Source organism: Leuciscus leuciscus (assembly GCF_965113295.1).
Source record: "Leuciscus leuciscus genome assembly, chromosome: 6".
NCBI lineage: Eukaryota > Metazoa > Chordata > Actinopteri > Cypriniformes > Leuciscidae > Leuciscus > Leuciscus leuciscus.
Window position 1 is genome coordinate 16486248 of NC_138730.1, and position 70246 is coordinate 16556493.

At 37.7% G+C, this 70246-nt stretch overlaps 6 protein-coding genes and 1 long non-coding RNA gene across 7 annotated transcripts in view; 5 read left to right on the top strand and 2 right to left on the bottom strand.

Moving 5' to 3' along the window:
• Positions 1–1104: 1104 nt before the first annotated feature.
• Positions 1105–11158, top strand: LOC309501821 (schwannomin-interacting protein 1). Its single transcript, XM_082174105.1, has 7 exons — positions 1105–1251; positions 2418–2536; positions 6292–6409; positions 6520–6720; positions 6888–7011; positions 7274–7367; positions 9627–11158. The coding sequence occupies exons 1-7, from the start codon at positions 1222–1224 to the stop codon at positions 9715–9717; spliced, it is 777 nt and encodes a 258-aa protein (XP_082030231.1). The 5' UTR covers positions 1105–1221; the 3' UTR covers positions 9718–11158.
• Positions 11159–14555: 3397 nt separating this feature from the next.
• Positions 14556–16977, top strand: LOC309500272 (interleukin-12 subunit alpha). Its single transcript, XM_082171828.1, has 7 exons — positions 14556–14583; positions 14692–14843; positions 15180–15266; positions 16231–16272; positions 16355–16471; positions 16578–16619; positions 16712–16977. Exons 1-7 carry the CDS (start codon positions 14562–14564, stop codon positions 16829–16831), a joined length of 582 nt encoding a protein of 193 aa, XP_082027954.1. The 5' UTR covers positions 14556–14561; the 3' UTR covers positions 16832–16977.
• A 9896-nt stretch (positions 16978–26873) lies between these two features.
• txndc12 (thioredoxin domain containing 12 (endoplasmic reticulum)) lies at positions 26874–32973 on the top strand. The gene is made up of 7 exons (XM_082172459.1): positions 26874–27031; positions 27515–27575; positions 28159–28211; positions 28847–28920; positions 29051–29120; positions 31740–31823; positions 32122–32973. The coding sequence occupies exons 1-7, from the start codon at positions 26929–26931 to the stop codon at positions 32202–32204; spliced, it is 528 nt and encodes a 175-aa protein (XP_082028585.1). The 5' UTR covers positions 26874–26928; the 3' UTR covers positions 32205–32973.
• Positions 32974–33967: 994 nt separating this feature from the next.
• gipc2 (GIPC PDZ domain containing family, member 2) lies at positions 33968–49109 on the bottom strand. The gene is made up of 6 exons (XM_082172458.1): positions 48570–49109; positions 39956–40141; positions 39270–39450; positions 38694–38812; positions 38496–38577; positions 33968–34921 (listed from the first exon to the last, which is right to left on the bottom strand). Exons 1-6 carry the CDS (start codon positions 48843–48845, stop codon positions 34770–34772), a joined length of 996 nt encoding a protein of 331 aa, XP_082028584.1. The 5' UTR covers positions 48846–49109; the 3' UTR covers positions 33968–34769.
• Positions 40148–44355, top strand: LOC309500754. The gene is made up of 2 exons (XR_014206688.1): positions 40148–40773; positions 41117–44355. It is a non-coding gene; the product is annotated as an uncharacterized lncRNA (long non-coding RNA).
• Positions 49110–49677: 568 nt separating the features above from the next.
• dnajb4 (DnaJ heat shock protein family (Hsp40) member B4) lies at positions 49678–55044 on the bottom strand. The gene is made up of 3 exons (XM_082172457.1): positions 54590–55044; positions 52601–53175; positions 49678–50754 (listed from the first exon to the last, which is right to left on the bottom strand). Exons 1-3 carry the CDS (start codon positions 54798–54800, stop codon positions 50521–50523), a joined length of 1020 nt encoding a protein of 339 aa, XP_082028583.1. The 5' UTR covers positions 54801–55044; the 3' UTR covers positions 49678–50520.
• Positions 55045–58375: 3331 nt separating this feature from the next.
• Positions 58376–70246, top strand: part of slc25a24l (solute carrier family 25 member 24, like) — a 15239-nt gene continuing 3368 nt past the window's right edge. The window contains exons 1-9 of the mRNA XM_082174043.1: positions 58376–58654; positions 58776–58902; positions 60161–60248; positions 60520–60631; positions 61134–61292; positions 63674–63811; positions 63889–63996; positions 65424–65591; positions 65758–65896. Of these exons, the coding sequence (XP_082030169.1) occupies positions 58532–58654; positions 58776–58902; positions 60161–60248; positions 60520–60631; positions 61134–61292; positions 63674–63811; positions 63889–63996; positions 65424–65591; positions 65758–65896 (1162 nt within the window). The 5' untranslated portion in view covers positions 58376–58531. The remainder of the gene's footprint in view (positions 58655–58775; positions 58903–60160; positions 60249–60519; positions 60632–61133; positions 61293–63673; positions 63812–63888; positions 63997–65423; positions 65592–65757; positions 65897–70246) is intronic.

Below are 70246 nucleotides of genomic sequence, written 5' to 3' on the forward strand. Positions count from 1 at the left end.
GGCTTAAATCACGCTGCCCTACCGATAGAGCGTTCCAAATCCTTGTGTAGTGGCCGGTAGGGTCCACCTGTCCGACACTGTGAGCTGCTCCCGTCGGAGGCAGCGCGGGCCCTCCTGGTCAGGTGGCTTAAATCACGCTGCTCCTCATTCTTCGGCCGGTAGGGCTCACCCGTCCGACGCTGCGAGCTGCTCCCGTCAAGAATCGGTGTGAGCCCTTCCGATTGGACGTTCCAAATCCTTGTGTAGTGGCCAGTAGGGTCCACCTGCCCGACGGTGTGAGCTGTTCCCGTCAGAGTTTGCATGGGTCCTCCCTTTCAAATGACTAGACTTCTTCCAAAACACCAACCCGCCAACTTCGGGGCTCACTTTTAGTCTGTTGGCTGTCCTTTGCTAAATTTGCTTTTTGGGGGAGTTCTCTGGGTTCGGGCCAAATTCCAAGCTTGGAGCCCCTCCCCTTGGACAGCACACCAAATATGCATTACCTTTACTCTATTTAATCATATGTAACTGTGAACTTGTGAAATTATGTTTTATTAACAAAGTTCTGAAGGAGCACGTTCAGATAATTATCCTAATCGACACCGGAGAAGCACATTCATTTAATCAACTCAATTAACGAGACAAGAGCAGACTTGCCTCTGTTTATTGACAGTTTTCTAGCATCCTTCCACACCACCCTGTCTCCTCACTTCTAACTATTCCTATCCCAACCTGGGATGGGGGAGTTCTCTGGGTTTGGGCCAAATTCCGAGCTCGGAGCCCTCCTCCGGGACAGTATGGCAAATACGCATTACCTTTACTCTACTTAATTATATGTAAGTGTGAACTTGTGAAACCTGATTTGCAATGAGGGTTGAATAATTTTTATTAAAACAGTACCACCCAATTTTGTGTATTATATAAATTTATGGATAGATTAAATAGATTAATCTAGTGTGAAATTGATGCCAAAATATGGATCTAGTTCACTTTTTTTTTAAATTGATTTAAAAAATCTAGTGTGAAATTGATCCCAAATTACGGATCTAGTTCACTGCTTTTTTTTATTTTTTATAAGTGGCTACGTTCCATTGTGAGACGCTTGCGCTCTCCTTGCATGCTCGCTTGCACTCTCCCTCCTCCCCCTCTTTCATGTGTGTGTGATGCTGGTCTCAAGGGTGTAGCTCAGACACTGCAGTAGAAGGTAGGGCTAGGCTGCTGCACTATACGATGCGCTGAAAGATGGTGCACCAAGAGAAATGTGTTTACCAGGTAAGACAAGTCTATATATTTTATTTTAATTTTTTTATATATAGTGTAAGCGTGGCATCAGTGTGCTTTATATTGTGTGTGTACACACAGAAGTGTACATTTGCAAAATCATGTTGTATGAGGTGGCTTCAAGATTAAACGAATATTTCTGATAATAAGAAAGGAACTGCATTCTGAGTGATGGATGTTAAATTTCTTGTAGATTTAGTTCATCAATATATGATCAAAACTGAAAAAGACAAAAATAAATAAATAAATAAATAAATGCACTGCTTGATTTGGGACCAATTCAACCCATCCCACACAAGGTCGTATTTTTTGTGTATATGGATGGCTGTTTTTGCTTGGCATTATCTGCTAGTTTAATGACAACATCTCACTCTATAATAAAAGCAATCAAATTTAGCTGTTCCCATTCCTCAGAATGCACAGGAAACCTGCTTTACAGATTGCTAATATTACATCACAAGCTGAGCTATGGATGTTTCAGTTACGTGCATCATGAATCGGCCTCTCTTCTGCCCCATATATTTCTCCATCCAAATGTTAATCTCAGTGGAACTGCTCTGTAATCAAAATGAAAGTGAGCTAAAATAAGCATGTCCGTGGATATAGGAAGGGAAAGTTATTGCATTTTACAATAGTAGGCCTTACGATTATTGCAGAGATGAGTGCAAGGCATTTTTAAATATTAGTCATTCTGAGCACCATCAGAAGGCAACCGTGTTGCCATGGCAATGAACTGAGTGTAGTATGCACATCTGAGAGAACATTATTCTTACCAATATAACGTCATCAGGAATAGTCAGGCGATTATGTATTTATGATGTTCATGTGGGTATGTTTGTCGAGGGCTTCATGCGTACTGCCTCATGTCTCTCTCCATTTTTTCTCTTCGTCTTTGTAATTTGTTGTTTGTTGATTTATATTGTACCTTCCTATTCACACTCCCACACCGATACCTTCTTGTCCTTGAAATCTAGCGAGTTGTTTACCCTTTAACACAAGCATTCAATAGACGTTGAATTAAAGCGGATGACATCTACTTTAAAATGCCTCATCAAATATTCCTGGTCGCGAGGTCTTCTGTGGCCTAGGCTACATGTTGTGTTGACTGTCTATGAGCGTTCTCTTCATTTATTGAAGTCCACTGTGTTTGCACTCAGGCCCAGAGGAACGAGAGGGAGTCCATTAGGCAGAAGCTGGCCCTTGGCAGTTTCTATGACGACGGACCAGTTACCTTTACTGGCTGCAGCAAGAGCAGCAAAAACTGCCCGTCCTCCCGGTCAGTGTGCGCCTGTGATCAGTGGCTTGATGCTGTGTGTCTTATGTAATGTTGATTGTTTTTAGTGTATAACTGTATTGACTGGGATGATATAGCAACTGGTAAAATAATAATAATGAAAACATTTGCAAGTATTTTAAAAGGTTCTGCTGAGTTTTGTTACTAGATGACGAAGCATTATTTTCTTTTAACCATGAGAACTGTCAAGTCACATTTATTTATATAGCACGTAATACAATACTGATCGTTTCAAAGCAGCTTCACATAATAAACATAAAAATAACAGTGTTAGTGGTTTAAAATGTGTAAAGTTCCAACGCTATCTCATAACCAATTCGTACGAATGATAAAAAGTTGGCTAATTCGTACGACCTCACTCGTACGAATTTGTACGATTTGTCTAAACCCACGTGATGGGTAGGTTTAGGGGCGGGGTCAGGGGTAGGTCATTCGTATGAATTCATACGAATTGGCAAATTCGTAAAATATGTACGATTTTGCAAAAATCGTACTAATTCGTACGAGTCAGGTCGTATGAATTCGTACGAATAAGCCACCTCGTAGAATTAGTACGTTTTCCCGTGAGATCCCGTGCAAGTTCAGTGTTTCAACTCAGTTCAATAACTAAAAGTTCATCAATAATAAAACAAGTTCAATTCCGCTATAAGCAGCTCTTCAGTATAGACAGGGGCTTTCTTCTTCTTCTTCTGTTTATTTTTCTTCTGTTTCTTCTTCTTCTTCTTCTTCTACTTCTTCTGCTTTTGCTTCTTCTTCTTCTTCTTCCGCCACCAACTGAACTAGAGTGTGAAGCATCGATGGAAAATGAGAAGGAAAAACAAAACTATATTCTTAAATCAATTCCTGTTTCAAAAACCTCAAAATTGCGTATTGCATACAAATTCTTTCACATTTCACATCAGCCGGAAGATTTTCTAATGAGAGTGTATTATGTTCCTACACTTATCCTTGAATACATGTCTTTTATTTGTTTATGTTATGCAGTGTATGAGAACATATTCACCTGTTTCTGGTTCATTACAGTTATTGCTCTTCCCTGTAGGATGTTTATTGATTTGATGTAAATTGGCAATTGCCATGATCCAGTGAACGTGATTTCCCCAAGTACTACATGTTCCTGGATCAACATTTGAGTCAACCAATCAGATTTAGGGACAAGTTTACAGTTTATGTCAAGTTTAGGCTTACAACCAGGGTTAGGTGCTTCTACATCAGTGTTATTCACCTATCATTTCTCTCTGATTTTAGGGAAAACTTATGGTAGGGCTTATGGGTAAGGATATGGTTATGACTGGAATGTTGTTCCTGGATCAACAAAATATGTTGTCTTGGCAAAATCACGGTGACCGCCATTATCCAGCTCAATTCTGATCAAATATGGTTCTAATCCGATAGTGTCAGTGCAGTTAAATGATCAGATGTCTAGTTTTTACCAGGACAGTCCTGAATTTAAGCTCTATTTTTAGTGTCCCAACTTACTATGAAAAACTAAATCATGTTGTCCCATATTTCACCTTTCCTAAAAAATTGTTTATAACTAAGCAATAGAGAGAGTCTCCTGTCTAATCTAAGGTAGTCAATCACTTCATTGTATATTTTGGAGAACAAAATTACCATCCAATCACAATTCCCTACTGATAGTGATGGTGGGATCTGGTGTCAGTGAGAACACGTAGGAGATTAAAGGGATAGTTCACCCAAAAATGAAAATTATGTCATCATTTTCTCACCCTCAAGTTGTTTCGAAACCTGTATGAATTTCTTTCTTCCAATTAACATAAAATGATATATTTTGAAGAATATGGGTAACCAAACACCCCGTTGACTTCCATAGTCAAAAAATCCCTTTAAGTCGGACGTTAAGATGTCAAAAAGAAGCATTTGTGTACATTTAAAGAGACTCTTTAAAAAAAAGAGTTATTAATTATTATATTTATCACACATATTATATCAATTATTAAAAAGGGAGTCTTGAATTCCACTCTGAGGATTGAGAAATCTGGTCCACCAATCTGGATATTATTACTGAATATTAAGTGTATTTTAAACCACAACTAAGCAAGACAAAGCTGGCAGTGGCAAGGAAGGAACCCAAACAGGAAGTGCAGGGCTCATTGCAGCTTACCAAACCTAGAATTCAATTTCAGTGTATAATTTATGTTATCTTGGGTATAGTCAACCCAATTTCTCGCTTGACACCAGTCTCTACTTTTTTTTCACTGATTGCTCAAACAAATATTTGACAGAAAAAAGGAACAATTTTCACTTTGTTTCTATTTTAGTCTGGTGTGTTGTGCTTACCATTTCATGTTTAGAGCACTTTGGGATGGTAGAAAGAGAGTCTGTTGACTTTTCACATTTTCTCAAGAATGAAATGGGAAAGGAATTCAGACATTGCTGATGTGGAGATGAAAAGATGTTGCTGAGAGTGAAAATACCAGCAATTCATCTGCAATATAATCTTTCTGCAAAAATGTGCTCCTAAAGAGATCAGTGATCACTTTTAATTGTTATATAATTGTCTGCTGGTGCTAATTTGGTGTCTTTATATTTTTTTTGAACGCTTTCTCTTAATAAAGTCAGAAACCTCATAATTTATCACTTACCATCTTATTTAAGACTTTTATTTTTTGCACCAGTCATAATTTTACCACAAATCCATGGTTTGGCCATGTTTGATGGTGTGGGAGTTGCTGTTTTTCTGTGCTTTTCTCAATTTGCAACTATGTTAAAGAAGGTTCCTAGAAATCCAAGCAAAAGAAAGTCCAAAGACGGTTGAAATTAAACAGAATGAGCATGTTTCCCCACAAAACTCTTTATCTTTGTTTAGTTAATTACTTTACAAGAGATACCACAGATTCAGTCTCATACCAGTCTACAGGAGTACGGTAAACTCTGCCAATGAAGCCTTCAACTGTAATTATAGAATTACTTGAATCAGTCAGTGTTTTCTTAGAATGCTATTAACCACAAGATTCTCTTGCATTTGAAGAGGAAAGTATTTCCGTGGGAAATGTGTTTCACTGTGGTTCACAGACACTAAAAATAGAATTTTCACTCTTTCGCGGTTCAGTTTTAAATACAATCTGAAGTTTTTATGTGAAGTTAAAAATGTTCAAACTTTTCTTTGTGTTTTTAAGCCGTTTTTGCTTCAAATTGATGCTATGTGACTAAAATAAATGTTTTTTTTTGTTTGTTTTTTCACATGACGCTGATAGATTGCCAATTGAAATATATTCTAAAGTGCATAAAGTCTTTGGTTGTATTTCACACCACTACAAAATAAAGTATCAAAGTAGCATATTAAAACAATATTACAAAGGACAATGGAATTGAGTAAAATGGCAAAAAGCTGCATTGTTGTAGATGAACAATAACTTTTTTTTAAACAAATTCAAACTTTTTTATAATTATTTTTAAATGCAAAAGTGAAAAAAAAGGTCAAAAGTAAAATAAAATTATTAAAATGGATAGATAGATAGATAGATAGATAGATAGATAGATAGATAGATAGATAGATAGATAGATAGATAGATAGATAGATAGATAGATAGATAGATAGATAGATAGATAGATAGATAGATAGATAGATAGATAGATAGATAGATAGATAGATAGATAGATAGTTTCAACTGGTATCCATTTGTATTATGAGTAGTACACCTGCAGAATATTTATTCTTTCTTCTAAATCAGATTTCATGTCTCACCTTGCTCTTTTCTCGCTGCACTCTATAGGTTTCAGAATGGGGTGAATCTACAGATGTGTTTTGTGAATGACAGCAGCAGTGACAGAGACAGCGATGCAGAGGACAGCAGAACAGAAACCAGCCTGGACACCCCATTGTCACCTATGGTATACGACACATTGTCCTTGAATGCCTATTACACAGAGTTCTGCATTTTGAAACTAAAACGTATGCATCTTAACTGAGCAGTTTTTGTTTTTCCTCTGTCTCCCTATAGAGTAAACAGAGTTCATCTCTGTCTGACCGGGATACAGGAGAGGAAGACCTGGACTCGGAGGATTCTGAATTCTGGCGGCTACAGCGGCGGCTGCAGGAGGAGGCGCGTGTGGCTCTGGCTCTGGCCCGTCCCATGGCCCGCATGCAGGTGGAGGTGGAGAGACAGATTCAGCTACACCGCAGGTCCCCCGTGGCAGACCTGGTCAGTGAGACGCGTGTCCGAGAATAGTGCTGTGTTATATTCCTTTCCCAAAGCTTATTGTGTCCTCAGTTTTCAAAAGGGCTTTCACGTCACCTCAGAGCGCTTGCTTATAAGAAAAGAAACACACAATATAATTAACTTGACTCAGCTTTGTCCTTGTGCTTTAGTTACCACATCTGCCACACATCAGTGAGAGCCTAATGAAGAGGAGTCTGAGGCCTGTGGACCTGAGGGACATGAGTCTTGGTCAGTTACAGGTTATCACCAATGACCTGCACTCTCAGATACAAGGTGAAGACCGCAGATGGAAATATTCAAAATAAGCCATTCTGTTATTATTATTAACATAATGTTTCATTGTTTCAATATATATATATATATATATTAGTTATCTAATTAATAACATTTAATTGACAACACATACAATTGTGAGTTTGAGCCATGCTCTTCTTATTTCTTTTTTATAATATGCAACAACCAGTGTAAGACAAACATATTTGGTTGTGGCAATGGCAATAAAGACTTCTGGATTTGACTTGTAATTGCATTGCAGGTCTGAATGAGGAGCTGGTTCAGCTGCTGCTCATGAGAGATGAACTACACATGGAGCAGGATGCCATGCTGGTAGATGTGGAGGATCTGACCAGGTTAGGCCTGTAACCCAATCAAAACGCAGCTTAAAGTGCCCCTATTATGCTATTGGAAAGGTTCCTTATTTTGTTTCAGAGGTCTCCTACAATAGGGTTACATGCATCCAAGGCAAAAAACCCCACAATTTTCTCTTAATCTACATTGCAGCATCACCTCATTTCTCACAGTGTCTGAAACTGCTCGATAAAGGATTCAGTCTCTCTAAACCTCTTCTTTCTGCGAGGCAACTCTGCTCTGATTGGTCAGATGACCCAGTCTTTTTTTTTTTTTATTGGTTCACTCTGCTCTGATTGGTCAGATGGCCTAGTCTTTTGTTATAGGTCAACTCTGCTCTGATTGGTCGGATGGCCCAGTCTGTTGTGATTGGTCTACTCTGCTCTGATTGGTCAGATGGCCCAGTCTGTTGTTATTCGTCTAGTTCTGCTCTGATTGGTCAGATGGCCCAGTCTGTTGTTATTGGCCTACTCTGCTCTGATTGGTCAGATGGCCCAGTCTGTTGTGATTGGTCTACTCTCCTCTGATTGGTCAGATGGCCCAGTCTGTTGCGATTGGTCTACTCTGCTTTGATTGGTCAGGTGGCCCAGTCTGATGTGATTGGTCTACTCTGTTCTGATTGGTCAGATACCCCAGTGTTTTTTAATTTTTTTATTGGTTCACTCTGCTCTGATTGGTCAGATGGCCTAGTCTTTTGTTATAGGTCAACTCTGCTCTGATTGGTCGGATGGCCCAGTCTGTTGTGATTGGTCTACTCTGCACTGATTAGTCAGATGACCCAGTCTTTTTTTTTTTTTTTTTTTTTTTTTTGGTTCACTCTGCTCTGATTGGTCAGATGGCCCAGTCTATTGTGATTGGTCTACTCTGCTCTGATTGGTCAGATGGCCCAGTCTGTTGTGATTGGTCTACTCTGTTCTGATTGGTCAGATGGCCCAGTCTGTTGTGATTGGTCTACTCTCCTCTGATTGGTCAGATGGCCCAGTCTGTTGTGATTGGTCTACTCTCCTCTGATTGGTCAGATGGCCCAGTCTGTTGCGATTGGTCTACTCTCCTTTGATTGGTCAGGTGGCCCATTCTGATGTGATTGGTCTACTCTGTTCTGATTGGTCAGATACCCCAGTCTTTTTTAATTTTTTTATTGGTTCACTCTGCTCTGATTGGTCAGATGGCCTAGTCTTTTGTTATAGGTCAACTCTGCTCTGATTGGTCAGATGGCCCAGTCTGTTGTGATTGGTCTACTCTGCTCTGATTGGTCAGATGGCCCAGTCTGTTGTTATTGGCCTACTCTGCTCTGATTGGTCAGATGGCCCAGTCTGTTGTGATTGGTCTACTCTCCTCTGATTGGTCAGATGGCCCAGTCTGTTGCGATTGGTCTACTCTGCTTTGATTGGTCAGGTGGCCCAGTCTGATGTGATTGGTCTACTCTGTTCTGATTGGTCAGATACCCCAGTCTTTTTTTATTTTTTTATTGGTTCACTCTGCTCTGATTGGTCAGATGGCCTAGTCTTTTGTTATAGGTCAACTCTGCTCTGATTGGTCAGATGGCCCAGTCTGTTGTGATTGGTCTACTCTGCTCTGATTGGTCAGATGGCCCAGTCTGTTGTTATTGGTCTAGTTCTCCTCTGATTGGTCAGATGGCCCAGTCTGTTGTTATTGGTCTACTCTGCTCTGATTGGTCAGATGGCCCAGTCTGTTGTTATTGGTCTAGTTCTGCTCTGATTGGTCAGATGGCCCAGTCTGTTGTGATTGGTCTACTCTGCTCTGATTGGTCAGATGGCCCAGTCTGTCATCCTTTGGAAGTGCATGCAATGGATTTGCTTTCGTTGCACAGAAAACAGCCTCTTCTTGACATGTCGACAACATGAACCAAACTCTTTCAAGCCTCAGCTACAACTACAGTGTTTGAGGTCGGATCAAAGTAGACATTGTTCACGGGCAACTAATGAAGACCACAGGCTGGCATTATGCAAATTTGTTACAAACATACGTGGGTTTGAATAGGAGGTAATACTAGAATTACTGACAACTCATTTCAGGCAGTTTAGAATCATTTCCTTTTTTTTTTTTACGAGACAGTAATTCCATTTAAAACTTTAATCTTTAAAACTTTGCAGACCTTTTACATTTATAGCTGTACACCACTACATGAATTCATTTCCAAACAAGCATAATAGGGGTGCTTTAAATTAGAGCCTACAATGAGTTTTTGATGAAATGACATGTAAAAAAAATAAGATCTTTTCTTTCTTGTTTTTGAACAGGCATGCACACAGCCAGCAGAGGCACATGATGGAGAAGTCTGTGACCAAAAGCAAAGCAGTTTGCCACGGTCGCTGTGATTCTCCATTTTGAGGCAAACAGCACAGGGTCCAACCACTTGTGTTTCAATATATTATGAAGCAGTGTACTCGCTATAGACCCCTTTTTCAACTAGATGTGTGTGTTTTTGCCTATTTTACAAGCTTTGTGTGGATGTATGTCAATTATACATGCTGTAAGTGTTCATGCATGCCCGCACCTTAGCTGAGGGTTACACACTCACTTTTGAGGAAGTCCTGTTGATCCTTCATAATGTAAAAGAATCATTCAACATGACTCAATCACTGACAGGATGGATCTGTTCCTGTGTAGAATGTCTGCTGGTTTCATGATGTACTGAATAGGTCACTCCATATGGACCTCAATAGGAAACAACAATGAGCTAGTTCACCCAACAATTAAATGATTTTGTCATCATTTATGCGCCGTTATGTCGTTTCAGACCTGCTTAAAGATATTTCCAAGAATGGTTTTTGTCCGTACAATGAAAGTCATTTGGGTAAAAAACAACATTGGACCCCATTGACTTTCATTGTATGGGCAAAAACAAGAAGCCATTTTCTAAATATCTTTTTTATTTTCCATAGAATAAAAAAAAGGCTTATTCATTTTAGGTGAACTATCCCTTGAACTATGGAAGCTTGTTTCCGCCATGGGGGGAAAAAAAGTAACTTTTATCTCACAATTTTTACTTTTTTTATCTCAATTGCGAGTTATAAACTTGCAGTTGTGAAAAATTAAGTCAGATTTGTGAGACAAACTCACAATTGCGAGGAATAAAGTAGGCCTAAGAATTGTGATTTATAAACTCGCAATTGTGAGGGGAAAAAAGTAAGATTTCTGAGATATACACTCGCAATTGCGAGAATTTTTTATACCTTGCTAGATCTGGGGTTTTTCTCAGAATTGTGAGATATACAGTAAATATACAGTAAACCTGTAATTGTGAGTTATAAACTCCAAATTGTGAGATATAAATTTGCGGTTCTGAGAAAAAAGTCTAAATTGTAAGATTTTTTTTTTTTTTGTGGCAGAAACATGCTTCCATATCAAACTATAGTAAACTCTCTGTGCAGATTATTGCTGGATTCGCTTACTAACCATCAATATCTCTCTTTGAGGATGAATATATTTACTTTACTCTCTAGTTTTACTCTGACGCAGTGTTTGCACTGGATAATGTGCTGTGGATGGAGCTCTCCTACCTAAAACAAAGAAAACATAACCGAACGTGAATTTTAGGATAATGTTAGCATTATATTTGTTTGAAGCTGCCTGGTGTGGTGGAAATGTATTATTGTGTTCACAATGAACTATAATGTCAGTCTTTTAAGAATGCCTATTTTACTTACTTTTTCTTCTAAATGTGCCATTTCCTGTTTCACAGATGTAAGTGACACACCATTCTGTATTTGTGCACAGAACTGTAAAAGGAAATCACGGTCAAATAAATGACTTAATATGGGCCAGTATGACATGTTTTTTATCTTCTAAACTGTCACATGGGATGAAGCACTCAACCCCAAACAAGTGTCATTGTGGTTAGTATAAGGTCAGTCCCAAAAACGAAACCGAAAAATGCAATAAATGAAAATAACTGTTTATAAAAACAGATCTCTCTTACTTCAAGTTCACGTCAGATCTCCGCAGAATTTTAACAAAATAGTGAATCTGACAAAATAGCACTTTGTCAGAAAGAATAAGCATACAGCACTGACCCGAAAGTTGAGTAGTTCTACTTCCTTTTTGTGGCCAGATTACGCATAACACTCCAGATCAAGACTGCACTCCCACTCTCTCCCGGGCAAGAGCCCAGTACCACAATATTACATCAGTTATGACGTGTCTGCTCCACCAAATAAACACAAATAATAAAGAAAATAAAGACAGTTAAGTTGTTTTTAGTGGGGTTTCCACTCTTGTTCAACATTGTGGCTTATAAAAGCAATAATATGGGAATGTGTATGAAATACATGAAATGTAGTATGCATAAAATATAAAAAATTATGACTGTAAGGGCCTGTCCAGAATGTAAACTCAGTAATGAGGTATTTCCAGGAACTAAAACTTGTCACCTGCAAAAAAAAATGGGGGGCAAGCCATGAGAGTTTTTCAAATATCAGCCTCTGTTAACACTTTTCTTGATTTTATGTACATTTTTTGAAAAACCCTCCAAATGACGATATAGGAAAGCTTGCTGTTTCATGCTTAAAATCACTGGTGCCAAAGAGAGGAAATGTGACAGTTTTACTTGAAATGTGACATTAAAGGGAAAAAAAGAGGAACATTCCAGTTTAAAGCAAGCTAAATTATGACCTGTCAGAAGAAGAAACAGAAAATATCAAGGTTACAGTGAAGCACTTACATGGAAATACATTTTTTGAAGCTTATAATTTCATAAAATCACTTACATTCATTTTTTTCTGTAATACGTGTTTTTAGAGACGTACATAAATGATAATTTTTACTGTCGCTTTAGGGTTTTTACACAGAAAATCTATCATTTTATCACAGTAAAAGCTTGTTAACATGCATTATCTTTGATGAATCGTTAAAATATTGGTTCAAATAATATATATTTTTAAAACCTGAGCTTAAAGGGATAGTTCCCCAAAAAAATGAAAATTAGCCTATGAGTTACTCACCCTAAGCCATCCTAGGTTTATATGACATTCTTCTTTCAGACGAATGCAATTATATAAAAAAATGTCCTGGCTCTTCTAAGCTTTATAATGGGAGTCAATGGGTTTTTGTTTTTGGAAGTCCATCAAAGCGCATCCATCCCTGATAAAAGTGCTCCACACGGCCCTGGGTGGTTAACAAAGGCCTTATGAACTGAAGCGATGCGTTCGTATAAGAAAAATATTAATATTTAAAACTTTATCAATTAAAATAACTAGCTTCCGGCAATTGCCTCACTTCAGAAGGCCTTTATTAACCCCTGCAGAGCCGTGTGGAGCACTTTTATGATGGATAGATGCACTTTTATGATGGATGGATGCACTTTTATGATGGATGGATGCACTTTTATCATGGATGGATGCACTTTTGATGGAGTTCCAAAAACAAAAACCCACTTTCCAAAATGTTTTGGGTGAACTATCCCTTTAAAGGTGTTATAAATGAGTAGTGCTCATAAGCGGCTGTTGAGCTTGGACCAGAATTTGAAAGTCAGAATGAACTTCCGATTTGTGATGTATAGCCGCGTGAAGCAGCTTCTCGAACAAGAAAAAATGTAGTTTGGGACTTGAGTCTGTCCATGGGGAATTTTTTGCAATGATGTGTTTTGCTATTGGTTTATCTCATGTGATTAACAGATTGCCCCACCCTCCTGCCAGTAAAACACATCATCAAGGAAGAGAAGAGATGACGAGGGAGGGGAAGTTATTTTGATTAAAGATTATGAGGCCACATGAATAATAAAAAAAATAATGATGTGCACGAATACATCATTTATAATATTCCATTAATAAAATTAAGAATTGTTAATTTTGATTTCATGGTGACTTGATCATTTTGGGAGAAGATGCCCTCCGGGGCAAGATGATTTTTTTCTCCATTTTGTGATGGCACAAAATCTCATCTCAGCACTTTCTGATGAATGACTTCGCTATCTTTAATTTAGGCATTTCATCTGAATATCTTGTGAGATTTAGTCAGCCGAAACCATTTTGAGGTTAATTGATCTAATTTTGTGTCTCTGGAAAATAGTGATCTATGACATTGTATTATGTTGAATATAATTTTGTTGTGTCTATTTGTAATTTTTAAAATAATTACAATAATAATGATTATTGTAATTAATGGGGTTATTATTCAGTATTTTCATGAATTAGATTTAAATTTCAGACATCTTTGATTTAATTAAAACCTATAGGTTTATTGAGTGAAATCAGTCAATTTGCATTCAGTGTTAATATTATGACATATATTCAATTAAAATATGGGCAATTACATTTTAATTAATAAAATGCATCGAATTTTTTTTTTTTTTTTTCAGATGAATCTCTTTTACTGGTATTCTGCTTTCAGCTTTCAATTTCAACTAAATTGTCAAAATAAAATGTTAAATACAATTCTTTATTTAGTATTTTAATTTAAATGACACTTTCAAAATGTATAGAAATATTAAGAATGACATTAGAAGTAATTTATTCATTATGTAAAAGTATGTGAGTTTAATATTTTAAATTTTGTGCTATAACAACTAAATTAGAAAATGTTTATTTATTTCCTATAATAACACATTGGCTGATGCATCATCATTGTCTTGCATATGCTTAACTTATATCTAACTGTTACAATTTAAAAGTAAAGCCACATTGATCTTCTCCCATACTACTTGGACATGTCCCAATCACCTTTGCCTTTTTTCTTTTTCAGAAAAAAATAAAATAAATATTTCAGAAATTAATTTCGTTTCGTTTTTTAATGTTTATATTTTACTATCATAACATTCGATGAAATTCCTTGTGGACGTTACACCTGGACATCTCTTGAGTTCTTTTTAACCTTTCTTTGCGTGTTTCTGCTAAATGTTTATTGTGACTGTAAACGAGAATGCAACTAAATTTAAAATGCTGTTAAAGTGACAGTAGGGGCTTTACTGCATAAGAAGCCTCAAGATTGTTATCCTGTTTGTAAACTATGTCAGCGTAACCGAAACGTGCGTTAATTCCCAATGTATGCAAGCAGCGTGTCCTAAACTCCAGAACTCAACATCTATAATACCACGGAAATTACAAAACACATGGGCAGCGGGTTGTTTTCATTTGAGTTAATATGTTTCGAAAAGGGAACTCCCATATCTCCAGAAGATTTATAAAAGGACAAATCCTGATCCTAAGCACTAGAATATGCATCAACTGAACGCAACAATGCTGCCCAGGGTCTGTAATTGTAAGTATTGTTACTGTTTTTAATCTACAAACAAACTCTAGAGTAGCTATCCAATTTAACCTTCACGTTTTGTGAAATGTGATGTTGTTGTTGTTGTTTTTGTTAAAGATTTGGCTGTAAGCATCCTGTGCTTCGCGCTGTGTCGCTGCGGCGTCGCCGGTCCAGTCGGAGCGCGTGAATCGCCAGTGAGCCTCACAGGAACGACGTGCAACGCGCTCGCGCGCTCTCTGCTCTGGAACGTGTCCGCGGTGCTCGCGATGGTGAGTGTTACCACAATAAACCAGCACATATAGATAATAAATACACACTCTGGCTGAATCCGTAATCGCTTCCTAAACCCTCATTCACTATTCCCTACGGTAGTCCACTAATACTGTTCACTTGAAGGAGTGAATAAAAACGAGTGAGTGAATTCGGACAGCCGTTGAGCGTACACTCGTTATTGCAGTGTGGTATTGAGTAAGGGCACTCAATAATGTCCACTATGGTTTCGGACACCACAAATGGATGTCCTATTTGAGGGTATGGGGGTATTGCCTCTCTTTCTCTCTCTCACACACACAAGTAGTCTAATAATATTTATTATCCACTTACAGGACCACTTGTTCAGCGGGTTCGACTGCACACAGCAAAACGCAAAGGTGCACCTCAGGACGCAAACGGTGGCTACCTGCACACCGCTGGTAAGAGTGATGTCATGATGCTCTCATAGTGGAGCACACTTTCAAAATTATTATTATTATTATATAGAGTTTTGTTTTCCAAAGTAGCTTATTATATAGAGTTTTGTTTTCCAAAGTAGCCTATTATTAATTCCTTTCAAAGTTTTGGGTACATTTAGGGCCCTTAACAAAAAACTCTTGAAATGTGCATGCACATTGGAATCTTCTGCCATTAGGTCCATGCACAAGTTGACACAGGGGGATTCTGAGGCGCACCCTTTTTGTATGTTTTTTTCTGTGCTCTGTAGCGCAGCCCTTTGTTTTTGTTTCTTAGGGCTTTTGCACCTACAGTAACCAAACTTCTCATCAAGCCGTGTTTACGGCATACTCCAGCCCAACAGGAAGTCGCTATTATGGGCTGTTTGAAAAACACATGCTTTGGAATTTGATATACAACTCCTCCTTGCTCGAGAGTCTGCTCACTGCAGAGCCATGGTGGAGTGCGAAGTCCAGCTCCCCCTCTCTGAATATAATTTGGGTGTAGTGGGTGAGCTAGGGTATCCAACCATACCCTAATCCTACCCATAACTCTATCCCTCCACCCATTAGACATCGGGGAGAGGTGGAGCTGGACGTCATTTGGCACTAGAGGTCTACACGGAGGACCAGGTCGGGTCCCAATCTATTACTTCGTGTCCCGGGTCTGTTTAACATTGTGTGTAATACCAGAGTCGATCGGCCGTGATCAGAGTCAGTCAAGTGCTGTGCGTGTGCTTTGTAACTTGCAACTTGATGAACCGTCACATGAATGTTTTCTCTGACGCTCAAATTGCGTTCAAAAGCTTATATTTCAGGTTTTCTTTATTAGGTTTGCTGCTAAACCTCTTTTCTTCATCATAGTTCATTCTTGATTGCTGAATTCCAGCATAATCAAAATCATAATTGGACTATTATTTGACTAAATTATTTGTTTTTCACTCAACAGAACGCCGACTGCGCTCACAGCACTCCCCTAAATATTGATGAGGTAAATTTAAAATCCATTCTTGGAATTCTTCTGTTTATTGGCTGCGTCTTTTTGTCTGTTACACTGACATGTATCTTTGTAGAATGAATGCCTGAAGAGAATTCTAGAAGATCTACACTACTATCGGGAAAAATTTCAAGCCTACTCGAACCCAGAGCTCACCAAAACAGTCGTTAGAAGCATTGATGACCTCATGCAGGTACAAACACAAACACAAACACCTTTACTTAACTACCGTTAAGAAACTATAATTGCAAACCTCTTTTTCAATCAGTAAATATTCTTTCCTTTTTTCATCGTTATAGAACTGTTTCTCTGTCTCTGCAATGGACAACTCCCTGGCAGAGGTAAAACCGGTTATATTTTTATGTTGCTTTTAATACATTCTTTTAACCTCTTTGATAGTATGATTATTTTTTTGTTTTTTGTTTTTTTTCAGGTGTCTATGGATCATCAAAAATCTTTTGAAGAGCGACTGCAGCTGTGCAAAGTCCTAAAGGGTTTCAACCTTCGAACAATAACAATAAATCGAGTTTTCAACCATATTTTGGCAAAATAGCTAGCTAGCAGTTGTTACCGGCTGAGTCGTTTTAGTTTACTGTTTCTAAAAGGAATGATTATTTATTATTAAGTTATTTATTGTATTTAAGAATTATTTATTTACGCAGTAATTTATGAACTTTTGATTTGTTTCTTGCTGTTTTATTAAAGGTGGCCTTGCATTTCAGCAAACCTTTGTACTGGTCATGATTTTCCATAGTAAGAAATAATTTGTTAATATTGCAATATAATTTGTCTTATAAATTGGTGGAAATATGAGAAAAGTCACAACAACAAACACAGAATCTGAGTGAAAAGGGTACATAAAACAAAATCAGAATATTGCTGAACTGAAACACTTTTAAATAGTGCAAAGTTTTTTTCCTGACTGTTGTGAAGTTTGGTGGAGGTTATTGCTGCCAAAGGAGAGTCAAACAATTATAACCTTAATAACGACCAATTAGAAAAGGGATTGCTCAGGTTTTTTTTTTATCACTATTATATTAAAAGTATAGTTCACCCAAAAATGAAAATTCTGTCATCATCTACTCACCCTCAAGTTGTTCCAAACCTGTATGAGTTTCTTTCATCTGTTGAACACAAAAGAAGATATTTTGAAGAATGTTGATAAAAAAAACAGTTGACGGTAGCCATTTTTCCATACTATGGCAGTCAATGGCTACTGTCTACTGTTTAGTTACCAGCATTCTTTAAAATATCTTCTTTTGTATTCAACAGATGAAAGAAACTCACACAGGTTTGGAACATAATTTTTATTTTTGGGTGAACTATACTAGTCCAGTCATTTTAAGCCAAAATGGTGGTCAACCTTGAACAAATTGCAACAGAAGCAAACTCAACTGAATTTGTATCCTCAATACGTCCTGAGTAAGGAAAAAAAGCCCCAAAGAATCCCATTAGGGGAAAGTTTCAAAAAAGACCCATATATAGCCTATTCATACGCCTATTCTTTCTTTTTCTTATGTGAATAGGGTAAAAAAAAAAAAACTTTAGATATCACCATGAAAATTACTGTGTTGATTACTTGCATCAAGACAAACAAAAAATGTATTACAAGTTTTTTAAATGGTTTGTTAACATGGACAAACGGTGCATAATCTAATTACGTATGTGCTAATTTGCATAAATACCACAACAGATCTAAACATTGGGTATAGCCAGGTGAAAATGTTTTGTTGAATCTTGTTGACACATAACAGTAAAATACTTAATGTTAAGGTCTGAATGGAACCCATTTAGACTACCCATGAACATGAATACATAGAGGCAGAAAGAAGTACTTAGAAACCAGCCTTTATTAATTTTTAAGAGATGGGGTTTGGGGCTGGATCTGTGGGACTGTTTCTGGGGGACGAGTCTAAGGGAAGGACAGGAGACAATGGTAAGGAGAATGCAGAAGACAAAAGGTAGGCAAAATAAAAAGTGAATCCCCAGAAACAGTCCCACGGACCCAGCCCCAAACCCCATCTCTGCAATAATAATTAATAAAGTCTGGTTTCTAAAGTACTTCTTCCTGCCTCTATGTATTCATGCTCATGGGTAGCCTAAATGGGTTCCATTCAGACCTTAACATTAAGTATTTTACTGTTATGTGTCAACAAGAATCAACAAAACATTTTCACCTGGCTATACCCAATGTTTAGATCTGTTGTGGTATTTATGCAAATTAGCACAAACGTAATTAGATTATGCACCGTTTGTCCATGTTAACAAACAATTTAAAAAAACTTGTAATACATTTTTTGTTCGTCTTGATGTAAGTAATCAACACAGTAATTTTCATGGTGATATCTAAAGGTTAAAATGTGTACCCTATTCACATAAGAAAAAGAATGAATAGGCGTATGAATAGGCTATATCTGGGTCTTTTTCTAAACTTTCCCCTAATGGGATTCTTCTGGGCTTTTTTTTCCTTACTCAGGACATATTGAGGATACAAAATCAGTTGAGTTTGCTTCTGTTGCAATTTGTTCAACCTTTTTTTATAAAATGACTGGACTATACCTTTAACAAGGCATTAAAGTGGTCATGAATTGAGAAATCACATTTTCTTTGAGCTTTTGACATAAGAGGTCATCATACTACAAGAATATCCTGTACGTTTCAGAGCTGAAAACTTCCTTGTTAGTCCAAAACAGAATGTCTCGTTGTGGAATGTGCCATAGATAGGTAAAAGATCGCCTCTGCAGAAGATAATCAACTCCTACTTCATCATTACAACTTTGGCCCCGCCCACTGGATGACGAGTGAGATGTCCAGGAGAGAAGAGCGATACAGGATCACTGGACTAAAAATAATATTACTTTCAAAGGATCCTAATGCTATTGTGGTTATTTATTTTCAAAAATGAGAATGTCTCAGATGAGCATTATTTGTTTGTTCGGTACATTTCACTGGGAATTATTTGGTAAATCAGTCGCAATTTCGGTGCAGGCTTTGCAAACAGACTTTTCGCATATGGACTCACCAGTAATGCGACAACATGCAAGTAACTGTGTTCATTCTAATCTGATCTGTGATTAGAGATTTCTGATGTGTAATGATTCATGTCAGATGTTCTTTATCTATGTGTCAGTAAATCAATCCAGTGACTAAACGGTAAATTTCACATTGTTTCTCTAAGCAGGATAAAAATAAATCTGGTATTTAAACTGTGATTAATTTATAGTAAGCAATCAAAGAACGCTCCCTTACAACAGCTGGAGCTGTCAATCAAACAGCGCAAGTTTATCAGTGATTGAGTTCTGGACTCTCGCCGAAACTCAACAACTCAACGTTATATTCAACAAATCTCTTATTTACATTGTGTTTGCACAATGAACTGTTGCACATTGCACTGTTAGTTATGATGAAAGCATTTGTTAGTGTGCAGAAATCGAGTTGCAATGATGAGATCACTGCATTCATGCACTCAACATGTCTGTGATTGGCTACATGCTCATCACTGCAACCTTTCATGCCACGAGCTAAATATAATGCTATGGATCTACATAATTATAATGCTATAATCAACACTTTCACGATTTGTTAACCTTGAGAACTGTAATAGTAAAAACATACTAAAAGTTTTTGAAAGAGTTCCACATATAATAGCTATTTCATATGCAAAGATGTCAGCCACTTCAAGACAGACTTCAAACAGAGCGTTCAAATCAGAAGGCTAAAATCAGGGTAGAAATAATGCCTTTTATTTAATAATTATGACAACTTTGATGTAAAAATCAAACTAACATTAACTGTAGACAGAGTGTTCTTTTCAGCATATGCTTTATTCTTCTTCCTCCGGACATACCGCTGATTCATAGGCCCGAAAAGTTCCAGTTTTGTTTCATCGCTCTACAGAACAGAATCCCAAAACTTCTGTGGCTTATTTATATGATTTTGATCAAATTGGAGCTGACTTTTCTTGTGCTTTTGGGTCAGTAGGGGTGTACGTCTTGGAGTTCTGTCATGCATTTAGTATGTGCCTTACTGTACTGTGCAAGCTGAAACCTCAGTGCCTGTACGCTGATTTCACGCAGCCGTTATTTTGAAATCGAAAGCGAGGCTCCGGTGGGAAGAAAACCGGAAGTGTCGCCTTTAATCACAGGAGAGTCGTGAATGCGATGGCGTATTGTTGTGTTTAATGATGTTGTGTCAATTCTAAAAATGTACATACATTTCTTTCATACTTAGACTATATACAGTGAAATTCATTTATAAATAAAATAATTTTTTAATATATAATTCAGAATGTAAAAACAGAAGCAGGAATGAACTATATACATATCCTATATTGAATATTAACATCCAATAGTGTAAATCGCAGCAGCAGCTTCAGGTTGGTAATCCAAGGCATTGTTGTTTATCTTTACTTCCGGGTTTCTTCCCACCGGAGCCTCACTTTCGATTTCAAAATGGCGGCTGCGTGAAATCAGCGTGTTGCCACCAAGTCTGGCTGCAGGTCTTTTGCAGTCACTCAAGGGTTTTTCTCAGCTCGTCTTCTCAGAAATCTTGTTGCAGCCATTAATATCTTCCTTTTTCTGGCCTGTCCAGATGGAGTAACCACAGTTCCTGTAACTTTGAACTTGCAAACTATGCTTCCAACCATGTCTCTAGGAACATTTAGTGCCTTCGCTATCTTTTTGTGTCCTGTTCCTTTTTTGTGAAGGGCGATGATACCTTATCTTAACTTTTTGGACCATTCTTTTAACTTAGCCATATTTCTAACATGCAGTCAAATGTGACACTCAACAAACCTATAGGTTCACATATACGCTGATTTCACGCAGCCGCCATTTTGAAATCGAAAGTGAGGCTCCGGTGGGTAAAACCCCGGAAGTAAAGATAAACAACAGTGCCTTGGATTACCATCCTGAAGCTGCTGCCGCGATTTACACTTTTGGATGTTATTATCCAATATAAGATATGTATATAGTTCATTCCTGCTTCGTTTTTTATATTCTGAATTATATATAAAAAAAATATTTTATTTATAAATGAATTTCACTGTATATAGTCTAAAGTATGAAAGAAATGTTTGTACATTTTTAGAATTGACACAACATCATTAAACACAACAATACGCCATCGCATTCACGACTCTCCTGTGATTAAAGGCGACACTTCCGGTTTTCTTCCCACCGGAGCCTCGCGTTCGATTTCAAAATAACGGCTGCGTGAAATCAGCGTATGGTCATGTGTTCTAGCTCAAGCAAACCTGGAGCAACTAATGAAGACCTTGATTAGTTGCATCAGGTGTGCTTGAGAAAACACCTGTTTGCCATTCACAAATCCTCTCCCATGGCCTCATGGGATAGTAAAGTGTCCATCGAATGCACACTTCAGCTCATTCACATACTGTTTTTCACCTACTATATGGAAGTATGCGATTTCAGATGCAGCCAAAGAGTGTTGCACTCTTTAAAAAAAAATTAAAAAAAAATAAAAAAAAATAATAATTATATATATATATCAACCCCATAGTGGATTCTAGTGATCAAGGGCTTAGCCTATTGCAGCCTATTGCAGCCTATTGCAAAGGTTCCGTACATCCGAGTGAACGAAACGGAGGGAAGTCTGTCATGATTCCTGTTTTGTGTTCCCCTGGTCTGGTGTGGACATTATTTAATGTTTTGTATAGTCCTTTGTAGTTTTTTTTTTTTTTTTTTGATTAGTTCCTGATTTTTCTCAGGGGTGTCTTGTTTGCCAATCACCCCTTGTGTTTAAATACCCCAGTGTTTAAACTGGGGTAAAATAATCACTGCATTTAGATTCTCCTCTCTGTCATTTCTGAACTGCACAATTAGCACAACATAGCACAATTAAGCCCAGCCCATGATGAGAAAAAAATAGCCCTAAAGTGTTGTAATGCATTATTTTCCTTAAAAAAGTAATGAAGTAACGCAATTAGTTACTTTTTCAAAGTAACTTTCCCCAACACTGGTCATCACAGCATGTGAAAAGGATCCATAGCAAACCATAACGATCCAACAATCCAATCAATATCCGATGGACAAAATCAAGTCCCATCATACATTTTTCTCCTGATTGAGAAGCAGTTTCACTCGGATATACGTCACAATAAAGAAAGACTATCACAAATTAATTTCCCCACAGGGAAATTGATTATTAACGATAACTTATGCTAAACATTTAAAGACAGACCTACTGTAAGGTTTGGCATATCACGCCAAAAGAGCTTGCAGGGAATGGTCAATCTTGTGAAGCACAGCATGACGTATTTGAGTCGATCTTGGTATGCTGTCAAAATACTTAAATATGTGTATACATGCACATTTTGCAACAAACTTGACATATATATGTTTCTATAGATATAATCAACAATTTTAAATTAATAGTATTTATATTTCTCCATTCTTTTTCATTCAATCATGTCATTTGCATTGCTTCATGGGATTGTAGTTCATTCCCCCACTAGTCTTACCTTTGTCTTTTTGCCTGATTTTCAAATAATTTTCCACTGATGCACTCTATTAATGTATTTAATTTTGTTTACATTCTCTGTTTACGACTTTGTTTACATTTACACTTGTAGCCAATATTAGAATTACCTGAGGGTTTTAAGGTTTTGCTGGCCCAAACCTTATTGATATACGTAACTACATCATCTAAAAAAACGTTTCCTAAGTTTGCTTGTTCAGATTTGTAATTATTAATTTTATTTCTAAAGAATTTAAACCATTTTGTTCTGCAGAAGATTGTGTTCATTTTCTAATTAAACCCCCCTTAATTTTTTTTTAATTTTGGGGGCTGCAGAAAAATGTTCTAAGCCAGTTGTTTTTCTCACTCTTTCTATGGCTGAAGATGAAATAAAAATATTCTCAAATTTTGTCATATAATTGAAAATATTTCTTGAAATTACAATGCAGTAATTCAGTGGTTGGAGACTTCCTCTTTTGTTATGACACCAGCTGAGTTAAACCATTTTTGTGGTCATTAAGCATTGTGAAACTAGAAACTAGAATTTCTCTATATTTGGTCGTGCTGATGATGAAACTGCAAAATGTCAACCATTTTTACATGAACGAAAAGGTAGGGAAGCAGAGAAGAATTAGAATGTTAGTAATTGTATTGGTAATATAAGAATGGAAATTAGTACACCTGTTAGGCAATACCTGACTACAGTATACACTTTAAAGGGGCCATGAACTGCATTGTTTTATTGTTTTTTAATGTTTCCTGTGCACTTTTAAGCATGGTGGTGCTCAGTGATGCTCTGGGGCTGCTTTATATCCTCTGGCACTGGAAACCTGCAGCGTTTGGAAGGCAAGATGGATTCATTTAAGTATCAGGAAATCCTTGGAGAAAACATCATGCCGTCAGTGAGAAGCTTGGGTGTCAACAATGATCCCAAGCAAATTCCACCAAGGCTTGCTTGCAGAAGTCGTCCTGGAAGATTCTACAGTGGCCATCACAATCACCTGACTTGAACCTCATAGAAAATCTCTGGTGGGATTTGAAGAAGACAGTTACAGCAGGCAAACCCAAGAATATTACCGAACTGTAGGCCAATGGAATAAGATTCCTCAGAAACGCTGCCAGAAGCTGATGTCTGGTTATACATCTTGTTTGCAGGTCATAACAGCAAAAGGGAGTTCTAAAGATGCTTGCCATGAAGGGGTTGAATAATTTTGAGACTGCAGAAGTCATTAAAAGTTGCATTTTCAGTTGAATTTGGGAAACCACTTGAAGCATTTGTTTTGTTGTGCTTTTTCAATTATTTTGTTTAATTTGTTCATTGCAAACAGCTGAAAAGTCTGTACATTTTGCCAATAAACCTGATTTGCAATGGGGGTTGAATAATTTCGATTACAACTGTAGAACATACTGTTTTACAAACTGTATGTTTAGTTTCACTTTCATGGAGTTTAGTTTCACTTTCCTGTTTCCTGTATTTTATTTGTCCCTAGTTTCCCACCAGTCTTTTGTTGTGATGAACACTTATTAATCATCACAGCTGTTTGTCATTGTCTCATCATCACTGTGTATTCAAGTTCCTCTTTGTGCTCATTTCAGTGGTCTGGTATTGTTGTTGTCACACACTTTACATTGCCTGTTTCTTACCTTTGGATTACTTGAGTTTGTTTTATTTAATAAATACTTTTGCATTGGAATCTTTTTCTTCATCATATGGGCCTAAAAGTTACAGAATATCAGACCCCAAACAAGTTATTATGGAGATTGCCTTCATCAACATACCTCGGATGGGGAGGTTTAACAGTCCCATCAAGGAGGAAGACCTAAGAGGAGTATGTGGAGGAGTTCATCAGCACCAACCACCTCATCGTCTGCAATGACATTTTCAATGAAAATCATGTCCCCCACACTTTTAATAAAACATTAATTCATCTCCCAAAAATGTTTCGGTCAAGTGTGTTCACGTAAAGGCCAATGTGAATAAATCTAGATTTAAATTCAAAGAGACAAGATAGTCTATGCGTGACCTGTTGTTTTAATCTTATTCAAAACGACGCGATCTGAACGTTATGGAGCGCTTCATTCATTCGTACTCGAAGCCGGAGTGCACTCTCTCACAGAAAGTCCAAAACAGATTCGTAAAAGTAATAACTTATGATGTTCCAGGAAATCATCCAGCGATTCCTTCACTATAGCAGAAGCTGAATAAAAAGCAGAAATGTTTTGATTGATGAAACGTGCAGACAATAAACAGATGATTGGACAATATATGGTTTATGTGTGTTTTTACTTACGGGACACTTGTTCTTAGGGAAACCTTGCCATGGCAATGCTGTACCACAATGGAAAATGGTCAAAAAAGTAATTTTTCTATAATATTATGATTTTCTTTTCTATTTAAATGCACTTTTCTTTTATAAATTGATATATTATAATTGATTTATATAATCTTAACATCCAATCTTAATCTCCATCAAAATCTGCCACACAAATAGACATTCACATTCATGGTTACAGTCACTGAAGGCTAACTCAACCTCTCATCACATGGAAGAGCTAACTCTGCACTAAGAGTAAAATATTGCTGTTTTCATTTTTTGAAAAGAAGAAATCATTTTGTTATTTATACATAAATACAACTATACTACAAAAAACACTTCAAATAAATAAGTTACTGCAATCATATTGTTGATGCAACTATCTATAAAAACAATCCCAATGGGGAAATACATTACTGCAATTCCACTGGCACAGCGTTGCCAAACGGCATACCTATTTTTCCATTGCGTTGCCATATGGAAACATTGATATTTTCTCAATTTACAGTAAAACTATGGGCTATGTTAGACAAAGTTGATTTGTGAAGAAATATATATGCTGTAAAAAAAAAATCCCATTTGAGAAGAGATGTTTAGAAATTCGGTTATTAGAGCAATTTCTGGAACACAACAGTTGTCTTTCGTGTGAGGGTGACAGTGGGGGAGAGTTTTGAAGGACATTCAAGCACATCATTGGCTTTGCCCTTTTAATTCCAATAGTGCAATATATTGTATTTATTTATTTTTTCTGAATAACAAGGAAATGAGTAGAAATTAATTCTTGCCATATCCCCCTGAGACCCAGATTTTTTTTTTTTTTTTTTTTGTGTCATCAAATTGTTTAAAGCATACGAAATAAATGGTAAAAACATTTTTGAAAAATGCAATGTCCTGGACACCAAGACTCAGTTGTTTAAAAAATAAAATGACATGAAATTTCATGTATAGGCAAAAACAATGGGATTTAAAAAAATATATTATTCCCCAATCAATTTGTGGGTTTCTGGATTTTTTAAACCAAAATTTATATAAAGATTATTCTTAACTATGTTATGAAAGATATAACAGAATGAATTTATACACTATTTTGCTTTATGAAATATTTGGGTAAAATGGACATAAATGAATATTTCCATTCAATACAATGGTATGGATACTCTGTATCTAATTTGCATATTAATGTATTCCTGGGGCAACATGTAATGAAAAAATAAGTGTAATAATGGGAGTAATACTTGGCAACATTTTAATAATAGGTAATATCTAATAGCAATATTGATGTATAATTGATTTCCCTATTCACTTGTTGTGTCTCCTAAAATGCCTGATAAACATGATTTAAGTCCTGGAGTCCTCTACAGTGGACATGTGTGAAATGGATGCCCTGTTCTGAAACAGAAAGTCATCTTTTGATTGGAAACCCCATAATATTTTCCTGACATGTTGGGTTATGAAATACAGATTGAAAAGTAGTTCAATTTAAATGATAATTAGAATGTATTATCATATTTCCGTAAGAGTGCTACATTTGATAACTAAATTAATGTCAGTCATTTTTAAAGATCAATGAGAAGTTGTTTTCATGGTGAAACCTCCAAACATTTGGTATCTCTGTTAAGCCCTGAGTGTGCTCTTTACAGGACATCCAGACTGTGACATGTATGGTGTCAGAGAAATTCACTAAAATATAATGTCCACTACAGTGGTCAGTGCGTGGACAGATGCATATTCTGGGTCCCAGGAGGATATGGCAACTCTGTACCGTTTAGGTTTAATCCGGCAGGTTTTAGGACCCAGCGGCCGGGGTTCCCTCCGTCACATACAGGCTGCTCAGTGCTCAAGGCTAACAACCATCGCAATGAAAATGCCGTCGTCTTTACTCAACATTACGCTGGTTTCATTTATACTGGGTTTTATTGCATCACATTTCGGGGAGGTCTTAGCTGATGGCGATGGACGAGGTAAAAAATGTCAATAAATGTAAACAATCGATCTAGAACAATCCCTATCAAAGCTAGCCGTGCTAACGATAGACCACCGGCTTCACACCCGGAACGCGGATCTAATGTAACTCCCGACTGACCGAGATCAAACTCACTACTATCTTAGTAACGGTGACTGTCTGTTGTTAGTTACAGTATATCTATTCTCCGTATAAGTAAAATCAGTGTGTTTTATTCAGATATGAGCTCATCTTTAACCTGAGTTGGTGGGATTTTGTAATCTTTAGATCATAACTGATCAGATGATCTCAGAGTTATGAATACTGAACGGCGAAGTCAGCTCTGTCATTTGGGAATTGGATGAAAGACTCTGATCACAGGTTTTTTGTGTCAGATTTCTTTGTTCTGTTGTTCTAGTCCTGGCTTGTTCCAACAGGTACACTTGTTCCCAGCCGGATGTATCATGTTACATAATTATGCACTTGTTTGTGTTTATTAAAGGATTTGGGGACCACATTCACTGGAGGAGCCTTGAAGATGGGAAGAAGGAGGCTGAAGCAAGGTATATATGACTGTAATACCCTTTCATCTCTGTAACGTTGTGGTTTAAATATTTCTATGAAAGGTAGGCCTGTACCAGACTTTCAGAAATATAATCAGGTCATGTTTAATCCTATAAAGCCTACTGTATCATATTTGATACGGGCATCTCTAAGGCCTCTAAATTTATCAGCACGATAAAAACCTTTTGTGCACAATCTACTACATGCATTCTGTTGTCTGACTGATTACAGGTTTTATCCCAGGTTTTATTTTGTCTTCAGTTCAGATATAGAGTGTGAGACTGATATTTATATGTCTGCTATACTGTTATAAAAAATGTCAATGATTTGCATTACAAACTATACTATCAGAATGTATATGCCATATAAATATCTGCAACTGCACCACTTTTTGGCTCCGTTTGGTCCTCTAATTAAAATTGAGCACGACTATAAAAGTATGAGCTCATACAAGTATAAAATTTCATAAGTATTGCCATTGCTTCTTGTGGGACTGAGAGTTTGCTTGCATAAGGTTTACATCTTCCAGCGTTCGTTTTTGAATGTGATTTTCTAACGTAATTCTGACCTTGTTCTGTCCAGTGGACTCCCTCTGATGGTCATTGTTCACAAGACTTGGTGCGGCGCCTGTAAAGGTATGTGGCCGCTCGAGTCTTTGGCCAGAATGTCTGCCATAAGAATGGAAATACAAAAGTATTTCAAATTAATATTCAAAAGGTTGGGGTCAGTAATATTTTTGTTTAATGTTTTTGAAAAATTCAATATAAAAAGTAATGTATACAATATAAAAAAAATTATTCACAGTAATGTCAAATATTATTACAATTTAAAATAACTCTTTTTCTATTTGAATATAGTTTAGACTAATTTATTCCTGTGATGCAAAGCTGAATTTTTCAGCATCATTACTCCAGTCTTCAGTGTCACATGATCCTTCAGAAATCATTCTGATATGATGATTTGATGTTCAAGAAACATTTCATATTATAGTCAATGTTGAAAACAGTTGTGCTGCTTAATATTTTTGTAGAAACCGTAAAATTAATCGGCATTCTCTGATTAATAGAAAGTTCAAAAGAACAGCATTTAGTTGAATTATATATTTTTTTCTGTTACTTTTGGTCAATGTAATGCATCCTTGCTGAATAAAACTATTAATATATTTAAAAAATCTTACTGACCTAAAACTTTTTAACAGTATTGTATGTATGGCTTATTCTGTTACCTTGAAATGTACTCATAAATGATTATGTTGTAAAAATAACTTTAGCACTAAAGCCCAAGTTTGCTGAATCGAAGGACATCTCTGAGTTGGCCCACAACTTTGTCATGATTAACTTGGAGGTGAGTATTATTTATATGGCAACACTTTACAATACGGTTTCATTAGTTAACTACTTTAGTTGAACCAATAATGAACTGCACTTCTACCGCATTTATTAATCTTCTCATTACATGTCTCATGTGGCTACAGGATGAAGAGGAGCCTAAAGATGAGTCCTTCAGCCCAGATGGTGGTTACATTCCCAGAATACTTTTCCTGGGTAGGTTATATACATAAACAAATCGGCTAAGCAAATGCTCTGGATTAGAACATCAACCATTGCTTAAAGGGTTAGTTCACCCAAAAATGAAAATTCTGTCAGTAATTACTCACCCTCATGTTGTTCCAATCATGTAAGACTTTCGTTCATCTTCGGATCACAAATTAAGATATTTTTGATTAAATCTGAGAGCTATCTCACTCCTCCATAGGCTTCCAGAGGGACCGAAACTCGCCGGCCCAGAAAGTCAGTGAAGAAAATGTTGAAATAGTCCAAGTGACTACAGTGGCTCTACATTAAGTTTATCATGCGACGACAATACTTTTTGTGCGAAAAAACAACAAAAATAACGACTTTATTCAACTATTAGTGTTCTTCAATGTGGGCCTCTGACGAGAGTTCACGGGAGCGCCACGACGCTGAACTGAGATTACGGCGTTCTTCTTCTACTACTACTTGTTACTGGCTGCTCACTCCTTAGGAGTATTATCGCCATCTACTGTACAAGATGACGTCCCGACATTGCCGGGAGCGCAAAACGGTCTGTTTACAAGCAGCTGAAGACGCGCGCTGTATGTAAAACTGTATTCGTAAATATGTCCGCAGATTTCGATGTAGATGAAGATTTGATTTTTTTTTTAACCAACCATACTTATTCGAACCAGAATACACAGACATTGAACTACAAGAGATGGAAGATGCTGCAACACAACCGCAGTCTGCTTCTGAAAGACAGAGAGCATTGGACAGCTGATGGTGTAAATGTAATCAGTGCCAAGCGATGCCTACTGAGGCCATCCTTAAAAATATTTTGGTTTGCCGTAACAGCCAAAAAAAAAAAAAGGGGTCGGTTGGTCGGGCTATATATAGCCTATATTCTTTCTTCTTTTTTTTTAAAGATTCAATGTAGAGTTTTGGTTCATTTAAGAGACGAGCGCGCGGGCGCCTCCGTGTCCTGATTATATTGCCTGCATGCTACAATTAATACAAAACGAAATTCACTTTAAAGAAAGGCTTTCTACAAAAAGCCTACAGTAGCCTACAGAGAAATTTAATGTCGGAGCGTCTTGCAGGTGAGCATGTGGGGGGAGAGATACGATTTTCGATCAATCATCAAATATTATATTATTTTGCTTTTGTAAAACTGTATTCGTAATGTATGTAACTGTATGTCCCAATCGATGCAGCACACGCTCTCCTGTTCAGGCCATCCTTAAAAATAGTTTTGTTTGCCATAACCCGACCGACCCTGTCAATTTAGGACCGACCCAATTAATAATTTTTTTACCCTTTTGGACTAAAAAAGTCCCCTTTGGTTTTTAAGTTGATAAAAAAAACGACTTGCCGGTTGTAAACTTGCGTTAACTTGCGAAAGAATATAGGCTATATATAGACCGACCAACCGACCCCTTTTTTTTTTTTTTTTTTTTTTTTTTTTTGGGCTGTTACGGCAAACCAAAATATTTGTAAGGATGGCCTCAGTAGGCATCGCTTGGCACTGATTACATTTACACCATCAGCTGTCCAATGCTCTCTGTCTTTCAGAAGCAGACTGCGGTTGTGTTGCAGCATCTTCCATCTCTTGTAGTTCAATGTCTGTGTATTCTGGTTCGAATAAGTATGGTTGTTAAAAAAAAAAATCAAATCTTCATCTACATCGAAATCTGCGGACATATTTACGAATACAGTTTTACATACAGCGCGCGTCTTCAGCTGCTTGTAAACAGACCGTTTTGCGCTCCCGGGAATGTCGGGACGTCATCTTGTACAGTAGATGGCGATAATACTCCTAAGGAGTGAGCAGCCAATAACAAGTAGTAGTAGAAGAAGAACGCCGTAATCTCAGTTCTCGCGCATGCGTCGTGGCGCTCCCGTGAACTCTCGTCAGAGGCCCACATTGAAGAACACTAATAGTTGAATAAAGTCGTTATTTTTGTTGTTTTTTCGCACAAAAAGTATTGTCGTCGCATGATAAACTTAATGTAGAGCCACTGTAGTCACTTGGACTATTTCAACATTTTCTTCACTGACTTTCTGGGCCGGCGAGTTTCGGTCCCTCTGGAAGCCTATGGAGGAGTGAGATAGCTCTCAGATTTAATCAAAAATATCTTAATTTGTGATCCGAAGATGAACGAAAGTCTTACATGATTGGAACAACATGAGGGTGAGTAATTACTGACAGAATTTTCATTTTTGGGTGAACTAACCCTTTAAAGGTGGACTCCATTTCCTTGATCATTTAAAAGGTTTATTCCTACAGAAAAAAAGTGGGGTTTTTTCCTTTTTTTTTTTTCATCTTGAAGGCTATATTAGTGGCCTAATAAAGCAGTTTTATTTAATTTTACATGAAGGGAGGGAGGAGTCAGTGTCTTAATTAGTGGTGAAATGTTATCACATAACAGCCAAATATGACTGCCTTTATCTCAGTAACCCTCACATTATTGGAGTTTCATCTCAGTTTCATCACAAATTAAGCATGTTTGAAAAGGGTGTTTCTACAATATCGTAACAAACCAGTTTCCTCTTGTGTGATGCTGCATCCACGGCACTAGGTGTCAGTAAATGGTCAAGCCGACTGTTACAACATGGATGGAAAAACTGTGCTTTGCTCTTTGTTAGATCCCACTGGTAAAGTCCACTCTGAGATCACAAACAAAAATGGAAACCCGAACTACAAGTACTTCTACAGCAATGCAGATCAAGGTAAGACATTTTACTTTGAAAGTGTTGTGAAATATGCAGGAAACAACTAAATATCTTTTTTTGTTTCCCCAATGAGCCTGAATTGGTAATACCATAAATAATGCACTGTATAGACTTAAGCTGTGCCTGAATTTTAGTTTTCGTTCACTTTCATATAGTATACCGTGCATTCGAATAGCAAAGCAAAACAGGATTGACAGTGTGTGCGGTCCATTCTGAAGATCAATGTGAAAACCAAACTAGACTTAAGTGCACTGTGATGAAATGTTCCTTGACCTCACATCTCTTCCATGTGCAGTTGTGGCTAGCATGAAGGAAGCTCAAGAGAAGCTGACTGGAGATGCCTTCAGGAACGCCGCTCACGCCGGTGACGAACTCTGAGAGCGGCAGAAGTGGCATGGAGAGATCTCAGCCAGAACACTACATCTCTCCGCTGGGCACACTAGATCCATCCATCCATCTGTTCATCATCCCCAACCTCAACTCCTCCTGTGATTTCATTTGACCTGCTATAGCACAAGAAGCTTCAGAAATGAAGGAATTTATAACGCATCTACTGATTACATTTCCAGATATCGCAGCTTTCGGTTGATTACTTTGAGAACCAAAGCATACTTGCTGTCCATGTCACATAAAGGGTGCTAAAAAAAGCTTTTTTTTCTTTTCAAATTCAAAGCTTACGTGTCCATATTGATTATTTATGTCGAAACCCATCAACCCTCTTGACTTCATTCTCAAGGCACTCCACATTTTGTCCGACTAAGAAACATTTAACACAGGCGATTCTTGTGCTTCCAAGCCATATCTTGCAAGCTGCGGTGAAACTGATCCAGTTACCCAGTCGCATATATGAAGGGCCTTATAATCCCCAAACTGTACCCACCTAAATCTAACATATGATTTGTTTTCATGAGTGTGAAAGATCCATTATGTTAAGGCTACTAGAAATGTGTATTAGAAAAGTTTTTAGTCCTCAATATATGGAGTTGCCTTTGGTTTAAAAAGAGATTTATACTATTGACAATACTTGCGATTTAAGGACTGTAATGTAAACTTTTTTTTCGGATTGAGAGGGAATTGTCTTTCTTCACCATACTGTATTTTTTACCAATATGTAAAATGAGGCTACAAATAAAGTTGATATAAAATATTGTAATATATTCATTTCAGTGTTAGCACAAAGTGGAGTAACTGATGTTTGACTAGTTTCCCAAAGGTACTTTATGGAAATATCGTCTCTCAGGCCCTTCTCCTTGGTGGTTTTGGATTTTATAAAACGAATTTAAAAATGATGTGCTACATTGTCTCAGCTGTATTTTGAGCAAAATAGAAATAATTTTTATGCAATTGTTGACAACAGTATAAAAAATAATACAATTATATAATACAGAAGTCTGATCTCTACATACCCTTCAAATTTTGGGATCAGTTTTTTATTTATTTTATTTTTTAATACTTTTATTCAGCAGGGCTGCATTAAATTGATCTAAATTGACAGTAAAGACATTTATAATGTAACAAAAGATTTCAGATACACATAAATGCTGACCCCAAACCTTTGAAAGGTGGTGTCAATACAAGAAGACCAAAAAGTATGATTTTTTTTTGATGATTTAAGGTTTCCAAACCTTGAAATTGTCTTATTGGAACACTCTTGGAAGAAAAGATTAGAAACTTTTAAGGGTATTTAGTATTTAATTAATTTTGTTTTGATGAATTTTTTTATTTTGATAAACTGCTCATAAACAGATTTTATCACTATGAAAAATTATGCAATCAAGATATATAACGGTTTTGACATAAAAGGCCCTTTAAAACTGAATCAAGAACCTTAGTATTCTATATAAAACCCCATTGAACATTTTTTTTTTCTAAGAGTGTACTAATCAAATGATAACTTGCAACCATTTTTATGTTCATATATCATTTCCACATTATGGAGCGGTTTCGTTAGAGTTTTGCGGTACAGCAGAGGGCAGTCTTCATCCAGATATTCCCTCTGTTCCACTTCTCTACTGCAGTTAGTGCAAACACACTAACAGCAGCTTGAGCCTAATGCAGTGCTTTAAATCAGAATTAAGTGACACATTGTGGCTTGAATGATAAACAACAATCTTATATAATAATAATAATAATAAGAGAACTAGATAGGCAACAGTTTATTATTTCATCAACAGTGAATGATCAAATTCACAAAGTAATTCAGTACATATTTTTTCACCTTTAATGTGAAAAAAAAAATCAGGCAAAGACAAATCTTGTGATTTGAGCGCAATAGAAATTGTTCATACAAAATTAAATTGACATCACAACAGCGAAGGCACACAAAAATAAACATACGTCTATCATACAAAGTGATCCCTTATGGATTGTATTTTACAATAAACTCAAAACAACAAAAATCAACAATGAGAGATCAATTCATTTGTGGAATTTCTTAAATTAACTGTATGGCACCATGTGTATGGTTAATATGACGCTTTTATGTTCATGTGTATATTCTGACTTTTTTTTTTTCCTAAATCAAATCGTTTTATCACTTTATTAAATAAATTAAAAACTCTAAAATAGCTCTAAAAAGACAACTGATGTATATCCATTATTCTATACAAAATTATCTCTATGCAAAACGTGTTTCAAACATCACCCTTTCCCTTTGCTTGTGTTAAATATCATATATTCCCCGCTTCACCTAGAAATGCTTCCCACGGAAATAGGTCAAAACTTGCTGACTAACTGTTCTTGGAGTTTTTTTTTTTAAAGGCTTGAGATTGTATTATGTGAAGAATACGGAGGTGATATTTACTATTATTTTTTAGTTTTTATTTGTAAAAAAATCGTCACAAAGTCAAATGTTATAACAGCTATAAACAGTTGAAATCAAGGGGATCCTGTTGAGAGTTGTGCAGTTTTTCAGTGTGTGGTGGTGTGTGAATGTAGCAGCGTTTAAAACCGTCCCTGTTTGGCGTCACCGATGGCTCCCCAGACGTCAAACACAAACTCATCCGGGAAGGCGAAGTCACCGAGAGCCTGGTCCAGAGCCATGGCGAACTCGTCAGGGTTCTTCTTGTCTCTGCCCACCTCCACCATCGTGGCCGCTGTGCAGAAGTGAGACAGAACATAAAGTCATGCTGTTTTGCAATACTCAAGAGCCTGACACATATTGGTGGTATTTGTTAATGCAATGAACCACTGTTTCCAAATTACATTGCAAAGGTCAGCCGTCTTGTTTCGGCAACCAGATATTAGACTGGACATCATGTGGTTACACAACACAGTACCAAAATATTATCATTTATTTATCACACCATTATCATTTATGTTGCTGTCCCAAATATGCACTTATTATGTTATATGGTTACTTTAAGTATTCAAGTATTATTGATTTGCATTTAGGATTGTCTGTAAATCTACTGTAAGCACGCACACACACACACACTCATTGTTGGTCTCTCAGATAATGCTATAAAATGGTTTGCCAACTACGTTACGAACTCAGTGTGTGATTTTAAAGGATGGTATCTGATGGAGTACCTCAGGAGTCAGTTCTAGGACCCATCTTATTTTCTTTGTAGACAAGTACCATTTGTGATAACATTCCTAATGCTAGGTATCATCTTTATGCAGATGATACTGCTATTTATTGTTGTGCATCTTCATCTTCACAAGCTCTTCAATACTTGCAATCAGTGTTTGATATTGTACAGTACTTTACTTTAAATACAGATAAACTAAATTAATCATATTTTAAAACGCCAATGCTCTACCCATCAATCTTCATGATATTACATCCTCCCAGGGAAAAAATACAAAATAATGTGTTGCTAGTGCTTGGGTATTCTATTTGATAGTCAATTATCTTTTAAGCATCATATTGATCAATTAATTTCTAAACTTAAGCTTAAATTGGGTTTTTTTTATTTCAGAAACAGAACTTTATTTTCTTTTCAGCTTGGTGTCTGCAACCTTTTTTCTTTTTACCACTATTGGATCTGCTTTATATAAATGCTCCAGTACACCATCTAAAAATACTATATATTTTTTAACAGTGCTATACATTTTATTACTGGTTGTAGCTATCAAAAACATCAGTTCATGTTATATGATAAGGCTGAGATAACATCTCTTTACACGCAGAGAAGTTTTAACTGGTACTATTTTATTTATAAGTCTATCTGTGGTGTCACTCCATCCTATTTGTCTCTTATCTTATCCAACACAAACACACACTCACTGGCCACTTTATTAGGTACACTTTTTCGCTCTCCCAGTTTAAAACTAGATTAAAGTCGCATCTCTTCAGCCAGGCATTCATATAATCCTACAGTTCAAACTACAATCCGGCCTCTAGCTCATAAATGCCAGAGGAGAACTGGCCCCCGACTGAGCCTGGGTTCTCCCAAGGTTTTTTTTCTCCATTAGGTCACCTGATGGAGTTTTAATATAAAAGGGTACCGAGCGGTACCGTACCGTACCGTACCGGTCGGTGGAAACGCGCCATTAGGACACCATTAGGTCACTTGATGGAGTTTTTCGGTTCCTTGCCACTGTTGCCTTTGGCTTGCTCAGTTGGGGATATTTTGGGGATATTTAATTTTATTTTATCAAGCAATAAATTCCTCTTGAAACAAACTGTTGTATTATTTTAATTTAATACTGTGAAGCTGCTTTGATACAATCTGTATTGTGAAAAGCGCTATACAAATAAACTTGACTTGACTTTTTGCAAGTACCGTGTTGGAGCCACTTTTGCCTTCAGAACAGCCTTAATTCCTTGTGGCACAGATTTAACAAGATGCTGGAAACATTTCTCAGAGATTTTGGCTCATATTGTCATGAAAGCATCATGCAGATTTATCAGCTGCACATCCATGATGCGAATCTCCCGTTCCTTCACATCCCAAAACTGCTCTACTGGATTGAGATCTGGAGACTGTGGAGGCCATTTGAGTTTAGTGGCTCACTGTCATGTTCAATAAACCAGTTTGAGATTATTTGAGCTTTGTGACATGTGTGTTATCCTGCTGGAAGTGGCCAACAGATAATGGGAACACCGTGGTCATAAAGGGATGGAGATGGTCAGCAACAATACTCAGGTCGGCTGTGGTGTTCAAATGAAGATTAATTGGTACTAAGGGGCCCAAAGTTTGCCAAGAAATTATCCCTCACATCATTACACCACCAGCAGCCTGAACTGTTAATACAAGGCAGGATGGATCCATGCTTTCAAGTTGTTTACGCCAAATCCTGACCCGACCATCTGAATGTAGAAACCAAGACTCATCAGACCAGGCAATGTGATTTTCCAATCTTAAATTGTCTGATTTAGTGAGTTTGGGTGAATTGTAGCCTCAGTTTCATGTTCTCAGCTGACAGGAGTGTCACCGATGTGTTCTTCTGCTGCTGTAGCTCGTCTGTGTGTTATCCGTTCAGAGATGCTCTTCTGCAGACCTCGGTTGTAACTAGTGTTTATTTGAGTTACTGTTGCCTTTCTATCAGCTGAACCAGTCTGGCCATTCACCTCTGACCTCTGGCATCAACAAGGCATTTTCACCCACAGAACTGCCTCTCACTCGATATTCTCTTTTTCTGACTATTCTCTGTAAACCCTAGAGATGGTTGTGCATGAAAATCCCAGTAGATTCACCATTCTGATGCTTAGTTGAACTTCAACAGAATGTCTTGACCATGGCTGTGTCTAATATCGTCCCCTTTACCCTTTAATAGGGCAACGCAATAACGAGTGTAAAACTGATGTACACTCAACGAATAGAGAATACCCATAATGCACTGTGAGATTCACCACCGAGTGAATTCCCGCGTCTCACCCGAAGATGGCGCTCACAGCTGAATCATCCATCAATCAATTTTCCAAACCACTGGTCCAATGAGGCTACAGCCTAATATTATACAGGTATACACTCCTTTTTAATTGATTATTAAATTGTTTAATTAAGGTTTATAGATTCTAGTTTCCATGACAGAGTTCAAGATAAATCTTTTCATCTTACTACTGGAGCTGCCAGTTTGCTAATTTATAATGATTATTAGACAGCGAGCACAAACTATGCAAAAATTCACTGACTCAATTTCATTCACTCCTTCAAGTGAACTATATTAGTGGAGTAATGTAGGGAATAGAGAATGAGGGGTGATTTTAACACAGCTCATGTCCACATGCCTAAATGCATTGAGATGCTGTCATGATTCGATATTAGGCTGATTTGATATTTGCGTTAATGAGCAGTTGAACAGGAGTACCCAATAAAGTGACCGGTGAGTGTATAGGCTACTATAATCTTTGTTTAAATGACCTGTTATACCTCAAAGTTCATTGAGTCCATGAGTTCACTGAGCAGCAAATCAGTATTTTAGAATGATTTCTAATTAATCACGTGACACTGAAGATTGAAGGAATAAATTGCATTTTACATTTTTGTTTTTTGTCAAATTAAAATTGTAATCATATTCACATTATTACAGTTTTTACTGTGTTTTTGATTAAATAAATGCTTAGTGAGCATTAGAGACTTCTCTCAAAAACATAACAAATCTTACAGATCCCAAACTTTTAAACAATAGTGCATTTAGTTAAAAAACACTATTAAATGTCAAAATTGAACCTTTATATGATCTTGTAAAAATAGGTGATGCACACTACAGAAGTCTCACCTAATTCAGTGTCCCGAATGCCCATGTAACTCTCAAGAAGATCATCCACTTTCTTCACTGCCTTCTCTTCAAACTCATTGGGCTGTAGAGTAATAGAAAGGCATTTAGATATACTCTCAACTTCAAGTGAATGTTACAACTCGATTATCAGTGCTAATGCTATTGCAAGCTATGGCAACACTGGTAAAACACAGTTACCATCTCCTCGACGGTTGCAGGACCCTTTGAGCGCAATCTGAGCGTTTCTCTGCCTGTGCCTATCTTGCCCTCTCCTGAGGATTTGCCTCCGCCTCCTCTTGACCTTGGTTCAAGCATCTCTGCCAAGTGAAAGAACATTATTTTTTTAACATTAAATCTACATTTATACATTCAATAGAGCACATGAAGAAGTCTAAGGAGAAATCGCAATGCCTCATGGGAGTGAGCGTTCGCTGCAGTTTCCATTGCCACGGCTTCTCTCATTGGTGGGTTTCTCTAGAGGGTAGTGTAGTTCCTCATTGGGAATTTAGCAATTAAACATTTTTCTTTTAAAATCAAATTGAAATCATTGACTTGTGGCTTCTTGTGAAGCAAATACCATCACTTATCAACCTTAGAGCTCATTGGTTTGTTTTGTTAAAAATAAAATTCTGTATTTTCTGGATATGTGCTTCAGAAACCTAGTGTTGCACTGACTCTATTGTCTAGATTATCTTCCATGCATCAGTCACGTACAAGACTCAAAGTTAAGAATATACAAAAATAGTACTTCAACAAGAAGCATGAATGACAAACCGAAGGCTTTCATGGGCTCCATCAGTTTGAGGGTGAAGGACTGATCTTTCGGCAGCTCCTTCAGCATTCGCGCCACCTCATAGTGCCGCATCCCCACAATGTTCTTTCCGTTAATGCTTTCGATATGATCTCCCACACAGATCACCTTCACCCCATCCACCACACTGCCCTCTTTGATACGCTGCCAAACGGAAAACACACACATGCTTCAGATTTAAGAAAGTTAACATGTTAAAGCAGCAATTGAACAAATGCATTTAGGTCTACTTTTACTTTAACCATTACCTAGGCTTAATTATGTATGAACAATAAAAAAAATGGGTCTGAAACACAACTGACACTTTTCTTTAAAGATAAAAACCCAGCGTTCAGAGCTACAACTACAGCATGTGATCTTACAAAGTCATTCTAACTTATAATTAAATTTATTAAGGTCGCTCAATCAAAGCATGGCCAAACAAAAGCAACACAGGACAAAAGGGTAAATAACATTTTTATATTACAACTTACACAGTCATAAAATAATCTTCAGGCACTGCATTTGTTTAATTTCAAAAACATGCAAATCTTTGGCTGTACATGGGAAGCGCTAGTATTACGGCAAGCCACAGTATGTGCGCTATGCTCAGAAAACTGCATCCCATAATAACAGCCTGTCCTAGAGAGAAGCATCATTGAGAGTCTACCTTTATGAAGGCGTATCCAGCTCCATTGTCTGTGATGGTGAGCCCAAGTGCATCCTCAGTTTTGTGCACCTCCACCTCCTTTTTGATCCCTTTTATGTGAGCGAAGATGAAGTCCTCCAGTCCTATCTGCCCTCCCAGCAGCTTTTCCATATCAATTTTGTGGGTGTTGAGTGTGCAAAATAGGATCTGTTGTAATACATTTAGAGGAGAGTTTCAACTATACAGTAGTGACACGGCACTTTTTAAAATAAAACATCCACTGATGACATTAAGGATTAATGCAATTTTTTTCTAACTTTAATTTAGTAGCTAATCCCACAATCAGAAATCTAAATTCTTCATTTGTTATATTAACCAAATCACCAAATACACAAAAAATTTTAGACGATAAAACAGAAATGAGAATCTTCACTGCAGTCTTAAACAAAGCTCTGCAGATTTCTTGACAGAAATTCGTGTTAAGCCCATGATCTCTCTCTAATTTCAACACACTAAGCCTCTATGGGGACATGGTGAGTGTAAAAATATGAGATGGAAGGAAAATTTTTGGGTGATCTTTCATCTAAGACAGCCCAAAATCGTACAACATGTACTGGTCATTAGGGAAAGCAAAAGCTTTGTGCGAGAATGCAAATGCATTGAAATATACATTTTCCTCCCATCTCATTTTTTTCCTTTCACCTTTAGGGGCTCCGTACTAAGGAGATATGGTGATGGAAAAAAATATGAGATGTGAGGAAAAATTACATCTAAATGCCTTTGCATTCCATTCAAAACATTTGCGTTCCCCATAGAAACTTTGCATTCGCTCAAAAAACGTTTGCGTTCACTCCCAAAAGTAGAGCTGCACGATTATGACAAAAAACGTAATTGTCGATTATTCCCTTGAAATTGTAATTGCAATTATTAATTACGATAGACACAATTTATATTGAACGATGTTTTGAATAGCTTTATAACATTGTTGGAAGCCATATTTATACCATATTGTTATATCAAAATAAACATCTGAAAACGCTCTTCCTGAAAAACTTTTATTGCTTTTTTACAGCATTAAGCCTCAAATGTCAAAACTAAACTAAAATTAAAACAATGGGGAAAAAAACTTAAAATAAGCTGTAGAAAGAAAAACACATCTTAAGCACAGAATAAGGTAAGTAGACTTTTTTTGTTGTAATTGCGCCTTACGATTACATAATTGTGGCATCAGTAATTATAATCGCGATTACATATTCGATTAACTGTGCAGCCCTGGGCATTGCATGCTGTATATTTTTCCCCTCCCATTATATCTATCACTTTTGTATGTGCTTGCAAAAGTATATAAGAGCAAATGCAAAACTTTTGCAAGCCAATGCAAAGTCAACAAATATACAACAACAAATATCTTATTTTAAGAACACACAGTGGCCAAAAGGAAAACTATGACAATAATGCAATTCCCCAGTATGACATCAAAATGAATTAAAAGAAAAACTTCAACAGTTCCATAATTATTTCCTTTAACTGTCCAGTTGCAAAACAGTATTTCATTAGTAGGTTCTGACAAAGATAGTGACATATCTAGAAGGAGACAAGAATCAAATACAAATGAAAAAATCCTGTTTCAGTTAATCCAGTAGGATCCTGTTTGATTTTAATTGGATTCTTAGGATCCCATAAAGATCGTTTCAGACTGTTTCCAAATTATGATACAATTCCATGGAATCATGTACTTGTACATGTACTATCTTCCTTTAGGACATTCTGGTTAATTTGTAAATTTTTCCAAACTACCAGTTATAATCACTTAACATGTTTCACAACATTCAAAACAGAACAGAATTTCCCCCACAATCAATGCCTACAAGCCAATGAAGGATGTATTCTTTTTAAAATAATAGTTTTGTACCTCTATTTTTACCCCTATTAAAAATAAAACAATGATTAAGCAATAAAAGTGACTTTTATGCTGCTGAGTGTATTATAAAGCTAGTTTCAGTCCAATGTTATATAATTTAAAAAAAAATACTTATAGCGTATAATATAAAAGCAAAAAGCACCAATTCCATAACACCCCATAACCAATGTCCACACAGACAGATGGGGTCACCCTGGTGTCAATCATCTAAAAATCTGGCATCATGTCTTTCAGTGTCTGGCAGCAGTGAGGAAACATGAGACCTGGCAACCTGAGACACCAGATTTAAGGTTGACGGCTTATGGGCCGGGCCAATGAACACTCGATGACAACTAAACACAGTATTGCATAACAAGTCAAGAAAAGACTAAAGCATTCCACTTGCTTCATGATAACTTGATAGTTAACATGATCTCATGCTTGTAAGCGATGGACAACCTTTGGACGCAATTTAATGTAAGAGAAGTGAACGGTCCGTATCAGCTCTTTATAGCGACCTTTGGCGGTGCAGAGACGCTCCAACAAAGACGACTTGTTTTCTCCCCCTTTTGTGCACAGCGGGCACTTTGGACACACATCAGCTGACACTCATACAAGACTGTTGCCCTGGTTACCAGAGCCTATCAAAAGGCCCTGGATTAAGGGGGAGCTTTCGCGGGGACAGGAAGGGGGAGGAGGAGACGGCTGTTGGCTGCTAGATGACCAGCTTTGCTCCGTCCTGGCAGGCTGGAGGAGGATCTGTGGGCCGATTCACGGACACCACACTGCGTTACCAAGGTTGCGACTGACATCATGCCTCCTCTTACACATCGCACGTTTTTAGAGACACGGCGGATCTACGCTCTGACGTACCCGCCCACATCATATGAGAAAAAAAAAAAACCTCCTTCAACTGGCAAATGTTTCACCTTCGATACGAGACACACCCACAGACAGGATTGCAACAGGCCGACCTTTCAGAGGCACATTCTTGAAACAGGCAGGAAATCGACTGAGCTGATCAAAACAACTTTGTTAGCCAATAAACAGGATTATAGTAATCTACTACAACACTCCGGTGGAAATAAAGTGCAGAGCGAGGCCCGTTTCTTTGGTAACAGAGTGCTATTTTGGGGGCCTTGGCAGGGAAATCTGCTCTAATGAATGAATGAGCAGAGCCTTAAAGATTAAGCCGGCATTAATAACGGACCAAAAAAGGAACAAACATGATGTATACGCTTTGAAAGATTAACACAGTTTAACAGGTCAAAATGCTGAAGCAGCCAGGTTTCACACCACACCAACATGTCTGTTGATGAAGTGACGAGAATCATCAAATCATTCATTACAACGACTGACTAACCAGCCAGTTTAGATATTACAGTGTAAATCCATTCACAACAGCAAAATAAGACTCATCGACATTTTTCCATAGGTAACTATTAACAAAGGTGGGGTAAAGGAAGGATTTACCAGCTTTCAAAACTTCACTGTGTTTACGCTATGAATGAGAGTGAACTTGGGTGAACTTTGTTTTTAACATACTTTTACATTTAGCAACAAACCAAACATGCCAACTGTTAAAGGGATAGTTCTTTAAAGTCCCCCTGTAGTCAATTGTATCCCTTAAAACTTCAAAATTACATATTAAAAGTTTTTTTTTTCCTGTGAAAAACTTTCTTCATGCCTTAAAATAGCTTGAATGTAACTCAGTCTACACCCTTGCTTCATTCAGTATACGTTGATTCATGAATATGCAAATGAGCCCCGCCTCCACTCACTCACGCCAGCTCAAAGATCCACTCGGCCAACTTACTAATGTAAACGCTGCACAATGGTGTCGCTCTTTACAACGTCGGACACATAACGGAAATTATTTATATGATTAGCCTTATGCTTGACTACGTTATTAAACAGCTAATAATGTGTTGCTAATGTTACTCAAACCATATTCCCGTTCGCCATGTCAGCAAACGGGAACAGACAGCTGCCTTCTAACAATCATCAGAAACGCTTTGAACAACTCAGGACGTCAGTGGAGAAAGGCATCATAACATCATAATACACAAATCTACCCGATTTTTCATATCAACAGAAGAATATACCGGGATAACCTGGCATCTCTCAAGACTCCCCTGCTAGTTTGCTGTTAATGATATGCTAAAGCCCACCCACATGTTGATGTGATTGGTTACAAGGTAGTTTGTGACGTCAGAAACACCAACAATATTTTGTTCACTGCAGTTTTAAGGACAAAATACTCAGCAATGAATTATGAATTTGCATGGTTTGTCTTAAGGCATATTAAAAACCCCACACAGACATAAACAACATTAGGACTTTAAATTCTGTCATCATTTACTCACCCTCCAGTCGTTCCAAAAATCTATGACTTTCTTTCTGAAACTTACAATGTTTCAGATATTTTTGTCTGTATAATGAAAGTCAATGGGGTCCAAAACAACACTGGACTTTGTTTACTTTCATTGTATTGATAAAAAAATAAAAAATAAAATAAAAATCTGGGAATTAAAAAAATATATATATCATCTTTTGTGTTTCACAGAAGTCATACAGGTTTGGAAAGGCATTAATTAAATGTTTGGGAGAACTGTCCCATTGAGATCAAATAAATGGCATGTTTCTGTTTTGTTTTGTTTTTTTTGTTTTTTTATAAAGTAAAAGGATATGTTAAAATGTATTCATTCAAAATACACAGACTGACACGTGAAGTTACAACATAACCATCTAAACGGGTTTCAATAAAGGCGCGACTCACATTCCATTCAGATGACAACAGCAAGAACATACTTGAAGGACGTGTTTCAACACTGATAAATCATATTCCTTATAATGACCCTGAGTGCTGCAGGATCAGCCTCGGTTCACAGTGTAGATGACAAGAATTACAACATAATATGATATACATTGTAGTAGGGTGTCAATAAACATCCTCAAAGATTGACTTTTTTTTTTCTTTTTCTTTTTCTCATTACTGTTATACACATCTTTTACTTTTAAGCTTTGTGGTGCAAGTCAGGAACTTTACTTTACCCTAACAAAATATGAATCCATTTCAAGTGTACTAGAGCAAAAATATAAAAGTAATTGATTATCAAAATAACAATAAATTATTCATTCGTGAATTGTACTGATCTAATTTCAGCGGTTCTCCAGTTCGATTCAGTGATTCAATCAGAGCTTCCACTGAAAAGTAGCATATATATATATATATATAATAGGTCCCTGTTATTTAAAAATACCAATGAATAATTCATTTGTGAATTGTACTGATCCAGTCATTCTTCCAGTCAACAAATGAAGTGGAGTAAAGTATGATTTTATGCTTTGGAATGTAGTGAAGTAAAAGTTTTCCAAAATAAAAATAGCCTACTCAGATAAAGCACAGATACTTCTGTACAAACATGTAGCCTCCAAATACTTTGTTACTGTAATTGTCAATCACAATGATGACACAATCTAATACAGTTCTACAATCGTGTCAGGACACAATTTTATTAAAATCAGCAATGCAGCAGCTAATACTATAAATACCGTTTTTTGAAATATGGTAAAATGAATTCTTAACAACCCCATGACATTTTATCCCCATGACATATTGAAACAGGAAGTCTGCACTGGAAATAGGAATTCTGACATATCCAAAGGACTTTCTTCCTTTTCATATATTTTTTTTTTAAATAGCCAATATGCCATAAAGTTAAAAACTTAAAGTAGTAAATGGCTGGTGGTGTTAGAGGGTGGGACATTCTCATTGTAAGATCTGATTAGACAAAATTTTGCGTAGTGCAGGACGAGTCATTAAATATTTTTGCCGCATTTTCACGGGATAAAAAATACATTTTAATAAGTATATCTATTCCTGCAACAAAACATTTTGTTAATGTCTTTAAAATACATTAAAATAAGGCTTAACATTTATAAGCAAAATATAAAATGTGTTTACTTCTCTTTGGTTTTAGATGTTCTTGCTGCGCTTTACAAAATACTCCTTAATGAACACAACAATATGGAATCGCATGCATTGTCAGTGCATAATTCAACCAGATAAACCCTGACACGACTGGAATTTAGTGTTTAGTCAGATTGTGAATGCAGTGTCATACTGTATCTACAATGGATGATACTGTCTATGAAGCATTACAGAAATCTAGGTTGTAAATAATCTCACTAGGAGCCGTATAATATGCCAATGTCAGATAAACTGTGTGTGCCTGCCACATCAGATAATACTGATACTAATAAACAATGCTGCCGTCTATCCAGCTTTTAAAAAAAGAAAGCATGTGCATCTACTCATTTGAATTTTTTTTAAAGTGTCAACATTTTCAGCTCTGCTTTCTTCAGTCTTAATGGAAAATGCATGGGGCTTTTATTTGGGCGTCCATTATAATCCCATTCGCAATACAAACATACTTTCCACTCCGATAGAAGGGAGCTTTCCAGTTCAATTATAGTATTAAAAAGGACTTCAATTAGGAGACTGCTTCAGATCGCACTATACTGGCTCGCTGTTATTAGAACAAAAACTGGTGCGAGTTTTAAATAAAAAAAACTAGTCAATACATGGTGCAATTTGAAGGCCTTCGAGCAAATATTCAGATTAGGCCTGCTAAATCAAACAATCTACCAAATGACTGACCCTGCAAAAACATAGAAAGCTGTGGAGAAGACAACACAATGTCCAGACATCAGCACCTGTATGCAAATGCTAAACAAATGACATTCCAGCTCCATGAAAGCACACTTTAGTGAAGTCACGTAGTCCAGCATGTGCAACAGAGTTGTGTCGTGGTAATAAACAGACTTTGACCAGAGAAGTTCTGCAAAAAAAATGACAGATAAATCTTTACAATGTCTTCATTTTTACCTGCGTTAAACAATATGATAGCTGAAATCTGGCTTGAATCTGCCAGTCACTTGACAAAAGGAGTCTCTTTGTCACATTAATTTTGCATGGGAAGGTAATGAATGCTGTAGGCTAAACGCGTTAAACAGAGAGCAAGTCGAAGCTAATCGACAAAGCCCTTTTAACCGGGTATACCGACATGGTGAAAGTTGCTGTGATATTGGCAGTTCAACAAACAATCAATGATATGACAGCTTTCAAATTACTGCTCAAATCCCAAATAGTAGCCAATTTATTAGCTACAAAATTCATCCTAATATCCTGGTATAGATAGGAATTAGGCCTAATAGGCAACGCATGCAAAAAGAGTAATACTGTATGCACTACTCTGCGCACACCCTTCATCCCCGGAGAGGCCGGAGCGATTTATCACCATTTGTTAGGGTTGTAACCACTATAACAGGATGTGAGGGACTTCCTCTGAGGACCTGCAATGTTTTTATATCATCATCAGGACCCACCATTTGAACACGCAAATAATCAGTGGTAGATTCATAAAGGAACTGTGTTGGATTGAGGTATCCACAATTTATTTTCAGAATACTATCAAACCATCTGTTGGCTGACCTTTAAATCATTTAAACACGACACACCGATAGATCTGTCCAAACAGTCCGGTTACTGGTCTGACTGGTTTTTGGGATAAAGCCCCTTAAGTGTTTTTAGTACAGGAAGTAGTAGGAAACTTTCTCAAACGAGGACCAAAATATGAGAGGCCAGACAACACTATTCACTCACAAAACACTTGATGCCATAGGAGAGCCTTATTGTCTTCAACAAATAACTTTTTTAGTTTATTAGCGATTTAGAAAGTATCTATGCTCCCAGAAACAAATACACTGAAATGAAGCATCTAGAATTATTCATCAAGAATTATCTTAAATCTCCAACAAACCAAATTCTAAATTTAAGAACCTTTTAAGTTCCAAAATAACAAATTCAAGAATCTGTTCAACAAAATTCATTCACACTATTAGAAAAATGAAGAATTTCCAACTTTATCTTGAGAAATCGTGGTGGTTTTTCCATATAAATTTGTATGATGTGATTAGCCTGGAAATGTATGATTTCTGGGGAAAAGCAAGCATGATGTCACTCCTGAACCTAATCATCAGTGGGGCATAAGCCGATCATAAGATATACATGAGATAGTTTTGCGATGAGAGTTGGAATTTCAATCTTTAAGATTTATTGTTTCACCAGAATTATGTGGTGCTTTCAAAATCATGTATATGGGTCAATGACAGAATGCTCATCTTTTTTCTTTTTTTTTTCTTTTTTTTTTGCAAGTCATTCAAAAATATATTAAGAATTAAATACAAAGCCTATTTCAAATGGACTAACAATTAGGAAAAGAAAGACATTTCTAAGCACTTGGCAAATGTTTTAATATATATATATATATATATATATATATATATATATATAATAGCTAATCTAATTTGTATCATATCAAATATACTTATATGTCATTGACCCATATAGGCCTACATTTTTTTATTTTGACAACTCATTTCAATCTGCAAAATTGTGTCTGCAGAGTTCCCTGTACTCAGAAAGACGCACCTTGTGCAAACACCTTCCCTGCGTCCCAATGTGCATACCATCCGCCCTATCTGCCCTAAATAGTATTGACAATTACTAATGTCACATAGGCTACTGTTTAGGGTGGATAGTATGCACATTGGGACGCAGGCCATGTTTTTGATTTGCAACTTTGTGTTGTTAATTTATTCCTGACTCACTGCCTGCGTAGTTCGTACTGACTCAAGTTCACACTTAGATATTTAACAGTTGACATTTACCTCATCCGGACTTAAATTAAACGCTTCAGCTATTTTGCTGTACAGCTCTTTGACGTTCGTGAAGCCCTCGATCCTCCCCGTGGGACTCCCGTGCGCGAGCTGCGTGTGAAACACGAGTTTCGGTCGGAGGCTGGCAGGTGGAGGAGGGAGTCCGCCGACCCCGCCACCGTTCACCGCGGACTTCCCGGCACCTGCGTGCCCGCTCACCTCCTCGTTCTCCACTAAGTTCGAGCTTTCCCTCGACTTGTTTTTCTTTTTCCTGAGTCCCAAAGGCATGTTCGCTCCTCCTGTAAATCCGTAGGGGGGACTGAAGTACACACGGGAACCGGACGGCTAGAGCATTGAAAGACGGAAAACAACCTGTTGAATGGGTCCTTTTAGTACGGCGCGCTAGTTTCCTCTCTTCGAAAGCGACCCAGGGGCTTAAAAATAGCTGGTATTAGATTAGAAATAGACTGTACGGGGATCTACTGTAAACTCCCTTGCCGATGAGACGCAGACAGACACAATGGACAGCTCTATGGCCGAACGCACGCGCGCTACAGGGCGCAGTGACGTCATCCTGAAACTCATTTACCTGGCTCAGGTGTCAAGTAATGATTTTTTTTTTTTAACTCCAACCGGTGAAAGCAGCAGGTTTATCACTCACGGTGATAAACATACGCCCAAAAAATGGGATTATTGTGCCATAAATAGGCTATTACTCAAGATTAATTACTTTCCTCTCCAAATGAAAAGATTGTATAACAGTTACGGGCGTGTAGAAACAATATAACTAATAAATAAATACACATTACGAGTTTAGCCTATTCATTCTTTCGTCCAATACTACAAAATATTTTTTTAGGCTACATATTTGTTACATTTATTCTTAATCATTTAGTAAGGATACAGACGATTAGCTGTTTTCATTGAGATTTAAGCCCGAAATTCTGCTTTCATAATTCACAATCATCATTCTAATATGATAAATGATTCTCAGTAGCAAAGGTTGCTAATTTTTTTGGACCTAACTTCCCTCATCTAGTCTTTTTTTTTTCTTTTTTCTTTTTTTTTTTTTTTTCATGTGGCGTCCTCTGGCGGATGTTTCAATGAATCACGTGTACAGTTGTTGAGGGTTCTGTACCTTCTACAGTTTTTATTAATTGTATCATATTAGTAATAAACTTCCAAACACAAGACACTAGGAGTAGTAAACGGAGTAAAAATGTAAGGTAAAATAATACTAAGTATGCAAATGCTCTTCAAATTTTCAATGAATAAAACATGGTATGCTATGAACCCACAGCACAAGTCACCATTTTTTGGTCTCTGTCAAAGACAGGTACTTCATGTGAGTGTGTTGCTCACATTTACAGGGATCTGACATATCAGATCTGAAAAGGCATTATGTCTAGCTAAATGCAAAGTATCATGAATGAAGTATCCATGGTATCATCACACAGTTTACTTCAAGCCATCATTTACTAAAATTATATAGTTTTGTGCATTTAGAGAGAAGAACAGTACATGATCTGTCAGTACAGATTAATTTTCTACTTGAAAAAGGCAATCAAACACATCTTGCTAATTTAGTCTGTAAAATACTGATGTTGTATAAGGTTTCAATAAAACATTAAAACAATTCAAATGAAGCGTTAAAAAAATAACTGCGGGGAAAAAACATTTCAGACAAAAATTGCACTTTAAGCCTGCACTGTCACTGACACACATAGGCATGCAACACACACACACACAGACACACACATATATATGTTTAGTGTGTTAGTGTGTGTGTGTGTGTGTGTTTGTGTGTGTGTGTTAGACATATAACATACATATATATATTTAACAAACATTTAGATAAAAAATAGAAATTGCACATTCTCAAAATTTGATTTGTCATTTTAGTCCACGTATGCGAGGGGACTGAATTGTTCATGTAGAAATGTCACTAAAGTCCAAGTTCACTTTATGAGACGGGTAAGTGTCTTTTCAGGACATCCTTGGCATTAGATGGCAGACTTTCAGGAAAGTTCACATCAAACTCCACAATGAGGTCCCCTCTTTGTTCTGGGTTCTTTGGGAAGGGCAGTCCTTGTCCAGCAATGATCTTCCTCATGCCGGGTTTGATAACATCGGTTATCTTCATATTGCACGTGTTACCGTCTATCGTCGACACGGTGACGGAGCAGCCACACAATGACTATGATCAAAGAAATACAATACAGTTGTTAGTAGGATAATAAATATTATTTAAACTTTATCTTTGTGTGCTATTAGTTCTAAATGTACCCCTAATTCAACTTAATGTCAAGTTTAGTTGCTGCCTTAAAAGTAAGTATAATCAAATTGGTATATTTTAAGTATAACTAAGTTGCGTAGTTAAATCCTGTATAACTTAAAAAATAAAGTTGAACATGGTAACATTATTTTAATGAGACAAGGATAAGACAAGGATACACAAAATAAGTTTTGTTGTTCATCACTGTAAAAAAACATTGCTTTTAACATTTTTAAGTACAATCAACTTGTATGTTTAAGTCATTTCAACTTAAATTACATTAAACTGATTTAAAAAGTGTTGAATCTTGTATAACGGATAAAAAAGTAGAAAATTGTTCAATTGTTTGATGAGTTACAACAATGTAAAAACATGTTGCCATTACTTATTGCTAATATAATTTTTACAGTGTGCATAGCTGAATATAAATAGTTTGATTTTACATTGTCATCCATCTAGAAAAAAATATTGAGTTAGGCAAATATAGGCTACTCAATATTCATGTCTGGTGTGAGCTGCTGTTTGAAGATAATTGGACCTGCTTAGATATGCTATCATTTAATTATTATTTTTTTAATATTATGAATACATTTTTAATCCCGATTCACAGTGTAATCTTTACACATTATACTGCAGATATTGTGTGCAAAAAGGTATCCAACTCTTTCCCTTTCAATACACACACACAGCCTAAAAGCATATTTTATTGGTTTGACATGTTTGGTACTCTATGTACAGACACAGGGCTGATTCTGCCATAGAAAGTACATCTTGATGGCAGTTAACAGTTTAAGTGGGCGAGCTCCTTTTCTGGCATCTCACAACAGCTGATCGAGCTCATATTCCTTCTCGTGTAAACTGCATTATGTAAGAGGTGAAATTTCACACAGAAGAATGTAACGTTTTTAACTATGGACATTTACAAAACAGTGCCTTATAGAAACCTGCACAGAATCGAAAGTATACACTAAAAAAGTGTCAGTATAGGCTGTAAAAGTGTTTGTAATTGTAACTGAAAAGCAATAATAATGATTTGGTAAAAAACATGTTAATTGGTTAAACTATAATTGATATGTGCTGCAATTTAACTTACATGGTGGAAAATGATATTGCATTTAACGGACAATACATGTAGACCTAAGGTTACTGTAATTATTATACTGTAATATTATTGTATAAATTGGATAGATAGATAGATAGATAGATAGATAGATAGATAGATAGATAGATAGATAGATGATAGATAGATAGATAGATAGATAGATAGATAGATAGATAGATAGATAGATAGATAGATAGATAGATAGATAGTGAAGTGTTTGCCATTTTAATTGATAATAAGTATAAAAAGGCTACAGTAAAACAAGTTAATTGGTTAACTGTAATTTATAGGAGGACCTACTGTAATTTAACTTACCATATATGGTGGGAAATTATATTTAATGTATTGTTACTATAAAATATTGAAAAAAAAAGTTTTTGGAATAAAACATATGATTTACTATAAAATTGGGAGTGAAAATCTATATATTATTTTTTAGATACCACTTTTACAGGTGGATGGATGGATGAATAGATAGATAGATAGATATATAGATAGATAGATAGATAGATAGATAGATAGATAGATAGATAGATAGATAGATAGATAGATAGATAGATAGATAGATAGATAGATAGATAGATAGATAGATAGATGAATGGATGGATGGATAGATGGATCATAAATGACCATTGAGCAAATTCATTTGTAAGTGGCTCTTCTCACCTGCCGCAAACTGACCCGGACCGGGTACACAATATCCGACCCCTCTCGTCGAAAGTGGCCGTGAGGCTTGTCTTTAATGACAAACACAATGTCGGCAGGAATCGTGTTTGGCGATTCGTCACCCTCGCGTGGAAATGTGATCTTAGTTCCCTCTTTCCAGCCACGCTTGATCTCAATTGTGAGGATTTTGTCCTCGGTTCTCATGGTCCGACCGTCCGGATTCAAGCGCTTGCGTGAGATTTTCATGCGCTTGGTGCACCCATGAAAGACCTCCTCTAGAGACACCCGGAGCTCGTGGTGGATCGCGGGGTCCTGCTTTCTGCGCGGCGGGCCGCCCTGACCAACGCGTTCGCGTGGAAATCCATTTATGTTAAAACTCGTAAAAGAACCAAAGGGGTCACTCCCGTCCACCTCCATGTCATCGTCATCTCGTCCATTGACTTTCCTGCCAAAAAATATCTCAAAAGGATTGGCTCCTCCGAAAAATGTGGCAAACGTTGCATGAGGATCTCCATGGAAGGTGTAGGTGAAGTTGCCTCCTGGCCCATCAGACGCTCCTCCACCTCCTTTAAGGCCTAAAAATGGACAAATATGAGAGAAAACACATTTAATCTCGATGGAAGATTTAGGCCAAAGGAAGCATGGTGTTAGGCTTGCATTAGGGTATCTAATATTTGATGTTTTTAAAAATGTTGTAGATTTCAGTAGCAAACAAGAATCGCAAAAATTACTGAACATATTTTGAGACAAAGATCATCTTAATGACTTGGTTCAAGGTAAATAAAGCAACATGGTATTTGGGGTATTTGGTGTCCCTGCTGTCGGGACTAAATGCACAATAATTAACATGATAATAAAAAGCTGCCTGACTTTTCCATTTGTTGACATGACATGGTTAGATTCAGATGGTAGTTGGGTGTCCACCTTCCAGATATTTATTATGAAACCCTTATATTTAAAAACATATTATTTTAACTAAAATATTTGAATACCACCTTGCCACCAGATAGCACAGGTACGTCTGTAAGATGTCTGCTAAAGATCTGGAAAACATCTTCTGTGTAAATACATCTGATAAACATCTTAGAAAGAGCAGTTTTACACATTCTAAACCATAAATATCTTACTGACATCTTCTAGATGTCTATATGATATCTGACAGGAGATGTCTCAGAGATGTAGGCCTATTGCTGATGAGCGACACTAAAAAATACATCTTGCAGATGTAAATGCAGACATCAAATAGACGTCTCTGAGATGTTCGTGTGCTATCAGGATTCTTAAACAAAACAAGCCACTTTTATGAATTATTTTCACACAAAATCTGTCGCTCCATCACCTGACAGCACACATCACATAGAGTTTTTGCTCCTCTGCAATATGTCTATAGGACGTTTCCTGTCAGATGTCAGATAGACGTTTAGAAAATGTCTTTATGATTTAGAATGTATGTTAAACTGACTTCTTAAATGCGTCTATCAGATTTTAGTAAACAGCAGATGCTTTCCAGATTAAGACATCTTGCAGACGTAAGCGTGCTATCTGGCAACGTTCAATTCTTTTCTTCAATCATGTATGTAAAAAGCACATTTTAGCCCCGTTGTAGCTACTATAACCCACTGCGGTATGGCTGTGTATCCCAGTAAACACTAAATATATAACGTTACGCACGTACAGACCACTTAGAATTAGACAACATACATCTAATTTCGACGCTTACATACAATACAGAGCTTGTTTCCGACTTAAAATATGCTGGTTGAGCACTGCCAGCAAAAAACCATGACTCCATATGGTCAACTTTGTATAGCCATTCTGTAGGCTACGGTAAACGTCCAGAGATTTCGTTTTCATTTCAACATAGCCTATTTGTCTACATTGTCTAGCTACATCCGACGAATTTAAAAGATGAGCAGAAGGATTAAGCATTCGTGGTCAGATAATGTTCACTGCTAATATGGATGTGTTTCAGAGATGGAAGAAGCCTACCTTCTTCGCCGTACTGGTCGTATATTTCCCGTTTCTTTGGATCACTGAGAACTTCATAAGCCTCCGCGACCTCCTTGAATTTCTCCTCCGCATTGGCAGCCTTGTTTTTGTCAGGATGCCATTTCAGAGCCTGTTTTCTGTACGCTTTTTTGATGTCGTCGTCTGATGCTCCTTTCGCGATTCCCAATATTTTGTAGAAATCTTTGCCCATTTTCTCCTATGCAGAGCGGGTTGGCACCGCTGCCCGAGGATACAGTCAGTCCACTGAAAAAGAAGACCGTGAATAAAAGCACCGTCGTGGCTGTCAAACCCTGCCTCTTTAAACCGTGACACAGATGATCAGTTGATCCTGTTGTGTCTGTTTGGAGGCGGTTACTCAGCACTAAAGATCTTGTGTTATTTTAGCCTCTTTAAATAGCCACTGCTCCCTCCCCTGTGCCAGTGCAGTTCTGGAATCAGAGGGCGCTTCTAGAACGTGTGATAGATGAAGCACGTCATTTCCCATTTTCAGATACATCCATTTTCAGATCTAAAATCCTCTCGAACCAGAAACGCAAATAGCCAATGTCTCTGAGAATGTTGTCTATCTATCTATCTATCTATCTATCTATCTATCTATCTATCTATCTATCTATCTATCTATCTATCTATCTATCTATCTATCTATCTATCTATCTATCTATCTATCTATCTATCCAGGTCTGTTCAATCCACATGAAGACAAGATCTGACAAGAAAGGGGTTCCACTTTAATACCCATTTACAGTTTTTTTAAAATATATATTTTTTATCAAATGCTAGGTCCCATTTCTCAATACTTTGTATTTGTTATGTGAGCTAAACTATTGATTTATCATTGCTTTGGTACAAAATGCATTCAGTGACACATCTTTCATTTTTACATGAATTATTTTCGCACTTAAACATCACCATAACTTTTATATAGCCTACTATACAGGCCAATTTGCACGTTTTGTTCTAAAACCTAGAACAATACAGAATTGTGCTACATTTCTACAGTAATACCATATTGAAATACCTATTCTAAATCTAAAAAATCAAATACAATCAAAACAATAAGATGTATCTGATCTTTCAATGTGTTTTTTTTCTCTTTTTCCCCTCTCTCTTTCTCTTCTTTCTCTCGCCTTTCTTCTTCCTTATTACATCTTTGATTATTGCTATTGATGTATAAATATATAGATAGATATATAGATATAGTGCTTTTTTCTATGTTCTGCTATAATAAATAAATAAATAATAAAAAGATGTATCTTAACACCTGCAGGTTAGTCTTTGAGTTTCATTACCATCCATTTAAAAGGGGAAACTTAGGAATAATGTTGTACTGTAATGTAAGCATGGACTATGTAATATGCTCTATAGTGAATTATAAAAAAAAACAATAAAAAAAAAACAATGCATAATGCTCATGTTGTTAGTGCTTTTAGCTCATTGTTTTATGAGTGACAAAGTGTGTTTGTTTGTTGACAACCATAACATAATTAATTATAATTTATTATAATTCATTCAACTTTACCAATTTATTAGGTAGCTCTCAAAATGCAAACAAATATTATTGTTACAGTTCCTGTTACTATAGTGTTGTAGTAGTACATATATTTAAATATGGTATTACTGTAGCATATTGCTGTCTTATGCAGTTGTATTATGTTTTTAACTTAAGTTTAAAAGTTTTGAAGTGAGTTTTGGTGGTTTGTGTCTGAGTAAGAAATGAATTGATATAATTTGAAAGATGTCATCATTGAATGCATTGTTCTTCATTTATTATATTGGCTCCTGCCATTTAACGTCAGTTCTAAACAATCTGTCTTTTAGATACCTTTAGACTAATATGGGAGACTTTTATGATTCATATTACTGCAGACAACAGGTTATTATTAAGTGTATAACGCCTATAAGTGATACCCCTTAGGCTAGCGTAAAGCTTTAGCTCAATAAGATACAACTGTAAAGCACACTGTCTTCATCAGAAGCCAAGCAAAGTTGATGCAGGCTATATTTGTCATGAACTGCTCCGAGACAAGAAGGTGGAGGATCCAAATGCAGTATTTATTGAAAAGGGTAATCCAAAAATTTAATCCAGATAACAGACAAGGGTCATACACAAAAAAACAAGCCAAACAATAGCAGATCAGGGCTGAGGCAAAGAGAGAAATCTGAGAGAACCAGGACACGGGAGAAACAAGATACAAACACGCTCAGAAATGCAGTAGAGACACTAAACAAGGCTTCATAGGGAATGACAGAAAGAACCAGGCTTATATAGGGTGAGCAAACAAGAAGATGAGACACAGGTGAAAACAATGAGTCCAGGCAGAGAATTATGGGAGATGTAGTTTGTGAGGGAATGACAATGGTCTGTTGTGGAGTACCCTGGTGGCTCTCAAGGGCACTCCAGCTGGTGACCGTTACACTATTACACGTCATTTTCTGAAAATAGATGGAAAATCTGACATTAACAGGCAGCACTCTAAGTATAGTAGTGGCAGCCTGCCATCAAAAGATCCTGTTTCCTCTCTATCACAACCTCCTTCACCCAGACCGACTTTGCATATTTGAAGCAGGCCTAATCTTTGAAAAAATATTAGATAACGAGTCTAATAGGAATACATTGTAAAATGTGATCAGGCACCCACAGGTTTGCTTTTAGAAATGACCATGTTTGGTCTGTGAACAATATTGCCGATCCACACTAGCCTACATAGTTTTTTAGAATTGCTTACACACTAAAAGTGGTACTTGAGGCCCACTCAGTGAAACCATTCACTCATCTACATAACCTTCAGACAAGTCTTTAAAACTGCAAGCACATTGGTAAAACAAACTTGCTAAACAAAGTTCTCTACATTAGACACACACATAATTCAAAACTAACAGCTCTTGTGTTTCATTTAGAAAACACTGCCATTTAAATGCCACAATCATTTCCCATTCCTCCACCCAATGGTCATGTGTGAAAACACTTGTTGGTTACAAAATGTATCACTTAGGCTATAGAAATTAAACCTCACTGTTTTCAGAAAGATTTTTTTTTTTTACACTCTTCATTTCTGTTTATAGTGTAAATATACCTAATTTGATCACTTAGAAATCAAAACTCAATGTTTTGAGAAAAAAAAAAATCACCCTTGCATTTCTGTTTTTTGAATGCACAAGTCAAGTAGCCTATGCCTACTTCTATTTCTATAGCACTTTATACAATACAGATTGTTTCAAAGCAGCTTCACAATAGTAACACGTCCAAATTCTGCTGTAAAACAGCTCTAGAAGCCAAAAGTGTCATTATTCAGCTCAAGTCACTTCAGTATAGGCTATATTTATTCAGTTCAGTTCAAGAACTATAAAGTTTATCAGTCGTGTAGTCCTATACAGACAGTGTATTTGTGCACATAGGCCTACATGTACATGTGACAAACTCCTGTACACTGCACTGCACAATGAACAAGCAATGCAAGAAGATAGTAGTGTTTTACATTTATTTACATCTGTGTGTAGTTTGGCATGTACGTGGCTAATCATTTGATGGTTTGTGTGCTGAGTTACTGTGCAAAAACACCATTTTTAAAATAGTTAAAATAGTTTTGAATGAAGTGTTTGCTTTTGCAAGAGATGTGTGACGTTTGGCATCTTGTGTGCGTTATTGTGTGTAGAGAGAAATGAAGAAAAGTGTGTGTAAGCAATAAAACACTGTAACACACACCGCCGCAGTTCCATCTGCTGGTTAGCCTCGGTACTGCACGACATTTCCCGGTAAGAGGAGGATTAACCACCGCACTGAACTCCATCCTCGGGCAGAGATATGACTCAGCGTTAATGAGCTCAAAATATAATAACTGACCACAAATTAAGTAGTAAGCTTACTTAAAACTATTTCTCGTATGAATCGTTATATTTAAATAGCTTTTTGTCTTTTACATCATGGATAGCTTCCGCGGTTTGTTTGATAAACTCGACAGGAATAAAGACGGTTTTATATCTCGTGAGGAGCTGCATAGTGAAATGCGAAGGATAGGTGTGGAACCAGTGTGTGAAAAGGTTCAAGTAAGATTTTCCATTGATATCAATTGCAGAGATCATGTCAAGTAATCATTCTTTTATGCTGCCTATCTGGAGATATCATGTTCTGTGTGAACAAATAACAGCCTACAATTCTTTCGTTCAGGCAATCTTGTCAAATTATGACCAAAACGAGGATGGACGTCTAAGCTATGAGGAATTTCTTATTTACATAATGGACAGAGAGAAGAAATGGAAAATAGATTTTCATGCCCTTGACAGAAATAAATGTGGTAAGTTGTCTGTGACAAATATTCTATCATTCTTATTTTTTTAACTGAAACAGCTTACAGTAGGGCTACTGTAGAACTAGCATTTGTGCAGTGGTGTACAATTCTCTCAACTACAAAACAAAGTAGGCTACCAAAACAGTGTTTTTTTTTTAATCATATTATTTTTATATAGCCTATTACAATATACATTTAAATGATATTCTATTTTTGTATTTTGTACATGATGTAACATGATCTGTATTTTCTTAGAACTGCACATTTCAATTCGGATATTACTTTGATAGTCACCGCTATCTTACAGTTTTATATATATATATATATATATATATATATATATATATATATATATATATATATATATATATATATATATATATATACAATCGCTATAGGACAAGTTTCTCAATACTTAGGTCACTTTTTCAAATCTCTTCACACAGTCCCTAACCAACTTTTATATTGGCATAGCAGTTAATTTCACATTCAAAATGCACCAAATCTATCAAAACACTTCATTCATGTCTCTAATCAAGTCATTCTTCCATAACACTCGCAAAGGTTTTCCCCCAACAAACACTGTCACTCATAAAACAACCTAAAAAAAACACAAACAACAGGAGCATTATATAATGTTTTCTTTTGTAAAAGATATCTTGGCCAAACAGTTAATCTCTCCTTCAAAACTCACTCAGACCAACAAAACTCAAAATAAGCTTGTTCCATCATAACACTGAAAAAAATTTTAATAAATGTTTGCCGCTTGTTTAAATTGCTTAATAAAAATTAGCTAAAGCAACACAATTGCTGTACATTTTGTCCTTACTTTACTTGATTGTGTTCAATCCACTTAAATATATGTAAAATTGAAGTTTACTTAATCCGTTTGTTTTGGGATAACATGATTGATTTTCGTTGCATTACAGTAAGTTTAACAACTGTTTTGAAAAGTGTATAAACATGTGCAAAAGTTTTGGTGGTATTTGTGTTTAAGTGAGAAAAGAATTCATGTAAATTGAAAGTTAGTGAATGCATTTTGTGCCAAAGCAATGATAAATGATCCACAGTTTAGCTCACATAGACTGTGTAAAGAGTTTTGAAAAAGTGACCTATAGGCTAATGAGAAATGTGTCCTAGCGATTGTAAAAAACTGTAATTAGAAACATGCATTTCTGTAAAGCTGCTTTGAAAAAGTTATGTATTGTGAAAAGCGCTATATAAATAAATATGAATTGAATTGAAAATGCTTTCCTCTTATTAGGGGCAATTGACCTGGAGGATATCATGACTCTGTTTAAGGAATTAGGATTGGTCATATCAAAACCCAATGCAAAACGAATCATTCAAATGTAAGAGACATGATGCTGCTGCCTTCACATTTGCAATATTTTATTTCTATTCCATTGGTAACAATGCCATAGAAAATAAATGTCACATCAAGATCACTCCATGCTTTTGTAGTATGGAGTCAGATACCTTGTCATCTACAGATTTATGTAAATCTTAAATAGACCTTGTGTTCTGATACAGTTTATATTAAATGCATGAAATCAATGAAATGCTTAGGAATTTGTATTGATTGGATTATTATTATTAACATTAAACTCTGATTGTCATTAGGATGGATGAAGACAACTCTATGACAGTAGACTGGGATGAATTCCTCCAGCACGTCATCATCAACCCAGCAGAAAACATTGGAGAATTAGTATCTTCCTGGAAACATAACTTGGTAAAAAAATTCAGCTTTTAAATACTTATTTCTAAAATACCTTCAAACTTTAAAATAATAATTGACCCAAAAGGGAAATTATCTCATTATTTACTCACCCCAGTGCTATATAAGATGTGTTTGACTTTCTTTCTTCTGCTGAACACTTCCATTTCAGCTCTGTAGATCCATCAAGGAATAAAAAAAAAACTTATATACTGTATGAGACATGAGACATTGATTATGCCATTGGAGCCATATGAATTACTTTTATACTTGATGTGCTTTTTGGAGTATCAAACTTTTGGTCACCATTCACTTGCATTGTGTGGACCTTGAGAGCTAAGATATTATTCTAAAAATCTTTGTGTCATACATAAAGTCATACTTTACATAAAGACTATGACATGAGTAAATGAGGGGAAAATGTCATTTTAACGAAACAATTCCTTCAAGATTTTGCACATATACTGTACGTTTAATCTGAACTGTTCATTGTCATCAAAAGGATGTTGTCTTATAGGTGTTTGATGTAGGAGAGAGTCGCTCTTTGTCTATTGAGTTAACCCAGGACGAGACTGACCTGTCAATCTGGGGGAATTTTATACTGGCAGCAGGCTTGGCAGATGCAGTGTCCAGAACTGTGACAGCACCAATTGACCTGTTAAAGACACGACTTCAGGTATTTTTTATTTTTGTCCACTTGCTGTTAAATTAACTTAAATGTGTTTAATTAAATCCAAAGAAATTAAAGTATAAGCGTTGTTGTTGTTGTATACAACTAAAGATGCAACCTTTAGAACTCTCCTTGGAGGGGGCGGGCATCCCGAGGCCACTACGTTTCTGGGTGGACTTTGAGATATGTGCTTGCCAGAGACCGCTGCGCCCTGAAGCACACGAGGTGGCAGTGTTGGCAGAACGGTCCCCTGAGGACACCGAAGGGAGATGGGCACCTGATAATGAGGTGTTGACCGCTCCACTTCGGGGGGGACTGCCCTCACTGGCCTGAGCCCTCGGGTGTCAGGACCTCATCCCCCCAGCCTTCTTGGAGATAATGACGGTCCTCAGATCTGTCTTACCCCTCGAAGACTGCGGCTGAGAGCGCCCTCCCTGTCCCCAACCTTTCTGTGGGGGAGCACGGGAGGCTACGCTCTGCTTCTGGGTGGCACGGTGTGAGGAGCTGGCTTTAGAAGTTTGGGGCTGCTCCCGATCAGCAGCCCCAGAGGCATGAGAGCGACTGGGGAGGAGCTTCTGGAAAGTGGTCGCCTGCTTGGCTGCCTCCTGGAACCTCTCGACGACTGCATTTACAGTGTCGCAGAAGAGGCCAGAAGGTGACAGGGGCGCATCCACAAGAAAATTGTTGTCCTTCTTTTTAATATTGCTTAGGTTGAGCCACAGATGCCTCTCAGTGGCCACCAGGGCTGCCATAGAGCGGCCGATGGATTTAGCCGTCTCCTTAGCGGCCCTAAGAGATAAATCTGTGGCTCGACGTAGTTCGCAAATTATGTCAGGACCAATTCCCCCGCCCTTGTCCATGTCTCCTAACAACTCAGCTTGGTAGGCCTGCAGCAGCGACATGGTGTGAAGGCATGCTGCAGCCTGACCAGCGGCTGAGTAAGCTTGATGTGGTTCTGACTGGCTTAGTGGGTAATGCCGGGGCCTTTAGGGAAGATGCCGCCTCGGGGGAGAGATAGCTCGCAAACGTCTCTTCCACTTTTGGCATCTCCCCATAACCTTGCTCTTTATAATTCGATATAGAGGAATAGTTTGATGTTTGTGCACTATAAACTCTGTACGAAACCGGTGTGGAGATCGGAGAAGAACGGTAGGCTCCGACGTTGAGGTTGTGACCCTGATGGTAGGAAGCATTCGTCCAGCTTGCTTTTGGAATGAACGTCCTGCTTATCTGCTGGCCAGTCAATACTCAGTCTTTCAACTGCTTTTGTTACAACCCCAACCAGCTCCTCAAACGCATAAGACTGAGGTGGCAAGATCTCAGTATCTCTTGCGTTGACACTTATAACATCTAGTTCCTCAGAACTAGATAGTTCTAGTGTCGGTGCCTCAATCGGGGCGGAAGGAACCGCAGCGCGTGCTTCCAAACCCTGAGAGAAGGCACTGGACCTATCAGGTGAAGGCATGGATAAGGCTGGGCCCGTCTCTAGGCACACTGATAGATACATTTGCGAACCCCATGACTGTGATCGCCGCTGTGCCTCGGCTTTGTGCTTTCAGTCTTTGAGCTGGCTTAGCTTAGTGCAGCATGCCATGGGAATTGTCCTAGCCCTCCTTCTTCCCCAGCACCACCTGCCTTTCCTTGCAGCAGCTCGTATCCTATTCCCTGTATTCATTTGCATGTTTCGGCAGTAGCCTTCACTCATGCATCAGCAGAACCAGAGCAGATCTAGTCTGAACAACTCAACAACTCAAACTGAGGAATAAATATATACACAGAGTAACTAAAGAGCTGGTATACGTACTAAACAATAACGTACTAAAACATTTTTAAAAAGCTTTGCATACAGACGATAAGTTGTCAAACCGATCATGTTCACACGGATCTGACTAAAAAACGACTAAAACGCTGTATTCTGCTGCCAGGCCAGTAGGTGGCGATGTCAGTTTGTAAAGAAACACCATGTGGCTTTAAACAGAGCACGTAATACACATGCGCCCGACGCCATCGTTTTCACAAATTCGTGGTTTTGTAGTTTACACAGAAACAATAACAGTATCGTTTTCAAAAATTTGCACTTTGAAGCCCGTTTTCACCAAAACTGAACTTTACACAGTGTCGATGTTGCAAAATTGGTCACTTATTAAGTAGTCGATTAAGCCATTAAGCAGCTCTACAGAAGACAGTAGTGTCGTCATCCAGCTCAATTCAGTTCAAGATTTGGTTCTCATCCAAAAGTGTGAGTGCAGTCAAAGCGATAATGCAGTACATTATACTGAATATTAGTATTTCATTTAAATTAGGAGTATATATCATATGTTTTATTTGTAAAACTGAGTGTGTGAGATCTAACAGAATAGCCTAACACATTGCAATATACTGGATAGGTTTTTGGATCCAAAGCTGTGTCTCTGGGACTCCGAGAGCTGCAGACTGGAGGTTTTAGATCCTTGTGGCAAGGAAATGCTGTGAATGTTCTTAAAGGAACACCACAATCAACGCTTCAGTGCTTCATTTATGCCCAGGTGAGCACACAAACATGCACAAGCATTCACTCACATGTGCACAGATGTTCAAACATTCTTTGTCACTCTCCCAACAGATGAGGATGTCCACTCTGGGCGAGAGGGAAAGTCTGTCGGTCCATCAGAGGTTTGGACTGGGCTGTGTGTCAGGGGCTGTGGCACATGCTGTGTTCTACCCCTTAGAGGTATCACAGTGACACAACAGGTTGGAGCTCCTTACTGTTAGGTGTTATCTGTCAAATATGTCGTTTTTCAGAGAACAATACACCTTGTGTAATTAAAATTTTCTTTCTCCCTTCTTTACTTTCCGGCAAAGACAGGCAAAGCTTTTTTTTAGTGCTAATACAACAACATGAAGAGCAAAAGATGCGTATAACTGATTTTTTATCTTTGTATTGTATCAATTTCATGCTCCCAAAATGTATAATGGCAAATGTAATTTTGTCACACGAACTTGTTGCCTTGTATATAATGGCTAAATGCATAAATAAATGGCAAAATTTCTGCCTCAGATTAAAAAAATAAAATGATAATAATTGTCGTAATTGTGGCGAGGGACCCAGGGTTATTATAGCTAACTAAAACTAAAACCATAAAAAAAAAAATCCTACTTGAAATAAAATGAACCTTAACTAAAATAAAATCATAAAGAACTTTAATTTTATTTCAGCTAGTTTCTCATTTTCATTTAGTTTATCTTGATGTATTAAAACAACTAAAACCAAAGCTAAAATAAAAATTAATAAAACATATAAGACATATTAAATAATAAAAATGGCCAAAAAACAACAACAACAACAAAAAAAAAAACCATTATTTAACCAGCAACATTTAAGACTTAAGACATAAGACTTAACTAAAATTCAAATTCAGTTTATTTCAAAATAAATAAACCAATAGTCTCAATGATACTAAAATAACACTGATTGTGACATAAAGATTAAAATGTAGCCTAATTTGAGGTATAAAAATGGTAACACTTTACAATAAGGTTTAGGTTTCATTTGTTAACATTAGTTAATGTATTATTAACTAACATGAACTAAACAAGTTTATAAAAACACATCTGTTCATTGTTTATTCATGTTACTTCACAGTGCATTAACTAATGTTAACAAATGCAACTTTTGATTTGAATAATGTATTAGTAAATGTTGAAATTAACATTAACTAAGATTATTAAATGCTGTCGAACTATTGTTCATTCTTAGTTCATGTTAACTAATGCAGTTAGCTAAGGAAACCTTATTGTAAAGTGTTACTGCTATAATTACAATAAATAAAGTTGCTGTTGCAAGAAATAAAGCCACAATTGCAAAATATTAAGTTACAATATGCCATTTCAACTCACAATTATTAGAAATGTGAGGTAAAGTGACATTGTGAGATATATAGTCACAATTATGAAAAAAGTTATGAGAAATAGTCACAATAGTAAGTCGCAACTGTGAATTACAAGATATAAAGTTGCAATTATGAGAATTCATACATACAGTACAAGTACTTTCCATTTTAGTAATATTTCATCAACAATGCAAACTAAGTTGTAGTTAACATTCAGAACTTATTAGAGTAACCCCAGTTATTAACGTTTTTGTTTTTCTAACGGCAGGTGCTGAAAGTGAGACTCAATCTCCAGCCTGCCGGCACCTACAACGGAGTACTGGGATGTGCCAAGCTGATTTACCAGAACGAGTCTGTGGCAGCTTTCTACCGAGGGTTCAAACCCAGCATACTCTGCATGATACCTTATGCTGGAGTGGAATGTGCAGTGCATCAGGTATTCGAGAGGAGAGGACGTATCTGAGTATTCAATCAATAAGAGACAAACTACAAAACTGCTTTTACTTTCAGGCAGTGTGGCATGGGCAAGCTGCAACTTTTATTTGCTTCTCACTAAATTTAAAGTCATCAGTCTTTAACATGAAACCTTTCTCCTCTTGCAGTCAATTATGAGCTGGGCAAGACAGGATCCAGAGCAAGTCAGTGACTCCAAGCTGTTCCTCTTCAGTTTTGCTGCATTTGCATCGGGACAGGCCACCAGTTACCCACTTGCTGTCATTAGAACACAACAGCAAGCTCAAGGTGAACGTTAACCCGAACTGATAATTACTTTCATCAACGTTTTCCTTTATCAATAAAAATGCATTCCAAGGCTTTTGCCTTTTAATAATTAATATCTGTGCTGTACAATCTGGCAAATTTGTATCAGTCTGCATTAAGTCAAGTCAAGTCAAGTATATTTGTATAGCGCTTTTCACAATACAGATTGTATCAAAGCAGCTTCACAGTATTAAATTAATACTAAATTAATTAACACAGCATCAGAATCCTAACTGACAGGAAATGTTCTCAGACCTTTGACTAACGTTCTGCTAAGGTCTCTTTCAAAGTTATGAACAAACGTTAATAGAATGTTCGTTAAAAGTGATCTATTCTATGTTCTATTGTTCTCAAAACATCAGTACAAAAAAACTTTATACCTTTCTCATGGAACTTTTTTTCTGAAATTAAGTTGAGCATTTGTCTAACATTTTTTATATGTTACTGCTGGTTTCAAAAGTAATGTTCCCATAATGTTGAAGAATGATAAAAAAAGAATGTTCCATTAAAGGCCCACTGAAGTGCCGTGAAACGCACAGCATTATTCAATGTGTTGATGTCATTTCCACTGAAACAGGAAGACAGGGCGGGACATATCGAACAGCCCCTCCCCTTTTTAAATAGCCAATAGCGTTCCTTCGCCCCAATGGAAAGCATATTTACACTGTCTGAATCGTTCCCTATCACCTTTATAGTGCACTATATGCCATTCACCATGTAGAAAATAGTAATTTTGTGTGAACAAGTGACAGATTTTAGCGGCAGCTTCAGCGTCTATTTATAGTGTAAGGGGAGGGACACTTTAGATTCTAGAGAGCATTTGATTGGACAGAAAATCTGATGAGAAGCTGAGGTGCAGAGTGATGTCATCAAAATCATTGATCCATATTGATGGAAGTAAAGGCCTCATTATACTTCTGCGTCGGACCTACGCCGGAGCCTATACACCGTAGGCAACGTGTTGGTTTTAATTTATACTTCTGCGTTGTTGTCCGCGTTGACGCGCACCTAGGGAGCATGTGAAACCCGGAGGGAGGGGTTCTGGCAGACCAATCACAGCGCTTGTGTCCGCGTAGAATTGACGCGTTGTTACATTTTTGGAGAGGTGCACGTCAGGGTACGCCGAAGGGTACGCGCGCTACACACAGCCTACGACGTAGCTACGGCGGCAGTTCGACGCAGAAGTATAAATAGGCCTTAAGAGACTAAGTTCCCTTTCAAGGGAACTCGCGTTGCGTCGAAATTGACGCTATGGGGAACGCTTTGCGTGATGACGTTTTGAAGCACATGTAAAATCAGTCCAATGGTGTGGCGGAACGTCAGAGGCGGGTGACGTCACGTACCAGGAAGCTATAAAAGCCAGCCCGAAACAGAAAACGAAAGCTTTCTGAGTCTTCAGTTGCGCTCTGTGTGAAATCTGTCTCTGTATATTTGGTGTTGTCTGTCTATATCATATATATATATATATATTCAGTATGGCGAGCAAGCAGCAGTATAGGTTGTGTGTGCACCCCTGCCCGCGTTATTTAACGGGTGGGGACACTCACATCCTTTGTGTTGTTTGTTTGGGAGAGGAGCATGCCCAGTCAGCACTCGAGGGTGCTGGCTGTGAGCATTGTGACGCGCTGCCTTTGCGTACGCTCCGATCCCGCCTGGCGTTCTTCCAGAGCGCTCAGGATCGCGTTCCCCAGGGCTCTCGATCACAGACCTGGGGTTCGCAAATGGATCTATCAGTGGATGCTGAGACGGGCTCTGCCTTATCTCAGTCTCCTTCTGATAGACCCAGTGCCTCTCATCAGGGTTCGGAAGCACGCGCTGCGGTTTCTTCCGCCCCGATGGAGGCACCAACACTGCAATTGTCCAGCTCTGAGGAGTTGGATGTTGTTAGTGTTGACGCTGAGTCTGAGGATTCGCCACCTCAGTCTCATGCGTTGAGGAATTGCTTGATGTTGTAACAAGAGCTGTCGAGCGATTATCTATTGAGTGGCCAGAAGATAGGCAGGGCGTTCGTTCGAAAAGCAAGCTCGACGAACGTTTCCTGCCATCTCGTGCACAGCCTCAGCGCAGGAGTCTTCCGTTTTTCCCCGATCTCCACACCGAGGTGTCGAGATCGTGGGGGAAACCAGTGTCATATAGAGTGTATACTGCACAAACATCTCACTATTCATCCATTCACAATTATAAAGAGCATGGTTATGGGGAGATGCCGAAGGTGGAAGAGACGCTCGCGAGCTATCTCTCTCCAGCAACGGCATCTTCTCTGAAGGCTCCTGCACTTCCATCCAAGCCAGTAAAATTTACATCTTCCCTGGTTCATAAAGCTTATGCCGCCGCCGGCCAAGCTGCAGCATGTTTGCACACTATGTCCCTAATGCAAGCATACCAGGCAGAATTATTGGGTGATTTTGTAGAGGGCGGGGGTATTGGTCCCGATACTGTGTCCGAACTGCGTAGAGCCACAGATTTGTCTCTCAGGGCCACCAAGGAGACGGTTAAATCCATCGGCCGCTCTGTGGCAGCCCTGGTGGCCACTGAGAGGCATCTGTGGCTCAACCTAAGTGATATAAAGGACAAAGAAAAACATGTTCTTTTGGATGCACCGGTTTCCACTGAAGGTTTATTTGGAGATGCAGTTAATAGTGCTGTAGCAAAATCTCAAGAAGCTTCAAAACAGGCAGCTGCACTTCAGAAACTTCTCCCCCGCCGTTCTCTCTATGAGGCTGCTGAGCTGGAGCAGCCTCACTCCTCTAAAAAGAGCGCTGAGCACCGTGCCACTCAGAAACAGAGCGTTTCCTCCCGTGCTCCCCCACAAAAATCTCGGGGACACGGAGGGCGCTCTCAAACCCAGCAGTCTTCGAGGGGTAAAACGGATCTGCGGACCGTTATTACCGCCAAGAAGGCTGCTGGGAAAAAGTCCTGACGTCCGAGGGTTCAGGACAAGTGAGGGTAGTCCCCCCCGAAGCAGAGCGGTCAACACCTCGTTTTACGGTGCCCGTCTCTCTTCGGTGCCCTCAGGGGACCGGTCTGCCAACCCTGCCGCCTCCGGTGTTTCAGGGCGCAGCGGTCTCCGGCGAGCACATATCTCAAGGTCCACCCGGAAACGTAGTGGCCTCGGGATGCCCGCCCCCTCTGAGGAGGGTGCTAGAGCAGTCTGTTCGGTCGTTCCCTGCCGGTGCGCCGTTACAGGGCGACGAACCGACTACTCAACAGCAACACAATCCAGAAACCAGTCTCGAGAGGCTGGTACCTCTAGTAGAATCTTTGACAGCGTGGAAGCTACTGTCAAATGTTTCTCGTTGGGTCCTGCAGACCGTGGAAAAAGGGTATCAGATACAATTCAAGAAACGTCCACCTCGGTTTATGGGGGTCCTGCCCACAGTGGTGGGCCCCGAGCAGGTTCTGGTTATGGAACAGGAAGTAAACACTCTGTTAGAGAAAGGGGCCATAGAATATGTACCTCCCTCCAACAGGGAAACCGGGTTTTACAGCCGGTACTTCATAGTTCCAAAGAAGGACGGGGGATTGCGTCCCATTTTAGATCTTCGAGTTCTGAACGAGTCAGTCATGCAGCTCAAGTTCAAAATGTTAACATTGAGACAAATCGTGCCACAGATCAGGTCCGAGGACTGGTTTGTCACGATAGATCTCAAGGACGCATATTTCCATATTTCCATCCGTCCGTGTCATTGGAAGTTCCTGAGGTTTGCTTTCGGGGGCAAAGCATACCAATATCGAGTTCTTCCATTCGGCCTGGCTTTATCACCCCGCACTTTCACCAAATGCGTGGATGCAGCTCTGGCGCCCTTGCGCCTTCAGGGTATTCGCATATTGAACTACATCGACGATTGGTTGATTTTAGCTCAGTCGCATCAGTTGGCGATTCGGCATTGAGATGTCGTCCTCGCCCATATGAAAGAGCTGGGGTTACGGCTGAACGCCAAGAAGAGTGTGCTTTCTCCACTTCAGAGGACCACTTTTTTAGGCGTGGTTTGGGATTCAGTGTCGATGCAGGCGCGCCTGTCACCGCCACGGATAGATTCCATCCTTGCAGCTGTGAAAAGTGTAAAGCTAGGCCAGCTACTCACTGTCAAACAGTTCCAGAGACTGTTGGGTCTCATGGCAGCAGCTTCCAACGTGATACCTTTTGGACTACTGCACATGAGGCCCCTGCAGTGGTGGCTCAGGACCAGGGGGTTTTCCCCGAGGGGCAACCCATTTCGCACAATCAAGGTCACGCGGCGATGCCTACGTGCCTTGGTTATGTGGAAGAAACCTTGGTTCCTGTCCCAGGGCCCAGTGCTGGGAGCTCCTTGTCGTCGCAAACTGCTAACG

Bases quoted from the DNA above. Each gene is read 5' to 3' on its own strand.
- LOC309500272 (XM_082171828.1), top strand. From the start codon at position 14,562: ATGCTGCCCAGGGTCTGTAATT. The intron at 14,844-15,179 runs GTGAGTGTTACC...ATCCACTTACAG, and splicing joins TGTCCGCGGTGCTCGCGATG to GACCACTTGTTCAGCGGGTT. The intron at 16,273-16,354 runs GTAAATTTAAAA...GTATCTTTGTAG, and splicing joins CTCCCCTAAATATTGATGAG to AATGAATGCCTGAAGAGAAT.
- LOC309501821 (XM_082174105.1), top strand. From the start codon at position 1,222: ATGGTGCACCAAGAGAAATGTGTTTACCAG. The intron at 1,252-2,417 runs GTAAGACAAGTC...GTTTGCACTCAG, and splicing joins AAGAGAAATGTGTTTACCAG to GCCCAGAGGAACGAGAGGGA. The intron at 7,012-7,273 runs GTGAAGACCGCA...ATTGCATTGCAG, and splicing joins CCTGCACTCTCAGATACAAG to GTCTGAATGAGGAGCTGGTT.
- dnajb4 (XM_082172457.1), bottom strand. From the start codon at position 54,800: ATGGGCAAAGATTTCTACAAAATATTGGGAATCGCGAAAGGAGCATCA. The intron at 53,176-54,589 runs GTAGGCTTCTTC...GTCCATTTTTAG, and splicing joins CGACCAGTACGGCGAAGAAG to GCCTTAAAGGAGGTGGAGGA. The intron at 50,755-52,600 runs GTGAGAAGAGCC...CTTTGATCATAG, and splicing joins TCCGGGTCAGTTTGCGGCAG to TCATTGTGTGGCTGCTCCGT.
- txndc12 (XM_082172459.1), top strand. From the start codon at position 26,929: ATGAAAATGCCGTCGTCTTTACTCAACATTACGCTGGTTTCATTTATA. The intron at 28,212-28,846 runs GTATGTGGCCGC...AAATAACTTTAG, and splicing joins TTGGTGCGGCGCCTGTAAAG to CACTAAAGCCCAAGTTTGCT. The intron at 29,121-31,739 runs GTAGGTTATATA...GCTCTTTGTTAG, and splicing joins TCCCAGAATACTTTTCCTGG to ATCCCACTGGTAAAGTCCAC.
- gipc2 (XM_082172458.1), bottom strand. From the start codon at position 48,845: ATGCCTTTGGGACTCAGGAAAAAGAAAAACAAGTCGAGGGAAAGCTCG. The intron at 40,142-48,569 runs GTAAATGTCAAC...GTATTACAACAG, and splicing joins TTAATTTAAGTCCGGATGAG to ATCCTATTTTGCACACTCAA. The intron at 39,451-39,955 runs GTAGACTCTCAA...TCCGTTTGGCAG, and splicing joins CTGGATACGCCTTCATAAAG to CGTATCAAAGAGGGCAGTGT.